This window comes from Zea mays, chromosome 5, assembly GCF_902167145.1.
Source record: "Zea mays cultivar B73 chromosome 5, Zm-B73-REFERENCE-NAM-5.0, whole genome shotgun sequence".
Classification (NCBI taxonomy): Eukaryota; Viridiplantae; Streptophyta; class Magnoliopsida; order Poales; family Poaceae; genus Zea; species Zea mays.
This window is the reverse complement of record NC_050100.1, coordinates 104433230-104505318: the sequence shown is the minus strand read 5'-3', so window position 1 is coordinate 104505318 and position 72089 is coordinate 104433230.

Sequence of the window (72089 nt, the reverse complement as noted above, 5' to 3'; positions counted from 1 at the left end):
CGGCACCAATCGTGGCGCGAGCTCAAATCACGGCGAAGGGACGCGGCGGCGGCCACACGGAACTCAATCTTGTTCAGTTCACTGTACCATGGCGATGTTCATTCCGCATGCCTGACAGAGCGATTGGAGGAGTTCCTTTCTCAAACTTTTATGTGACAACTTGTTTATCCGACTACATCAAAGTTGTTGTCCGTCATGCCAGCTTCAATTTTGTTATAAGGTTCTTGCTCATACCACCACTCGATCAAGCACAATTCGGTTCCAAAGTTGATCTAATGCCACTGTCAGTCTAACTTCAGACCAACACACGACTGACAGCCCAACTTCCAGGCCATTTTGCCCCAATTTCTGTACAGCTCTAGGGCTCAATCACTTAATTAAACTTGGACTACTTTAATAGCTCTACAAATTTGTTGTACTGGCCCATGACGAAATCTCCATAGATCAAGAGATATAGAGATCTAAAGTCAGCATTATTTCACTGTTTTTCAGAGTTAAGCATTTGGGCGCCTTTGAGACCTTTTTGCAATTTACTCCAATTTGTTCCATAACACATGGAAATCTCCAAATACAAAAGTTTCCTAGTTTTTGTTACTCTGCCACTTTGATATATGCACTTTGGTCCAAAAGTGCATAGAAATTGGAGTCACCTCATAAAGCACTAATTAGGCTTTCTAGGGTCCTTATTAGGGTGTGAGTGTTCTAGGGTTTATGTGGCACTCAAACACCCTAAGTTGAATCTCCTTTGAACATCTTCACTGTTCATACTCCAATTGCTATCTCACACACCCACATGCTTCTAGTCCTTGGGTAGGCACCCTATCCTAGGGTTAAGGATCAATTCAAGTCATCACATCACAACTTGTTTTGAAATTTTTACCTAGTGGATGCACTCTAGGTGTATCATACATAATGCAATGCTAGTGCAAATGATGTCATGCCAAAGTTTTAGTTCTGGTAACATCAAGGGTGTTGCACTATGTGGCCAGATTGGAGTTCAACTGCATAAATAACATTGCAGAGTATGAAGCTCTTCTTTTGGGGCTTCGAATGCTTAAGGCAATGGGAATAAGAAGGGCAGTTCTCAAATCTGACTCATAGGTCATCACAGGCCACGTTGATAAAAGCAGCAGAGCAAGATACCCGAAGCTTGAGAAGTATCTTGATATAGTCCGAAGAATGGAAGCCTCCTTCGAAGATTTCTTAGTGAAGAATATTCCAAGAGGAGAAAATGAGCAAGCAAATTTACTAGCCAAATGTAAAGCCCAAAATTGGTATAAGGAAAATAATGATAATAAAATAAATAGATAAATAGATAAGTGGGTGTTTTGGGGATCCCTTGATTTCGTTTTTATTTTTCTTTACATACTCAACTAATGACATTAAATTATGCAAATAACAAATAAATAAATAAAGAAATGTGCACCTCATGCTGATGTTATTTCTGTGATGCATCTTATTTGAATCAAGGAATCATAATTTAAATTGACCTCAAATAAAAATATAAAACAAAGGGGAGAAAGGAAATTTTAATAAGTCATTCCTTTCTTCGATATTTAAACAATAGGGAGAAGAATAAATAATAATGATAAATAAATAATTTCAGTGCAAGTAGTAGATGTGTTAGAATTTGGTTTGATGATTAGAACCTAGAGATTAAAACCAAATTCGAATTCGGTTTGAATTTTTATTTAAAACAGAAATTATAAAAGAAAAATAAAAACAAAAAAAGGAGAAAACGCACCTGGGTTGATTCTGGCACCCTCGGCCCATTTCACCCTTCATCCACGCCGCACAGCCCATCTCCTTCCCCTCCCCTTTTCTTTAGTTCTGGCGCTTACATGTGGGCCATGGTGTCATGCGCTCATTTCCCCAGTGTGCTTCGGGTGTGACACCGCCCGATGGGACCCAGTGGTCAGCTGTGTCTCCCTCATCCCCAACCAACGCGACGAGCTCCTCTACAGGAAACGGACTCCGTAACAAACTCTAGTGGATCCTGCGGTTTCCGCCTGATCTCTACGCGCGTGTTTCGGAGGGCCGGGACGATGCTGGGCTATATAAGTGCAGGTCGCCGCGAACCCCTGTGCTAATCCAGCAGCCATGGCGTGCAGAGTTGGAAGGGAAAGAGAGAAATCGTGTGCTAGTGCCCTGGTAACTTGCCGCACTATCGCTCTATGCAAGTGGTCAGGCCGGGGAGCATCGCTTGTGGGTGGTGGTGTCGACTGGGGGCCCAATGGAAAGGATCGACCATCGGGACGACAAAAAAATTGCTCACTGGAATCCCTCGATGTTGTCGTGTCCACCGCGGGCCGATGAAAGCTTCACTGCCGCAAGGATCTCGGGTAAGATAACTTCCATGGAGTTCGCCTTGGTCTCCTCTACACGTAGAGCCATCGGGATTTGAGGATTGGGGCATTGGCGCGCCAAAACACGTTACTCCGGCAGGGTCACCTAGAGCCTGGGGGCGGCGCTGCCGTACCCCTATAGCCGAGCAAGGAAGAAAGACCCCTGGTCGTCCGATTGGCTTTGGGTGGCTCGGATTAGAAGTGAGGGAGTACCCCTTCGTCATTTTAAATCCGAGCCATCTAACTTTAATCGTGTGGTTCGGGGAGGATTGAATCGTGGGCATTCGTGGACCGTGGATCCCTGATCATACGGTTGATGTTGCGTAAAGTGCTCATATCTAATCTGCACCATTGGGTCTCATCTGGGCGGTTCGCGTTCACCCGTACCCCTTCGGCCTGGCCGTTTTTCAAAAGAGCCCTTCCACTCTTATAAAACTAACCCGCCATCCTTTTTGTTGAAACTAATCGCAAGCAGGTCCCTGGTTTATACAAAATCGCCCCTGGCCTTTTGTTTATTCATGCGCCCAGTCCAGAAGCTTAGGAAATTCAGGAAAAGAATTTAGGAAATGGTTGTTGTGTATAAAAATATATCCAGAACTTATTTAATTCATAGAAATTCCATTTTTACTCATTTTAATCCATTCCAGTTCCTATAATTTTGTATTAATATTGTCTATCAACTAGTAACATTATTTAACCATGAAACTTAAATTAAAATTGTTCATTTGGATTAATCTATTCTAGATGCTTATTAACTTCAGAAATTCATAACTTAAAATCCATAACTCCAAAATTAATGATTATTGTTCCTAGAATCTTATTTTAATTTGTAGATTATTATTATGTATTTTGTTTACATGTTTGGTGTGATGTTAATTTTGCCTATACACTGCTTGTTTGTGTTGCTACGACTAGCGTGAGGTCACGAGTCATCTGAAGATCATCCTGGTACCTAGAATCTCAAGTCCCAGGCAAGTTGTGCCCTTGATCACTTCTTTTTACCCAGTCATGTTCTGATTAATCATAATGATCTGCATAGGTTAATTTTTATGGGACCCAACAGGTTACCCCAGTTTGACTATCTTTATACCTTGATTACCACTGGACTTTTTGGGTAGTACTTGCTATTGCTTTATGTGGTTTTGGGTATGGAGATACGCTATTCATGATTACACTTTTGTTATCAGTTATTATTTACTGTTCATGATAAGATCATTATGTTAATTGGAATATGGAGAACCACCCGGGAAAACATTGCTACCACAAGGGTTTATGGACGCCCTTGGCTGATTAATTAGGAAAGCTAGTGGATGACTACCTTACCCGAAAGGGGCAAGGGCAGTAGGGGAGTGGTCAGTGTAGGGAGGCCCTTGGGATGATTTTGCTGCGATGGCGGTCATGCGAGGGATTCCTGCATTGGAGCTTCCTATAAACTGTAGCGGGTTTTCTGAAGCTAGTGGAACTTTGTAAAGGCCTCGTAGTGTTACCCTGCCTCGCCTCCTCGGTAGAGGTGTATGGGATTGGACGTCTCTTGACAGATGGGTAACATGACTTATGGGTAAAGATGCGCAACCTCTGCAGAGTGTAAAACTGGTATACTAGCCGTGCTCACGGTCATGAGCAGCTCAGACACTCACATGATTAATTTATGGAACTAAATTCAATTTGTCATATGCATTGCATCGCAGGTGAGGTTGTTATTACTTTTGTTCTACTATTTAATTGGGTTTGGTATTTACTTATACTTAGTAATTGCTAATAAAATTTTGACCAACTTTAAAAGCAATGCTCAGCTCTAACCATTCTCTTTGGTAAGCCTTACACTTCACATGAGCTCCCACCTTTGGTGAGTTCATGCACATTATTCCCCACAACTTGTTGAGCGATGAACGTATGTGAGCTCACTCTTGTTGTCTCACACCCCCACAGGTCAAGAACAGGTACTGCAGGATGAGGCGCTTGGAGGATGCTGTGACGAGTTCGTGAGAGGTCTAGGTCGTCGTCTCCCAGTCAACTTTGGGTTGCTGGACCGTTGTCTCCTTATAATGTAATTATTTATTTTGTATAGAACTCCTATTATATAGTAAAGATGTGACATTCGATCCTGTGCCATGATTCATCATATGTGTGAGACTTGGTCCCAGCACACCTGGTGATTATGTTCGCGCCCGTGTCTTGGTGCCCCGAAACCCGGGTGTGACACCAAATCAGCGGCACAGGGGCTCCCACTCCCTTCAGAAGTATTCTTTGAAACTTTAAAAGCACCTTTAGTCGAGCTCATGGAGCGAGCGGTGCTTACAATTTCCCCTGTGCATAGCGAACATTGGAGAACTGAGATTGTATCTTTCCTCCAAGGCAATTATTCTTCAGATGACGAAGCCTACATAAAAAGAATGCAATCTAGGACAAGACCTTATATGATCATAGAAGGAGATTTGTTCAAACAAGGAGTTTGTTCTCCACTGCTAAAATGTTTTTCCAGAGCCGAAGGACAAGAGCTAATGAAAGAGATACACGCAAGAGCTCATATCGGATCCTGGCCTCTCCTTGGAAAGGTTTTCAGACAAGGATTTTATTGGCCGAAGGCAGCTTTGGATGCAGCGAACATAGTTCAAAAATGTGAAAGCTACCAGAAATGTGCCAGAGATCAAAAGCAACCTTCATCTTTAACCCAGCTAATTTAGCCCACTTGGCCACTGCAAAGGTGGGGCCTAGACTTACTAGGCCCACTTCCACCAGCGCAAGGAAACTTGAAATATGTTGTGGAGCAGTGGAGTACTTTTCAAAGTGGATCGAAGCTAAACCCCTAGCTACAATCACTTCGGCCATAGTCTAGAAGTTCTTCTGGCAGAATATCGTTTGCTGGTTTGGTGTGCTGAAGGCTATCACGGTTGATAACGAAACTCAATTTGATGCTGAAACATTTAAAACTTTTTGTGACCAAATTGGTACAAGGATACATTTTGCATCTGAGGCATCCAAAATCTAATGGATTGGTAGAGCGAGCTAACGAAATTATTATAATAGGAATAATAAAGTCAATCTTCAATCTGCCAAAAGGAAAGTGGTTAGATGAATTGATAAAAGTAGTATGGTATCATAACACTGTTATCCGTTCAAGCTTTTATTTGGGGATGAAGCAATAACACTGGAAGAAGCAAGAACAGGTTCAATAAGGACTCTAGCTTCGACAGAAGACGAAGATGCTTGCAAAATAACAAAAGACATTATAGAAGGGACCAGACTTCAGGCAATAGACCATATCAATAAATATCAAGCTGAAACAGTCAACTGGCAAGACTGTAACACCCAAAATCCTAAGCATGTGATTTAAGGAAATCATTTTAAATATATATATAATAAATAATCACAATAAGGTGCCCTTGGTAAATAAATGAAATTTAGAACTCACCCTTTCTAAAGTAAATACTCATAATAGAATACTATTAGCGAAATCATATCCTAATAAAGATTAAATATTGGAAAATGTTTTCTAACAAAACAAAAGAACATGAACCTTGGGTTATACCCTTTAAATTGACTACACACCCAAAATAATATTCTATGGAAATAAATGTAGTGCGTGTATTTCATTACCTAAATAAAACAACAATAATAAATAAATTAGTGCACATCATCATGAAGTTCTATTTGTGCATCTAAAAGTAAAGGATGGAAATTCAAACATGTGATTGATTTGAAATTTAAATAGGAAAAGTAGAAATCAGAAAATGAGAATAAAAAAGAAAAGAAAAATAGGCAAAGTTGTACTTGGGCTAATTTCGCTCCTTTCGGCCCACTCGCTTGCCCCGCTTGGCCCTGTCCGTCCTACCGCGCGCGCCGGTGCCGACATGTGGGCCCGTCTGTCAGCCAAACCCCACGCCCACCTCAGGCCTTGTTCGGTTAATCCCGTTACCCATGGATTGGATGGGATTGGAAAAAATCAAGAAAGAGTTTGACTTAGGGCTTGTTCGGTTATTCCCAATACACATGGATTGGATGGGATTGGAAAAAATTGAGAAGAAGTTTGACTTGCTTGGGATTCAAACTCATCAAATCTCACTCAATCCACATGGATTGAGAGCTAACCGAACAAGCCCTTAGTTGGGATTTAAACCCACCCAATCCCGCTCAATCCATGTGGATTGGGAGCTAACCGAACAAGCCCTCAATGAGGCGTCACAGTTGGGGCCGCGGATCGGTGCTCGAACCCCGTCGCGCGTGCCTACCCGGATCACTGATGGATGGGCCCCGTTGGTCTGTGTGACACTGCGTGCTTGCGTGGGAAAACTGTGACACTGCTGGTGGGCCATCCTTGTCATCTTCATCACCCAAACCAAATCTCAATGGAAGACAGCCGCATTTTCCCCACCCGCCGTCCGCGATCTCCGTGGTTTGGCGTGAAGAACGTGCCACCTCGACTGGGATTGGTAGCTTGCCTCGTCGCGGACTCCGCGCACCTATAAAGCCGAGTCGTGGTCGGCATCGTTGCCTCAAGCCTTGCAACGAAATAAACCGAGAGAGAGAAAGAGAGTTGAGCCGCTACTGTGGGGATAGGGGTTGGTTGGTGCCTCTGCCTCGATTTGGGTCTCTGGAACCTCGCCGGTGTGTGCCGTAAGTCTCTGAAACATCGCTAGGCAGGGAGAACTCCGGGGTGAACCGCAATCGCTCGTCGGAGTGGGCACAGGCCTCACACCCGTGCCTCGCCATGGATCGGTCGCCGCACGTCGTCTCCATTGGTATGAGCTTCCCCTACCCACTCACCATAGCCCTGTAGTGGTTTTGATCACGAATAACCGAAGGTTCATGGCCGGGATCGCAGGATTGTGTTTTCCAGGTGATGGCGCCGCCGTGGTCGGGGTAGGGAGGGCCAGGCTCCTGGGGTCGTTGATCCAGCCAGCGACGGTCAGGATTAGAGCCTAGGTATCGAATCGATAGGATTGGATCTTAACCATTGGATCCGTAACCAACGCATCCGATTAGATCGTGTTTATTGAAAACTGGGATCGTAGATGGGTGATCCGATGGCTGATGTGTCATACCGGTTCGGTTTAGTATGGGTGTAATCATGATCGTGTGGGGAAGATTGGACGGCTAGGATTGCACGATAACTCTTGGTCGTGGCAGATTTTCTAAAGAGACCGTGGGGTTTTATCAAATCAACCCGTAGTCCATCTATAGGCAAAAGTAATTGCGAACGGGTCCTATATTTTCCGAATTAAACCACGAGTTTCTGGAAGATAGCACCCGCAGCCCAGGAATTGAATAAATCAAGTAAATTAATATAGAAAAAGGATTTCTAGTATAAAAATAATTTCAGAAACTTGTTTAATTCATATTTAATTCATTTTTACTCCTTTTTAACCCATTCGAGTGGCATTAGTTTCATATTAATATTGTTCTTCATCTAGTACCCTTATTTTATCATGAAAGCTATGATTAAAATTATACACTTAGTTTCTTTATATCAAACACTTAAATCTTTAGAAAATCAAAGCTGTCTAACCGTAACTCTGAATTTTGTGATTCCTGAACCTACGATCTCGTTACAACGCGTAGATCATTATTATGCAGTTTGTTCTTATGTTTGGTGTGTTGTTAATTTTGTCTATACCATGTTTGTTTGTATTGCTACAAATAGCAGTGAGGTCACGAGAATCTAAAGATCATCCTAGTACCTAGAATCTTGAGTCTCACTCAAGTTGTGCCCTTGATCACTTTTCTTACCCAATAATGCTCCTGTTAATCATTGTGACATGCTCAGGTTAATCTGATGGGACCTAATATGTTTCCCTAGACTTGTTTATCCCACACCTTGTTTATCACTGAACTTTTGGGTAGTTTTGCTATTACTGTACCTGGTTTTGGGATTAATATTACATTATGATCATGTTCCAATTATACTGTTTTTAATTATTGTTCATGATAAGATCATTGTGTTAATTGGAACATGTAGCTTAACTTGAGAAACACGTGCTACCACAAGGGTGGAATGGGACGCCCTTGGTTGACTAATTAGGAAAGCTAGTGGAGGACTGCCTTACCCGAAAGTGGCAAGGGCAGTAGGGGAGTTGCGTATAGGGAGGTTCTTGGGTCGATCATGCAGCGATGGCTTTTCAGACGAGGGATTCCTATATTGCCCTTCCTAGAAACTGTAGCGGGTTTTCTGAAGCTAGTGGAACTTTGTAAAGGCCTCGTAGTGGATCCCTAGCCATTCACCTCAGAAGTGTCTAAGGGTCTAGCTAACCCTGGCTAGATGGGATACACGACTTGTGGGTAAAGGGCACAACCTCTGCAGAGTGTAAAACTGGTATATCAGTCGTGCTCGCGGTCATGAGCATGGCCTCTTCGAAAAGTCTGTCGTAATCTAGATATTCAAAGTTGAGAGCATCCATCACCCGATTCAACCTTTGTTTCTAACGGGTGCCAAAGGCAGCTATCATCAATTGATCTTCTTTCTTCGTGTAGTTCCCGAGAATTTCTTTTCACATCGTTTTCTATTAGCTCCAACCATTCAGTGCAGGGTTTGTTGAATCTTTTTTGGAATTTAAACCAATAAGGAAGTCGTACAAGTTCATACTTTTTTACTTCTTCCTTCTTCGACATTCCCCACCCACCAGAAGTTGGGAATGTTCTATTTGCGAAATATTCTTGCACCAAGTCCCTAGTGCTAATATGATCCGCCCCGACTCTAAATTCCACTTCGGGCAGTTGGTAGGGGGGCCCAGCTGCATGTTGCACAGGGGTCGAGTCATGCCGAAGCTCTGTCTCATGGGACTCATTACCATACTCATGAGCTTCTCCCTCTTCTTCTCATCAGCCTTCACATAAAACCACTCATGATGAGGACATCACTATGAGTACGACTACACCAGCAGCACCTCCACATCAAGCACCACTTCCTTCATTAGCTGGGCCAATCACTCGGACCCGTGCCAGAGATCTTAACTTCGTCATGCTACTGAAGAATGAGGGCCCAGAAGAATAGACGACCAGCCCAACTGCGGCCCATAGTGGACGACCTAGGGTTGGCCGCCCCTAGGGGCTACGCCCCCTCTCTCTATTTATATAGGAGCTGCGCCTCCATTGTTCTTTGAGTTTTGTTTTACATCTAGCTTTAGCTACCCCAGAACACGCACAAATACGTGCTGTCCTCTGTGATTCAGAATTCCACCTCGAGTGATATTAAGATTGATCGCATCTTTTTCTTGTTCGTTCTTCGATTGCGCACAGGAAACGATCTTCGTGATCAGGCCGATCTCGCATCAGCAAGGTCGGTAACCATTGGAAGTTGGTTCAGCGATTGCATTGGTGCTTCGGGTTCGCTCGTCGTAGTCGGATCGTGATGGTCTACTTCCACCAAATCGGAATTATCTCCACTCACCGAAAGATCGGGCACTCTAGCTCTATCAAGTGGTATCAGATTTCCAGGTTGATCGGTGAGTTTATCGAGTGTTTTTTTCTCCTACAGTCCACAAAACCACATAAAAATTCAGGTTAGACCTTATACCAGCACCCTTTTGAGCCTCGCACCTTCTTTCAATAATCTGCATTGTTGAATTTGTGTGCTTTCGCGTCATTTGTTGCTGGTCGCATTTTGTTTTTTCTCACCATCCTTCTTTCTTCCTTGTTTTTCTCCTTCAGTTACATCAAACCCTAGCGCGCCGCAACCATCTTCCTTGTTTTTCTCCTTCGGTTACATCAAACCCTAGCGCGCCGCAACCATCTTCCTTGTTTCTCTCCTTCTGTTACATCAAACCGAGTCAACGCCACAAACCGAGTCAACGCCGCTTCCTTATTTTTCTCCTTCGGTTACGTCAAAAAAAAGAAAAAAAACAAACCGAGTCAACGCCGCTTCCTTGTTTTTCTCCTTCAGTTACGTAAAAAAAACAGAAACAAAAAAAAGAAAACGAAGGAGAAAGGATACAAAGCGGTTGTCTCATCTCGGTCGTTTTAAACATACCTTCCTTAAACCGGGCATAACTTTTCGCTCGGTTGTTCAAAAAATCTGAAATTTTTACAGGATCTTGTTGACACCATTCTGAGGCAGGCCAAACTCACCTTTGGTCTGTTTGGGTTTCGACAAAATTGTCAAAAAATTTCAGAAAAATAAAGAAAAAAATTCGTCAAAGTTCTCGCACGCTTTTCAGAGAACTTCCTGATTTTCTGTAGACCACATATGAACTCTGTTTTAGGTGAAATTTCGTGTAGCTCCTATTTTGTTGCTCCTTGTGCTGAGAAAAATATCAAAAAAATCATACAAAAAAGAAAAAGAAAATCACCTGTGATTCCTACTAGTGCCTTTTTGGCCTCGCTAGTACAATATTTACGGTACTGCCATTCTGCTAGTTCCATCCGTCCTTTGCACTTGTGGCCAGCAATATAGTTTCGTGTTTTGCACTATAATTCAACTTTGCATTATTGTTTGATCGTGCTAATCCTTGACTTGAGTGCAGCCTACCCAAAACTCCACATATTTCTATGACGAGGAGGTTTCTGTTTCTCCAGGCAATCGCTCATCCAATCTTTCACCGGTTCCACCTGTTGGTTGCAGTTCACCACTGTGGCTTGGTAAGAACGGATAAGAATTTGATAACAGTATTTCATTGAGCGAGTTGTCACCACCATTTCCCTGTTGTCGTCGGTTTTTCTCCTTTTGGTGTTTGCGCTAACTATGGCAGGAGCACACGACACGGTGGATGCCCAGTTGCTGGAAGTAAGGGGACAAGTTGATGGACTTGCTGCTGACATTAGGACGATGCATGAACGGCTTGATTCAACGGTCACTTCGACGAACGAGCGTTTCAACCAGCTTGACCTTGCTCAAACGGCGACTCGCACCACACTCGACACCATCCTGGCACGCCTTGATGCGTTGACCACAAAGATGGAGCAGGACTACGGCAGTGACACTGAGCAGGACGATGGAGATCGCTGTGGTCGTGCACGTCGTGTGGTTCGTCATCCCCCTAATGACTTATTTTCTAAGATTAAATTTAAAATTCCACCTTTTAATGGCAAATATGATCCTGCTGCATATCTTGATTGGGAGTTAGAGGTTGAACAAAAATTTTCATGCCATGATATTGCTGCACATTCTCAGGTTAAAGCTGCTATTAGTGAATTTACTGATTTTGCTTTAATTTGGTGGCGTGAGTATAAAATGAAACATCCCACTGCCATTCCAGCCACTTGGGATCAGTTGAAAGCTACGATGCGACATCGATTTGTGCCTTTGTATTATGCTCGTGATTTGCTTAATAAAATGCAGCGTTTTCAGCAAGGTTCTCAATCTGTTGAGGACTATTTCCAGGAGTTACAAAAAGGTATGATTCGTTGTGGGATATTGGAGGACAACGACGCTGCTATGGCACGTTTTTGTGGTGGTTTAAACCGCGAAATCTAGGATATACTTGATTATAAGGAATATTATGATATGACTACTTTATTTGAATATGCTTGCAAAGCTGAACGTGAAGTGCAGGGACGCCACTCGAAGACATATTCTAACCCTTTTGCAGGACGAAGCTCGACATCCACCTCAGCACCAGTTCCCCCTGCGCCATCCACGTCCACCACTATTCCACGCGAGAAGACGACCAAACCAACCAGCACTGCCCCACCCACAGGTCGTACACGGGATATTCAGTGTCATCGCTGTAGAGGATTTGGCCATGTGATTCGAGACTGCCCAAACAAGCGCACTTTGCTAATTCGTGACGATGGTGAGTACTCTTCCGCTAGTGATTCTGAAGAAATTGAACATGCACTACTTGCCACTAACCATGCAGCTCAGGCGGAGGTACATGTCAACCCGGGCGACGCTGATAGGTATGAAAGTCTTGTTGTGCAGCGTGTTCTTAGTACACATATCGCTTTGCCCGAGAAGAATCAACGACACACTCTGTTCCATACAAAGGGTGTTGTGCAGGAGCGGTCAATTCGCATCATTATCGACAGTGGCAGTTGCAACAATTTGGCGAGTACCATGTTGGTCGAAAAGTTGTCGTTACCCACTCGTAAGCATCCAAACCCATATCACATTCAATGGCTTAATGATGGTGGTAAAATAAAAATCACGCGTTCCGTGCGTGTTCCTTTCTCCATGGGTGCTTATTCTGATTTTGTTGATTGTGATGTTATTCCCATGGAAGCATGCTCTTTGTTACTTGGTCGACCTTGGCAATATGATACTGATAGCTTGCATCATGGTCGTTCGAATCATTATTCTTTCATTTTTAAGGGTCAGAAAATAATTATACATCCAATGACACCTGAACAAATTGTTAAAGATGATCTTGCCCGAGCTGCTATAACTGCTAAACAACTTGATCCATCGCCCTATGTTCCTTCTGAAATCAAGTTGAAGGCTCCTGTTTTACTTGCTACACGTGCTGATTTTGATGATCTACACGGTGCTCATTTGCCATGCTATGCACTTGTATGCTCTAGTGTCCTCATTTCACTTGATGATGCACCATCTTTGGCTATTCCCCCTATGGTTGCTAACCTTTTGCAGGAGTACGCTGATGTCTTTCCCAAAGATTTACCACCGGGTCTCCCACCGCTTCGTGGCATTGAGCACCAGATCGACCTCATCCCCGGCGCACAGCTTTCGAACCGCGCACCGTACCGTACAAATCCGGATGAGACGAAGGAGATTCAGCGCCAGGTATAGGCGTTGCTTAACAAGGGATACATTCGTGAGTCTCTTAGCCCTTGCTCTGTTCCTGTGTTACTTGTTCCCAAGAAAGATGGGTCATGGCGTATGTGTGTAGACTGTCGTGCTATTAATAACATCACTATTCGTTATCGATATCCTATACCACGCCTTGATGATATGCTAGATGAGCTTAGTGGTGCCATTATTTTCACTAAGATTGATTTGCGTAGTGGTTACCACCAGATTAGAATGAAACTGGGTGATGAATGGAAAATGGCTTTTAAAACGAAATTTGGTTTATATGAATGGTTGGTTATGCCGTTTGGATTGACTAATGCTCCCAGCACTTTTATGCGAGTGATGAATGAAGTTCTGAGGCCCTTCATAGGATTGTTTGTGGTTGTTTATTTTGATGATATCCTTATTTACAGCAAATCTAAGAAAGAGCATTTGGAACATTTAAGTGTTGTTTTTGATGCATTGCATGCTGCCCAGTTATTTGCTAACATGGAAAAATGCATCTTTTGCACACGACGTGTCTCGTTTCTTGGTTATGTTGTTACTCCACAGGGCATTGAGGTGGATAGCAGCAAGATTGCTGCCATTCGGGAGTGGCCTACACCGACGACGGTCACACAAATTCGGAGCTTTCTTGGACTTGCCGGTTTCTACCGCAGATTTGTTCGTGATTTTAGCTCCATTGCAGCGCCTCTACATGAGCTTACAAAGAAATATGTGCCATTTGATTGGCGTGATTCGCAGGAGGTAGCGTTCAGCACTTTGAAAGATAAGTTAACCCAAGCTCCCTTATTGCAATTGCCTGATTTTAATAAAGTGTTGGAGCTTGAATGCGATGCTAGCGGTATTGGGCTAGGTGCTGTTTTGTTACAAGAAGGAAAACCAGTTGCTTATTTTAGTGAAAAATTAAGCGGTGGTAGTCTGAAATATTCTACTTATGATTAGGAGCTTTTCGCTTTAGTGCGCACTTTGCATACATGGCAGCACTATCTTTGGCATCGTGAGTTCATAATTCATTCTAATCATGAGGCTTTAAAACATATTCGTACCCAAACAAATCTGAACCGTCGTCATGCTAAATGGGTAGAATTCATTGAGTCTTTTCCTTACATTATTAAACACAAGAATGGGAAGGACAATGTTATTGCTGATGCTTTGTCTCGTCGCTATACCATGCTGTCACAGTTAGATTTTAAAATCTTTGGTTTGCACACTGTGAAAGATCAATATGTTGACGATGCTGATTTTAAAGATGCTTTCGGCCATTGTATTAATGGGAAACCATGGGGCAAATTTCACATACAGGATGGGTTCCTATTTCACGCTAACAAGCTGTGTGTTTCAGCTAGCTCGGTTTGTCTTTTGTTGTTACAGGAAGCGCATGGAGGCGGTCTCATGGGGCACTTTGGCGTCTACAAGACACATGAGGTGTTGGCTGCCCACTTCTTTTGGCCTCGGATGCGCGCTGATGTTGAGCGCCTTGTTGCACGCTGCACTACTTGTCAGAAAGCTAAGTCACGGTTGAACAACCATGGTTTGTATATGCCTTTGCCTGTTCCTACTTCCCCTTGGATTGATTTTTCGATGGATTTTGTTTTGGGATTTCCTAGAACTAAGAAGGGGAGGGATAGCATTTTTGTGGTTGTTGATCGATTCTCCAAAATGGCTCATTTCATACCTTGTCATAAGACTGATGATGCTAGCAATGTTGCTGAATTGTTTTTTAGAGAGATTATTCGTTTGCACGGTATTCCCAATACAATAGTCTCGGATCGTGATGCTAAGTTTCTTAGTCATTTTTGGAGATCTCTGTGGAATAAATTGGGAACTAAATTGCTGTTTAGCACCACTTGTCACCCTCAGACTGATGGTCAAACTGAGGTAGTTAATCGAACTTTGTCTACCATGCTTAGGGCTGTTTTAGACAAAAATTTGAAACGTTGGGAGGATTGCTTGCCTCATGTTGAGTTTGCTTATAATCATGCAACACATTCTTCTACAAAGATGTGCCCTTTTCAAATTGTTTATGGTTACATTCCTAGGGCGCCTATTGCTTTGTTTTCGCTTGATGCTGCGGACGCCCCACACATAGATGCTGTTGCACATGTTGAACAAATGATTAACCTCCATGAACAAACTCAACAAAACATTGCTGCTACTAATGCAAAAAATCAGGTTGCTGGTAGTAAAGGAAGAAAACTTGTTACTTTTGAGCCAGGTGATATGGTTTGGTTGCACTTGAGAAAAGATCGGTTTCCTACTTTGCGCCGTTCTAAATTAATGCCTCGTGTTGCTGGTCCTTTTAAGGTGCTAACAAAGATTAATGATAATGCTTATATCCTTGACCTGCCTGCGGAATTTGGTGTTTCCACTAGTTTTAATGTTGCAGATTTGAAACCATATATGGCCGAGGATGAGGAGTTGCCATCGAGGACGACTTCACTTCAAGAAGGGGAGGATGATGAGGACATCACTATGAGTACGACTACACCAGCAGCACATCCACATCAAGCGCCACTTCCTTCATTAGCTGGGCCAATCACTCGGGCCCGTGCCAGAGATCTTAACTTCGTCATGCTACTGAAGAATGAGGGCCCAGAAGAATAGACGACCAGCCCAACTGCGGCCCATAGTGGACGACCTAGGGTTGGCCGCCCCTAGGGGCTACGCCCCCTCTCTCTATTTATATAGGAGCTGCGCCTCCTTTGTTCTTTGAGTTTTGTTTTACATCTAGCTTTAGCTACCCCAGAACACGCACAAATACGTGCTGTCCTCTGTGATTCAGAACTCCACCTCGAGTGATATTAAGATTGCTCGCATCTTTTTCTTGTTCGTTCTTCGATTGCGCACAGGAAACGATCTTCGTGATCAGGCCGATCTCGCATCAGCAAGGTCGGTAACCATTGGAAGTTGGTTCAGCGATTGCATTAGCGCTTCGGGTTCGCTCGTCGTAGTCGGATCGTGAGGGTCTACTTCCACCAAATCGGAATTATCTCCACTCACCGAAAGATCGGGCACTCCAGCTCTATCAACTCATTTGTCCACCCAGTCGACCACTTGGTGCGGTAACCAATCACAAGAGCCTTGGTGTCCTTTCGGTATGCAAAGATGTAGCACCCAAAGTTCTGTGCAGACCATCGGCTCTAGCCTTTGTCTGATAATGGAGTTCATGCATCCGACAAAACCCTTCGGCATTGGCACTCTTTCCTTGGCTTCGAAGAGCCCAAATGTACACACTAAGTCTAACTATGGCTTTGGGGGTCAGCTGATGTAGGTAAATTTTGAACTTCTTCAGAACCTCACCGATCATCTCGTAAAGGGGGAACCAAAGTCCTGCCCTGAAGAAGATTTTAAAGACTACAACTTCATCATCTTTTAGCTCTAGAATAACCTCTTCTCTAGCAAAACGAACCAGTCTGTCGTCATTTTCTCCAGAGTATCCTAGTTTTTTCATTAAAATTAGATCCTCTGCCTTAACTATGATTTCCCAAATTCGATATGGCTGGGTTTGCTTGGGCTTAAGATGTTGTCATCATCCTCATCTTCATTTTCACTACTAGGTTCGGCGATGGTCGGTTCAGCTTCGGCATCAACAACATCTGTTGGAATTAGTTTTGTCTCTTCTTGCACAACCAACCCAAAACGCTTCATCATCTCAAAGATGGGGGCTGCCTCAGAAGTCCCAGCCTCATCTCCTTCGCATGCCACCCTAGCAGTAGATCTTAGACTTAATCGTTGGAGCGTTTGTCCGAAGCGTAAAGCAGCAAGCTTTGGCTTTAGTAAAAATTTTTAGCAGCACAACGATGCAATAGCAATGAATGTTGTGGTAACTTCTCACCAGCTTGTCTGTTTATATAGCCCCGCAGGAGAAGAAGGCAAACTGCCAAGACGCACGTACTGGCTGATCGGTGGACCGGTAAGCGCTGTGAATTTTATATTAATTTTTTAATAACAAGCTCAGGGAAGGTGTTTTTCGGACCTTCGGCATCTCGAAGCCTTCGTATTTTTCGTGGATCGAGCTTGTTATGAAAAAATGATCTAGCACCGCGAAGGGGCTATAATTGGGGGTCTTCTTCTCCGTCGAAGGTTCTCAAGACGAAGATATCATTGACAAAGGGATGTTGAGGATTCTCTTCCCTGCCGAAGGTCCTCAAGACGAATATGTTATCTGAGGGCGATAACAACGAATGCCGAAGCTATGGCCGAAGGACGACAACTTCAACTTAAGGTGGCGGCGAAGGTCAAGCATGGTGCCGAGTCAAAGAGGAAAAGATTAGTTAATCCTTGATGATTTATGCTACGATTATGTGTACATGTCAAGGTCATAACTGTATTTCTACTCGGGCTGCGTTCCGTGCCTATAAATAGGTGAACAGTACCCCCGTACTGTTCACACTGGACTGTAATCGCTCTTTCATGAACACCTTCGAACAAGCCGAAGTATTCGAGAACAAGAGATCAACAAGTAGCCCCTTGTGGTATTAGTTTGTTTTCTTGTAACAAATTCAGACTATGAAATGAACGAAGGCCTTTTGCCAAAGGTCCAAAAAACACCTTTCTTTCGCTAGAATAGCGAGACGTTTTATATTGTGGGGCCCATCGTTCAGTGGTGCTTTGAGTATATATATGAGGGTTTGTGTTGAAAATATTTTTTGTGCTATCAAGCTTTGTGTTGGGTTTGTCGTTTTAGCTTTCCAATTTTTGTAACCGCGGTTGTTTTGGAGCTTCGGCTTTTTGTTGCAATGAGCGCTGAGATGGCCGAAGAAAAGAAAAGTGTGGACCTTGCACTAGCTAGTTTCTATGAAGCCATGGAAAGGACCAATGTTGAGAAAATTACTGATGAGATGTTAGCTGGACTATCTGGGGGTTCTAGTGACAGCGAGGATTTTGATGTGGAGAGTGACAATGATGACGCCGAAGATCGGCCGTGGAGGCCAAGTCATGTTGTATTTGGAAAATCCACTGTTAAGAGAGGACAGATTGAAGCAATGAAAGGTAAATATTTTTGTGACACAACTATAGTGAGGGCCAGAGGAGAAAATACTGTTCCTCTTCCCAAAGCTGATGAAGTGGTTGTTTTTAAGAGTTTTATGAAGGTTGGCCTTCAGTTTCCATTGTATAAAATTTTCGTTGAGGTACTTAAAAGATTCAAGATATATCTTCATCAACTCACCCCTGAAGCTTTGATCAAAATCGGGGTTTTCATCTGGGCAATGAGGAACCAGGGGTTGGAACCAGATGCCGATTGTTTCTATAATATACATGAATTGTCTTATCGGATGAAGGCAGTAGGGAAAGAACAATATCACAATAATTTTGGTTGCTATTCTTTTGTGTACTGCTCTGATGCAAGATGTCATGTTCCCACATTTCGCAAGAAATGGCCAGGATCTTGGATGGGAGCAATGGTTCTATGTCAAGAATGATTTAGTTGAGAGGGAGGATGTAAAAGATATAATTCAGTGTCCAATACGATCTCGCTTCGACATCCGCAGGCCCTCGATCGTGAATAATGATAAATCTCAATCCTGCCTGGTAGCCTTCAACACTATGTGCAACTACATTAGCACCAAAGACTTGGTCCAAGAACATATAGCTTTCAAAGTATGGCCCCTTGTTAACGAATGGGAAATGCCGAAGGATACCACTGATAGCTCAAGTGAAGGTGGCCTGGTTTATGTGAAATATACATATCGCTAAAAAGTCAGTTTGGGGAGCCAGATGATGAATGGCTCGAGGCTATTGAGGCGACCGCTGATGATTTATTGGGGGCATATACGAAGGCTGAAGACAAAACCATGAATACTGCCTTCGGTTCCCATGGAAAGAAAAGGTTGAATAGATTTTTTGTCGTTATTGGTTTTGTGTACCCTGATTATAGCTTTCCGGGTCGGAAGCAAGGGGAGAAGAGAAGGATTGCATCAACTGCCCCTTCTACTATGCCAAAATCCAAAAGAATGAAGGTTGTAACTCATCGGCCAAAGTCTTTTGTTTTGGAGAGAGTTGCTGCACTGCCTACTGCAGACGGTTCAAAGGTAGAAGCTATTGAATCTGCCGAAGCTGCCCTCCCAACTTTGGATGTAATACCCTCTGCATAGGTGAAGCTACCACCAATTTGCTAGAGAAGTTAAAATCAGAAAGTTCAAAAGTGTCCAGCAACCGAAGCTGCAAATTTCTCCAGTACTGCTAGAGTTGCCAAGGACAACAAATATTCGAGAGGAGACTCCTAGGAGAGGGAGGAGAATGGCTACTCCTGCTCCTACTAGGGTTTCCAAAGACAAAATTGAAGAATTGGGAGAAGATGTCGCTGCAAGCGCTTCTCCTGCCTGCGTTGTGGCCGGACCTTCGCAAACTAGGCCAATAGAGCAAGTAAAGGAGAGTCTGCTAGAGAAATTAACATTACCGATACCTGAAGCGGCGTCGACCAAAGATCTTGATTTTATTATCCGTCACGCTTCGAGAAAGTAGCTGACACAAATGCAAATTGCCGAGGCCCAACATTATGCAAAGGAATTGAAATATCCTCGAGGGTCCTTGGTGTACGAAGGAGATGAAGAAAACAACTTTCTATACTATCTTCCTGACAGCAAGGAGATTGATGTCTGCCGAGAGATGATGGACAAGATGGGTTATCTGAAGCTTGAGCTTGCGTTATCCTGAATGCTGAAGGATCATCTGGCAGACAGCTTAGCATACAATAGTCTAAAGGTTTGTGTTTACTATTCCTGACAATGTATCATTTCACATATATTTTTTTGCTCGTTTTAATAGACATTTATCTTATTATTAGGGTCTAATTTTAAGCAAAGCTTTAAAAGCCCAAAAGGATTGCGAAGATGAGAGCACAAAGATAGCTTTCGGGAATTTACGCTCAGAAATTGTAACTCTTCGGAATGAGGCGCTTGAAAAAGATAAAATCCTGCTTTCTTTGGTCGAAAGATTAAAAACAAGCGAAGCTAAATTGGCCAAACTTTCCGAAGTGGACGAAAAGATTCTAAAATTTGAGAAAGCAAAAGATGCAGATGCAAAACGCATAGCTGATCTAGAATATGCTTTATCTATTCAAGTGGAATTACACAGATCTGAAGTAGCAGGACTAGAGAAGAAGCTTGATGAAGTTACTGAAAACTTCAACGTCGAGCAATCAAAACGTGAGATATCCGATACCGAATGGTTGAGGGTTCAGAAGGATATTGAGGAGCTTCGTCAGGCAATGGAGGAGTGTTATAATGTTGCTATGCAATGCTCTAACAAGTTGAAAAATGCTTTTGTTAGTGTTGGTGTATTCTCGGCTGAACAAAATTTCATTCATGGTGATCCCAAAGGTGTAATCAAGTGGATTGAGGGCGAAGCCAAAGCATTTGACGAAGTCCTAACTGGTAGAGGAGATTTTTGTGCATGTGTAGGGGTTTAGTGGGCTGTTTCACTACTAGAAAAAGCTGGCTGTGAACATGCCAATGTTGTAATTTAGCCAGACTTCTCAGTATCAACGATTGACATCGAAGAGCCTTCAGCCGAAGCTACTACCCTTAGTGGGAAATTCTATTCTGAGGTGTGGGTGAACGGCGGCCGAGAAATAGCAGACAAAGCCATTAGGCCAAACGAAGAAGAGGCTCATCTTGCCTCAGAAGAAGCAAGAAAAGCTGAAGAGGCCGCTGAGCGTGAAAGACGTATAGGTACGCTTGTCATATTCTTAGCTTCATAAGTTTGTTGACTTCGTGCCTCACAAAAGCTTATATTTTGGTGTAGCTGAAATGTCTCCTCCTCCAGAGCCCTACAGCCCTGAGGCCGATCCAGCCTTGAAGGGTACTCTCGATGTAATTAGAATAGCAAATGAAGCAATTGATGAAGCTGTAAATAGACTTCTAACAAAGCTACTGAGGAAGTCCTGAAGGAGGATGATTAGGCTATGTATAAAACATTTTGCAAATTTTTGTATGGTCTTTTTTATGTAACAAACAATTGCAGGCTTTGTGTCTCATGACGTAATATATTTCTTTGTGTAGCATGAAATTGCCATACGTACCGTTTTTGAGCCGAAGGGGAAAAAACCACATTCCCTTCTTTTCACGCTTCATAAAGAAAAATCCCTTTTTTCCCAAAGCAGTATTATCAAACTCGAGGGTCTTGTTGTAGATCTTGCATAAGGAATATTGTTGTCGAAGTAATGAAATTAGTCCGAAGGTCTTGCCGTAGGTCTTGCTTAAGGAATTCTTTACCGTTTAATAGCAACGGGTAATATTGCAGTATCCTTTCATAATTCTTTGTCCCAGATATGCTTAACCTTATGGGTTAGCCATTGTGGTCGAAGGAGTAATTTCCCTTCTTTTCCACTATTTTGGATGATGCAAGATGATGAATGATGCTATGTTATGCAGCATGATGTGTTGATATGATGCAACAAATGTTAATGGACAAACACTTCGTAATAGTAAGACTCTACATCCCCTTAGGAACGACTTTGGAGTCTCTTCACCTTTTACTTAGGTGGCATTTAAGCTCTGCATCCCCGTATGATGACTTTGGAGCTTCTTCACCTTTTACTTTGGTGGTATTTTAGCTCTGCATCCCCGTAGGAACGACTTTGGAGCTTCTTCACTGTTTCTGTTACACTCAATGGTGTAACTCTAGATTTATTACAATAGGTCAAAGGTTGTACCTTCTCAAATTGTCTTTGAGGCAAAAATGTGAAATCAAGAGAAATGAAAATTACATTAGATGTGTATGAAAGTTTTTGGTCCAGCCCCTCTGTTGCTTCAGTAAATGTGTCTTGATTCTGTTACAGTGTTGTTGACTATCTGGGCTTCAGACCCTTCTCTTGCATGACATTGTTGCTAAATTTGGCGATGCTCTTCAGGCTGTTGATTGTGGGACGAAGTTGGAGTCATGACCGGTGGTGGTGGTGGCAAGGCCCATATAGTTGTGGAGTGACTCACCGAAGCTACTGACATTGTGGGTTGTGAAAATGGCTATTGATTGCCCACATACTCTAGAATGTACGGGGAATAGCACGAAGCAGTATGTAGGACTTGCTTCGGTTGATTCTGTCGTGCTTCGGCCTCAGCAATCTTTTTTTCCTTCTGTATTGTAACTTGGCATGTCCTAGTTGTATGCCACTTATCTTCTCCACAAAACAAATAGAACATCCTTAGTTGTGAGCTGAATCTTCCTCTGAAGCTTCATCCCCCTCTGCATCTTGAGGCTGGTGGTCTAAAGGACATTTGCTGCATCCCAGATGAATGGGGGCTGTGTTTATGTCCTTGGTTGTGATTGCCACTGTCTTCACTTTGGCTTGGATTGTGTATCGTTCTGACATGCCTTGGGTGGAGCCTTCCTCTGAAGCCCCTAGTCATCTCAGAATATATGTAAGCTTCTTCCCTTCTTTACCGAAAATCATTGTTGGATCTGATGTATTCATCCATCTTCTATAGAAGCTTCTCTATGGTTTGTGGGGGCTTCCTAGCAAAATATTGCGTTGTTGGTCCTGGATGAAGTCACTTGATCATGGCTTCGATAACAATTTCATTTGGCGCCGTTGGCGCTTGAGCTGTGAGTCGTAGAAAGCTTCAGACATATGCGTGCAAATACTCCTCATGGTTCTATGTGCACTGGAATAGGGATTGAGTAGTTACTGGCTTTGTCTGAAAGCCCTGAAAGCTGCTGAGTAGCATATCCTTCAGCTTCTGCCACAATGTGATCGTTCCCGGCCAAAGAGAAGAATATCATGTTTGAGCAACATTCCTGACTGCCATGACGAAGGATTTCGCCATGACAGCAGTATTGCCACCATATGATGATATGGTAGCTTCGTAACTCATGAGGAACTGCTTCAGGTCTGAATGCCCATCATACATGGGAAGATGTGGTGGTTTGTACGAAGGTGGCCATGGAATAGCCTGCAATTCTGTAGCTAGGGGGGAAGCATCATCAAAAACAATGTTATCATGATGAAAATCGTCATACATGTGTCATGATAGCTTGGGCTTTCCTGACGAAGCTCTCTCTGTTGTGGCCTACGCCCTTGCTCATTGTCTTGTGTGATGTGATGCATCTCTTCGGCTGCTTCATCAATCTTCTTTTGGAGTTCAGTGAGCCAAAGCATTTTCTCCCTTCTTTTTTCCACTTGTTGATGGATAGCCTCTAGATCTCTGATTTCTTGATCCAACTCTTCTTCCTATGGAGTTGGGCTAATGGCCTTCCTTTTCTGGCTTCGGGCCTCCCTCAAAAGGAGCCCTTCTTGTTTGGTTTCCAGCGGCACAAGGGCAGCCCCTGGCGCTACTGCCTTCTCCGGCTGCATGGCGAAGGTAGTTGTTCGAGCTCTTCCTGCCGAAGATGGTCGTTCGACTTCACCGGAGGTGGGCGCTAATGTTGATTACTTGTTCTCCACAGCTTCGGATCAAGAACAAGGCAACACAATTGTTAAGTGTTAAAGGACCTTTGTCCTTCGATGCATTATTCCCTCTCGGGTATAATGAATCTTAGGCGAAGGTTATGAGGAACAAGTCTTCATCATTCATAAATATGATAATTTACTTACAAGATATGAAATCAAAACACACATTTATTTTATAATGGAGATATAGATGTTTATCAAAGTTTGTATTACATCGATACGTCCAGCTTGCTTGAAGGCAATGACACAAGAACGGTTACAATCCAGCGTGAACAATACGAGGGTACTGTTCATCTATTTATAGGCAATCATACAACTTCGTACATTATTACATTCATGCCCTCTTCAATTACATGCAGGGTTTACAAATGTCACAAGGACAACATCGTCATTTGTATTCCATAATTTGAACAACAACTTCTCCCTACGTCATCTTCCTGCTTCACCGTGATGACGCCTGCTTCATCGTACTTCTCGAGTTATGTCGAAGGTTTTCTGGTGACGAAGCTCCTGTAATATTTAATAGTATGCTGAAAGCAAATGGTTAGTCATGTTTTTGAGGACCTTCGAAAGACTAAGGCCCCAAACAGATCCTATCATAAACCAGTATACCTTTTGATCTACGGACTTACCTCCCGCGTTGAGGTCCAAGTGCCCATCAGTTCCCATTAGCGTCTTAGCAGGCTTTGCATCCTTCATCCCAAACTTATATAGTATATCTTGGACATACTTCGTTTAAGAGAGGAATGTCCATTCCTTGAGTTGCTTTACATGCAATCCGGAGAAGTAAGTCAACTCTCCCATCATGGACATCTCAAATTTTTATGTTACCACCCTACTAAACTATTCATGTGACTTTTGATTAGTAGAACCAAATATTATATCATCGACATATATTTGTCATACAAACAAATCACCATCACAAATCTTAGTGAAGAGAGTAGGATCAGCTTTCCCGACCTTGAAAGCATTAGAAAAAAGGAAATCTCTAAGGCATTCATACCATGCTCTTGGGGCTTGCATAAGTCCATAGAGCGCCTTAGAGATCTTGTACACATGGTCGGGGCACCTGTCATCCTCGAAGCTAGGGGTTGTTCCACGTACACCTCCTCCTTGATTGGTCCATTGTAAGGACCTATGAAATGAATAATAGAAATCCACCACAAACTCACCTGGGAAAACTTACCTGGTGTGCTTGCCCATTGAACTCATCTGAGTTCATCCCCTTTGCCGCGGCTCACATCAGGGAGCGGGCACTCCCTTGGCCACGAGACGTGATAGTTGGTATCAAATTTAGGCGATCGCTGTCGGAGGGAGCCTCGTCATCATCTTTGCGCGGTGGATCAAGCGTGGGCGATCGACATTCTTCATCACGACTCTAGTTGCGTTCAGACTCGCTTCATTCTAGAAGCGATGGCAAATTGTGATCGAACCTCACAATACAACTGGGCTCAGGTTATGGAGAGATTGGACGATGTGTGCCTTCGGTTGAAGGTGTAACACCCCGGGATCCACAAACACCCCAGAATGCTACTAAACTACACATCTAACATTCGTATATAAAATTTCGACAGCATCTCCTTTGAAAATGGCATAAACGGGGAAGCAACAAAGTATAAATAGATATCATGATAAGAAAACATAATAGACATTAATAGTCTGCTAGCAATGGGAAGACAACCATAACGGCATGAGCTAAATTATCCAGTGCGCACAACTAGTTAGAAACAAACGTCCTTTGACAAGAAGCTTCTAATTAAATCATGACTGCGCCTAAGCAGTGTTATTATAAGAGTGAAGGTGGATGTGCTGCTACTTCCCACTTCCCTTGATGAGCAACAAGCACCTGCATTGAGTAATGCAAGAGTGAGATGAAACATCTCAGCAAGCGAATAATTTTGACGAGATCTTTAAACCACAAATTGAATTCATCAACATTTTAAAAGAGTCACAATTAAAATCAGAAATACTTGTAGATATGGAACTCAGTAGTCCCACTATAACCAATACCATCTCATTTCCTCGAACAACCATAATAGGTTCTATAACACTTCCGTGCGTCAATAATACCTGCAAATATCACTTCAATGTATGCATAGGAATGCAATGTGTAGGTACTCTATCTTCATACCTCTGAGAGTATAAAACCACATCATCTGCAAATATCACTTCAATGAATGCATATGAATGCAATGCATATGTCCTCTGCCTTCATACCTCTAAGGGTATGAAGCCGCATCGTACCCCTCCTCGGGCAACTTACGATGCTAAATTGTACCGGTACGGTCGGACCATAGGTCATGACAAAACTTCAGATGCAAATGAGTCATGCAATGTATATGGCATGCTGCATTTATCAATAACCTTCACTTCCTTCAAATACAATACAAACCTCAAATAATACTTTATTTACCTTCAGATACAATACCAACCTCAAATAATACTTCATTTTCCTTCAGATACAATACCAACCTCAAATAATACTTCATTTACCTTCAGGGGTGTGAATTAATCTCATGAATCATACTCGAATCATAATCATCATCAATGTATGATTGAGCATCAGTATAATGCAAGCAAGTAAAGCATCACCATAGTGTCCAATTATGAAAGAATCCAATACTTCTGAATATTAGAGTGTAGGCAATAGAAATAACAGGTTAGAACGGAAGCAACCACCGCTACATTCACTTGCCTTCATCGAAGAAGAAGAAATGTACTAGACATGATCTGGAGTATAGCCACCTGCTAGCGGGCATAAAACTTAGTATAAATATTTCACAAATATTTGCCATCAATCAACAAAACACTCCTACACTTGAAACCAAGACCCAGTGGAAAGACTCCCACCCAGAACCACATGCCATACAGCAGCAGCGCTGTTTGTTAATTTTGTATCTTTAAAATTAAAACAGCGGTGATATCAAACAAATACTCTAGGAGTATCTACACAAAATACTCTACAACTTCAGTATTCAATGGATAATTAAATTCTGCCATCTACAAGTTCTAAAACATCTGACAAGATAACTGACTGAATCTGTTTTAGACAGCAGTATGATTAACTTTAAAATTCGATATCTCCCAAACTACTGAACCAAAAATTATGAAATTCTGTTGGAAGTAAGAACTTTTATCCCTCTACAAAAGTCTCCATAGTTGGAAGAGCCAATTTGGCCATTTACTAGATGAAACCCACCAGTGAACAGACCCACTCATTTTTGTCAGGCAAACAGGAACAGCCACAGTAAAACAAACATAACTGGAGTTTCACAAATCATATGAATGCACTCTTTAACAATCTGGAAAGCTTATGAAATTATCTACAACTTCTTTTACCAACCCACAGTTTAATTCTGTTGATAAAATTGCCTAACTCTTAAGAGAACAGATTCTGCACAGAATTATGAGACTGAAAAACTGCTATAATCAAACTGTCATAACTTTCTGTTCTGATGTCCGATTGAGGTGTTCTTCGCGGCCACGGAAAGATCTACAAATTATCTACGACTCATATATAGACTTTTTATTTTTTTGAGACCACTAAGACCACGGAAAACTGACATGAACAGAAACTGTCGAATCTGCCATTCTGCAGAAATTAAATTCGAGATCAAAACCTAACCCCACATCTAATCCAACCTCTAATCCTTCAATCCACATGATCCACAACCTCCAAAAGCATATAATTATAGGGAGGAACAAGGATCCTCCCTAGGGTTTCCCCAAGAAAATCTGCAAGAGATGGGGGTAGAACATCTCCTTGATCCTCTCTTCCTCTTCAATCCATCTTGCTCCTCCTCTTCTCGATCCTTGCTGCGTGGGGGGAGATCTAGAGGGAGGAGGAAGTAGTGGAGGGTGGCTGCAAGGGGAAGGGGGAGGGGCGGCCAAGGGTGGGGAAAAGGGGGGGTTGGCGGCCAAGAAAAGGGAAAAATAGGGGGGCGACCACTAGGGTTTTGTGGGAAAAAGAAACGACGCATCAGATGTCTCTTGACTTTGCATCCAACGGCCCACAACTCTTTCCCCACATCCACGCACCGAAGATAAACCTTTGGCAACATTTTTTTTGGGATATTACACTCTACCCCCTTAAAAAGAATTCGTCCTCGAATTCGACCACTCCAAGCAAAACACCCAAGGTACCCCATATAGCACCACCATTCGAAACATGGGTCCATTATTGGTCTTAATTAACACAAGAACTTCTACCTTGGACTAATTGTCTAAGGAAACTACACAACCTAACATCAAGCATGAACCAACATGTAATGAAGCTCAAACCAAGTCATAGATGCAATCAACACTACGATTTCACAACATCGAATTTGGATGCAGCCATACATCAGCATCAATGTCTTAAAACGACACTCTTTTATGAAGGGGTAATATGCACTAAGCACAACCTTTACCAACTTCAACAATTCATTTTAATTCAATGGTGAAACATCCACACCAGATGAATGTATAAGAAGATCAAACACCTCACCTCACAACACGACGAAACAAGTAGTTCTATTGAAACAAAACTCCTAATCTTCCTAAACCTTGTTCTTTACATAATGAAAAGATAATCATGTAATCTAACATACTTTGCACCCCACCAAAAGGGAGAAAATCTATAGAACTAATGGAGAAATAAAGCCGACAAGAAGCCAATAAAATCTTGCGCGGCACAGTTCATCGAAGAAATGTCAAAAACTCTACATAGAGCACTGACAGCCCAACAACAACACAATACTTGCTTAACCCATGTCACTATACTTCATTCAGCATCTCAACTAAGAAAAATATCCAACTACTAAAGTTAACATACACATAATATGAGTCTTCATCTATTGTAGTTCAGAAACTTACATTTCATTCTATCATATGATGCACTTAGAGTACCAGACATAAAGGGCCAATACTAACCCTGTAATCCTTCACACATTTGGCAAACATCCCAAGCTGATGTAAAAACCACATCATTTAGGAATAGGTGAATAACCTCACACAACCAACTCTAGGCTAGGCAATGACTTCATTCAAACCAATAGATAAGTGGTCCAACAATGGCTCCACAAACATGCATCGGGAAGAGAACCATCAAATCCTCAACGTATTCATACATAATCAATGGATCAAGAAAAATCAAAGATTTATTCTACAATTATCATGACTAACATGCAACCACTATAAACCACATCTAGGCTTTGTGGCTACTAAAACACACGATAGAAGAGAGACATGTAAGCCATTCTGGCTATGTAAAGACTTCCCCCAAAATCCATATACAAGTACCAATATTCATTTCTTTCAGAACTGGTTTCTCAACATAAACAATCATTCTTTGCAAAGATAGTTGGAGCTATCCACCAACCGCTCAACAACTTAAATTCAAATTGATGATTACCTTGTACCCCAAAACACGCAATTCACACTCCTCTTAGAAACATCCTCAGTCAAGCATATATAACAATATTATTGTAATAAAACTCAACCATGAAAAACATAGTGAAAACATCATAGACATACTTGTATATCACAAGCATAATAACAACTTCATTCTCACAAATGATCAGCGATATTTACCGCATTAATAAAACAATATCAAAATTTCAGAAATAAATTATATCAAGCATTAAGCCATAAACAACTTACCACATCACCGTAAAGGAATCGAGAGGGGTGAAATTATTGTCATCTGCACTTCAAAGTCACTAATATATATCAAAGATACTTGAACCCATACCCTTCCTATATGTGCAAGTGTGTCAAATTTATCTTCAAATTTCCAAGAATCTAAAGCCTAAGCTTTGATACCAACTGTAACACCCCGGGATCCACAAACACCCCAGAATGCTACTAAACTACACATCTAACATTCGTATATAAAATTTCGACAGCATCTCCTTTGAAAATGGCATAAACGGGGAAGCAACAAAGTATAAATAGATATCATGATAAGAAAACATAATAGACATTAATAGTCTGCTAGCAATGGGAAGACAACCATAACGGCATGAGCTAAATTATCCAGTGCGCACAACTAGTTAGAAACAAACGTCCTTTGACAAGAAGCTTCTAATTAAATCATGACTGCGCCTAAGCAGTGTTATTATAAGAGTGAAGGTGGATGTGCTGCTACTTCCCACTTCCCTTGATGAGCAACAAGCACCTGCATTGAGTAATGCAAGAGTGAGATGAAACATCTCAGCAAGCGAATAATTTTGACGAGATCTTTAAACCACAAATTGAATTCATCAACATTTTAAAAGAGTCACAATTAAAATCAGAAATACTTGTAGATATGGAACTCAGTAGTCCCACTATAACCAATACCATCTCATTTCCTCGAACAACCACAATAGGTTCTATAACACTTCCGTGCGTCAATAATACCTGCAAATATCACTTCAATGTATGCATAGGAATGCAATGTGTAGGTACTCTATCTTCATACCTCTGAGAGTATAAAACCACATCATCTGCAAATATCACTTCAATGAATGCATATGAATGCAATGCATATGTCCTCTGCCTTCATACCTCTAAGGGTATGAAGCCGCATCGTACCCCTCCTCGGGCAACGTACGATGCTAAATTGTACCGGTACGGTCGGACCATAGGTCACGACAAAACTTCAGATGCAAATGAGTCATGCAATGTATATGGCATGCTGCATTTATCAATAACCTTCACTTCCTTCAAATACAATACAAACCTCAAATAATACTTTATTTACCTTCAGATACAATACCAACCTCAAATAATACTTCATTTTCCTTCAGATACAATACCAACCTCAAATAATACTTCATTTACCTTCAGGGGTGTGAATTAATCTCATGAATCATACTCGAATCATAATCATCATCAATGTATGATTGAGCATCAGTATAATGCAAGCAAGTAAAGCATCACCATAGTGTCCAATTATGAAAGAATCCAATACTTCTGAATATTAGAGTGTAGGCAATAGAAATAACAGGTTAGAACGGAAGCAACCACCGCTACATTCACTTGCCTTCATCGAAGAAGAAGAAATGTACTAGACATGATCTGGAGTATAGCCACCTGCTAGCGGGCATAAAACTTAGTACAAATATTTCACAAACATTTGCCATCAATCAACAAAACACTCCTACACTTGAAACCAAGACCCAGTGGAAAGACTCCCACCCTGAACCACATGCCATACAGCAGCAGCGCTGTTTGTTAATTTTGTATCTTTAAAATTAAAACAGCGGTGATATCAAACAAATAGTCTAGGAGTATCTACACAAAATACTCTACAACTTCAGTATTCAATGGATAATTAAATTCTGCCATCTACAAGTTTTAAAATATCTGACAAGATAACTGACTGAATCTGTTTTAGACAGCAGTATGGTTAACTTTAAAATTCGATATCTCCCAAACTACTGAACCAAAAATTATGAAATTCTGTTGGAAGTAAGAACTTTTATCCCTCTACAAAAGTCTCCATAGTTGGAAGAGCCAATTTGGCCATTTACTAGATGAAACCCACCAGTGAACAGACCCACTCATTTTTGTCAGGCAAACAGGAACAGCCACAGTAAAACAAACATAACTGGAGTTTCACAAATCATATGAATGCACTCTTTAACAATCTGGAAAGCTTATGAAATTATCTACAACTTCTTTTACCAACCCACAGTTTAATTCTGTTGATAAAATTGCCTAACTCTTAAGAGAACAGATTCTGCACAGAATTATGAGACTGAAAAACTGCTATAATCAAACTGTCATAACTTTCTGTTCTGATGTCCGATTGAGGTGTTCTTCGCGGCCACGGAAAGATCTACAAATTATCTACGACTCATATATAGACTTTTTATTTTTTTGAGGCCACTAAGACCACGGAAAACTGACATGAACAGAAACTGTCGAATCTGCCATTCTGCAGAAATTAAATTCGAGATCAAAACCTAACCCCACATCTAATCCAACCTCTAATCCTTCAATCCACATGATCCACAACCTCCAAAAGCATATAATTATAGGGAGGAACAAGGATCCTATCCTTACCTAGGGTTTCCCCAAGAAAATCTGCAAGAGATGGGGGTAGAATATCTCCTTGATCCTCTCTTCCTCTTCAATCCATCTTGCTCCTCCTCTTCTCGATCCTTGCTGCGTGGGGGGAGATCTAGAGGGAGGAGGAAGTAGTGGAGGGTGGCTGCAAGGGGAAGGGGGAGGGGCGGCCAAGGGTGGGGAAAAGGGGGGGTTGGCGGCCAAGAAAAGGGAAAAATAGGGGGGGCGACCACTAGGGTTTTGTGGGAAAAAGAAACGACGCATCAGATGTCTCTTGACTTTGCATCCAACGGCCCACAACTCTTTCCCCACATCCACGCACCGAAGATAAACCTTTGGCAACATTTTTTTGGGATATTACAGAAGGACATGGAGAAGGTGCACCAACAGTTGGTCGTGCGCTCAGATTTGGTGCAAAATGTGGCCGAACAAGCATCTACTGATCGAGTAGTGTTGAGTCAAAAATTGGAGGAGACTGGTTGTGTGGTGGCTCAAATGCACCTAGAACAAATGGGGAAGGAGTTGGGAGGATCATCTCATGCATCTCAAGAGTTGGGTGGATAACAACAGCAGATTGCTCAAACTTTCAAGGCTAATCAGGAGAAGGGTGATCCAGTGCATGGTGGTAATGGAGGCATGCATGGGTTCCAGGGCAAATCTCGACCACATGGAGATTACCATCATCAGGTATTGCCCAAGCTTCCTTTTCCCATGTTTTCGGAGGGGGATCCTTTGGCATGGTTGGACAAATGTTTGGAGTATTTTTTAGTGTATGGTGTTCCTGCTCCAATGTGGGTTTCAGTGGCTTCATTGAACTTGGAGTAGACTGCACATCAATGGTGGCATTTTCACAAACTGTGACATGGTTTTGGTGGTTGGCAAGAATTCTCTGTTGCAGTGATTTCGATATTTGGGGATGATGCTTATCCTAGGGCCTTACGAAGACTGATGGAGTTAAGACAGACTAAAAGTCTGGACCAATATGTTAAGAAGTTTGATCAGGTTCACTACATAGTAGCTGTTCACAATTAACAGTACGATGATGTTATGACCGGCATCCCCTACACCAGGCGCAGGGACATTAGTGGCTAGGAGGTCTAAGGCCCACGGCTAGGCCACATGCCACATGCGGCCAGGAGATTAGCTAGGATAGATTAGATAAGGATTAGCTAATAAAAAGGCGAGATTATATCTAGTTAGTTGGATAAGGATTAGAAGAGATCGCATAGCTCTTTTCCTTAGATCAGATAAGCATCAGCTGGGATATAAATACTTGTCTTCTCTGGAATTAAGCAGAATCAGATTATTCTGGCTTCCCTGAGGGAGCCAAGAGTTGGAATCAATCACTCTTTCACTCACAGCCTAAGTCAGCCACGGCGCCCCAACAACGCCGCCCCCATCTCCCTCACGCAGTTGTTCATCCTTATAGGCTAAGGGAGATCCCTGGTAGGATTGCCAGAGGCCTTTGATCCTCCGGCCAGCATGAGTTCTTCGTTGCAATCACACCGGCCTCCATAGCCATCGCGCCTCCAGCCAGCACGTCACACACCGTGCCACCCCCCATCGCCGCCACGCTCGCCCTAACCTCCTTGTTGGGCCTTCCCAACGCTGGGTCGTCATACAATCTGCCCATGATGACAAACGAATAGCTCACAACGGCCAGCCTCCACTTCTCCACGAACTTGGCAGCGCTGTAAGATGATCTGTCCGAGATCAAGCTCCACCTGGCGGGCACCCAGACGCAGCCCACACTTTCGTCGCCGTTTGTGGCCAACGCGACAATGGCAGCTTCACCGCAGCCGTCCCTAATGACACCATCCATACCGCTCCATCAGCTGCAGTTCCCGCGCTCTCCATCGAACATCCAACCATGGGAGCGAGGACCTAAACCATCACCAGTCTTTTCGACGATGTTGCCGATCACCATCGTCGTGCCGCAACCGCCACTAGGCGTCCTGTACGGGGGGTGGATGGGACCCTCTTTTCTCCCCCCACCACGGCGCCTCATCCAGGCAACCCCGGGCACACGACAGGGCTGTCAGGAATCCAATCCCGCCATAATTCTTCAAGCTGGAGTTCACCACATACGGCATCGAGGACCCCTTGAACTGGCTCAATCACTGTGAGCAGTTCTTCCATGGCCAGAGGACGCCGGCCACAGATCGCACGTGGCATGTGTCCTATCATCATCGGGGTGTAGCTCAGACATGGTACTACACCCTGGAGCAGGACACCGGGATGCCGTGTAACACCCAGTTTGTAACCTATAATAAAAGAGGAGAAATTAATTCCTTTATCTATATGAGTGTTATTCCTACTTATCATCACATGTGAACACCATAATAAAAAAAATTAATAAAAGACTTACCACAAAAAAATGTGTGCATCATGTTGGTTCTTTATTTTGTGTGCATTATGTGGCAATATAAAAGTAATGTGACAAGAAATATATTAAATTCCCAAGTGGAAATTTAGAATTTAAAAGAAATCCTAGAATTGAGAAAAGAAGAGAAATTAATAGGGGAATAAAAATAAGTATAAAAATATATACATTATTCTTATACATATTGGATTTTGAATATTTGACTCAAAGGTTAAGTCCACAAAAAGGGATTCAAATGCAAACTAGAGATTCAAATGAATATATAAAAAAAATAAAAGAAAAAGGGAAAAGAAGCCAACTGGGCCTCAGGCTTCATTTCGGCCCAGTAACCAAAACACACCATGCGGCCCGTCCAGCCGCCTGGTGGTGGTGCCGACAGGTGGGCCACCCTTGTCATCCCGCTCTCACGCGAACTTGGCAAGAAACTTTGTCTCGCTGCCAAGCGGGCCCCGTTGATCAGTCGCTGGGTGCCAGGAAAGGACACGCACGACTCACTGAGTAGTGGACCCGCTTTGTCAGCCTGTGTGCCCAACGCGCGGAGATCTCGCCCAGCCGTTCTCTGTGACTCGCGCGACTTGTTACGCTGTTAGGTGGGCCCCGCATGCCAGGATCGCCTCCTTCCTCGGCTGGTCGTTGTACCCACCTTCCGAGAAACCGGGAGCGGACCTAGCGACCGTGGCGTCCTGGGGATAAAAGCCTTCTGGGTGCCCGGTCGTGTTACCCTAGCGTCCGCAGGCAATACCGAAAGCCAACGCAACCTCGAATTGCGCGGAGAATCTGCGCCGCCATTGTAGGAGAGAGTGCCGCCGTCTGTGAGAAACCCATAGTTTGCCGCCGCACTGAAATCTCGAGCTCAACGCGACCGTACTCACGTCGAGTGTCCAATTGGGTTCGCCCGGTCTTGGGATGGGTGGTCAACTACTTTCCGTGGACGAATCGTGCTCCAGCACCTCGGAATTTCCCACCGGACTTCGTTCGGCGGCGACCATCCACCCCACGCCGTGGCCGGCCCCCTTCGCGACCCAATCAACAGGTAATACCCTTCCCAATTGATTCACCGCATCATCCGGTATGTATTTCCATCGTCTGTGCGCGCTTTAGGGCATCGGGTAGGGGACGGGACCCTGTAATTCCGCCGCCGCTGCGGTAGACCGGCCGCGCCGCCGTGCCCATATGAGCGGGGGAAGGTGATGATGGTTGTGCCATTGGATTCTTGCCCAACGGTGGAGATTAGATAGGGAGATAACTTTTCGGTGGATTGGATCCGGACCATCCATCCAGATCGGACGGGTGAAAAGCAATCGCATGACTTTAAAATCGGGGGCTTCGATTTGTGATCGGAGGATCTAGAGCGCTTGCTGGTTTGTAATGGTTAAGATCTAATCGGGGCCATCCGCGCCTGATCGGGCGGCCGGGATCAAACCGTACCCCTTCGCGGGTCACTTTTGTTAAAGAGCCCTCGGACTTTAGTGAAATCAACCCGCCGTCCTATATCACTGTGCGCTGTGTCTTAGGAGTTTTACTCCGTAGCCCCTGCGTTTTCCATGTATTGAGGCCCAGTCCAGTACTGTTTTAAATTGATTAAATGAATAGGAAATTGGATTTTTAATACAAAAAAATAAACCCTAGAACTTGTATAAATCATAGAAAATCCATTTTTAGTCCAAATTAGCCCATTCCAGTTCCTATAATTTTGTAATATTATTGTTTATCATTTAGTGCCACTGTTTTGACATAATAGCCATATTAAAAATGATATGCTAATTAATCTTGTACAAAACACCTAGAATCTTTGGAAATCCATAACTTAAAATCTATAACTTCAAAATTAATAATCCCTGTTCCTGTGATCTTATTTCAAAATGTAGATTATTAATATGTATTTTGCATATATGTTTGGTGTAATGTTAATTTTGCCTATACCATGTTTGTTTGTATTGCTACGACTAGAGAGAGGTCACGAGTCACCTGAAGATCATCCTGGTACCCGGAATCTCAAGTCCCAGGCAAGTTGTGCCCTTGATCACTTCTTTTACCCACTCATGTTCTAATTAATCATAATGATCTGCATAGGTTAATTTTGATGGGACCTAATAGGTTACCCTAGTTTGTCTATCTTTATGCCTTGTTTACCACTGAACTTTTTGGATAGTACTTGCTAGTGCTATATGTGGTTTTGGGCATTGAGATACACATTATTCATGATTATACTTTTGTTATCCGTTGTTATTTACTGTTCATGTCAAGATCATTAATGTTAATTGGAACATAGAGCTTAACTTGAGAAACACGTGCCACCACAAGGGTTTATGGACGCCCTTGGCTGATTAATTAGGAAAGCTAGTGGAGGACTACCTTACCCGAAAGGGGCAAGGGCAGTAGGGGAGTGGTCAGTGTAGGGAGGTCCTTGGTTGATTTTGCTGCGATGGCGGTCAGTCAAGAACCCTGCATTGGAGCTTCCTATAAACTGTAGCGGGTTTTCTGAAACTAGTGGAACTTTGTAAAGGCCTCGTAGTGTTACCCTGCCTCGCCTCCTCGGTAGAGGTGTATAGGAAGTCGCGATCCCTTGGCAGATGGGTAACATGACTTGTGGGTAAAGGGTACCACCTCTGTAGAGTGTAAAACTGGTATACTAGCCGAGCTCACGGTCATGAGCAGCTCAGGACTCTCTGATGATTAAATTATGGAACTTAAACTCAATTTGTCATATGCATTGCATCGCAGGTGATGTTGTTACTTTTGTTCTACTACATAATTGGGTTGGTATTTACTTATACTTAGTAATTGCTAATAAAATTGTGACCAACTTTAAAAGCAATGCTCAGCTTCAACCATCCTCTTTGGTAAGCCTTACACTTCACGTGGGCTCCCACCTTTGGCGAGTTCATGCACATTATTCCCCACAAATTGTTGAGCGATGAACGTATGTGAGCTCACTCTTGCTGTCTCACACCCCCCCCACAGGTCAAGAACAGGTACCGCAGGATGAGGCGCATGGAGGATGCTGCGATGAGTTCGTGAGAGAGATCTAGGCCGTCGTCTCCCAGTCAACTTTGGGTTGCTGGACCGTTGTCTCCTTATAATGTAATTACTTATTTATTTTGTATAGAACTCCTATTATATAGTAAAGATGTGACATTCGATCCTGTGCCATGATTCATCATATGTGTGAGACTTGGTCCCAGCACACCTGGTGATTATGTTCGCGCCCGGGTCTTGGTGCCCCTAAAACCCGGGTGTGACAGAAGTGGTATCAGAGGAATGTTGACTGTAGGACGAAACCTAGATAGAACTGGACAACCATTGTCTACTTACCTTTGCTACTCTGATTCTTTTCTAAACTTTTCTTAAACTTTTCTCATCTATTTCCGCTTTACTCTGATTATTCTTACATTTTCACTTCTAAAGACAAACTTGGATTTCACACTTTGAAATCCTGTGGTTAAAGTGACTTTTTGGAATAGGAGACCTACTCTTAGGAACAAAAATAAAACTATTTTTATAGATATCTATGAATTTGAATGTTTTGTTCTTATGATACATGTCTGATTTGGATCTTTGATTGAGTGTGATGAGTTGTGGAGTAATGTCCACAATTACATCTGCATATACTTATAGAAAAAAATTGCTTATAAAAATAACTAGACAAACTAGATTATCCCTCATTAAAGTATCTAGCCTAACAATATTCATCTCATCTTGAAAGATTCTATCCTACACGCAAAGATCCATCTTATATTAAAAGATACCCTCTTATCTTAATAGATTCATCTTATCTTGAAAAGATTTTTATCCTATTTCAATTGGATCTAAATCCCACCTAATCTAACATGATCTGATCCAAATTGAGTTACTTAAATAAGTTAGATAATGTTGGTACAAAAGGATAAGGCCATACCCCTCATGCACAAAAAAAAACTAGTGCCTTAAACCAACTCAGCCACATGCATGAGATCTGATCCAACCAATAGAGTCAAGAAGAATTGCATAATCTGTCTATCCCCACCTAACATCAAACAAACTTTGACCTACATCATGTAGTCCATCTCACCCATAACTATTTCAACCATATGCCCCAACTCTGATGATATACCCTGACCCCGACTCAATGAGACCAAGACTGGAAAAGGAAAAGATCAACCTCGTCAAAAAAATGAAGTCAAACTCGATCTTCCGATGCATTACCACCCAACAAGGAGTTCTTTCTCACCGGAAACTTTCTTATCCCAGGCTATTCTTGCCCTAACTTATCCATCTCTTAGATCCTACATAATAAGTGGCTGAATATCTATGCTCTCCTAATCAACCCCTATTGACTAAAAAATGAGACTCTGGACTTTTGGTACAATTATAGACTAAAAGTTGAATTACAAGCCAATCGTTTTGTATTCCTTTCCTTACAAATCTCGAGGACGAGATTATTTTTAAGGGGGTAGGATTTGTAACACCCAGTTTGTAACCTATAATAAAAGAGGAGAAAGTAATTCCTTTATCTATATGAGTGTTATTCCTACTTATCATCACATGTGAACACCATAATAAAAAAAATAATTAATAAAAGACTTACCACAAAAAAAATGTGTGCATCATGTTGGTTCTTTATTTTGTGTGCATTATGTGGCAATATAAAAGTAATGTGACAAGAAATATATTAAATTCCCAAGTGGAAATTTAGAATTTAAAAGAAATCCTAGAATTGAGAAAAGAAGAGAAATTAATAGGGGAATAAAAATAAGTATAAAAATATATACATTATTCTTATACATATTGGATTTTGAATATTTGACTCAAAGGTTAAGTCCACAAAAAGGGATTCAAATGCAAACTAGAGATTCAAATGAATATATAAAAAAAATAACAGAAAAAGGGAAAAGAAGCCAACTGGGCCTCAGGCTTCATTTCGGCCCAGTAACCAAAACACACCATGCGGCCCGTCCAGCCGCCTGGTGGTGGTGCCGACAGGTGGGCCACCCTTGTCATCCCGCTCTCACGCGAACTTGGCAAGAAACTTTGTCTCGCTGCCAAGCGGGCCCCGTTGATCAGTCGCTGGGTGCAAGGAAAGGACACGCACGACTCACTGAGTAGTGGACCCGCTTTGTCAGCCTGTGTGCCCAACGCGCGGAGATCTCGCCAAGCCGTTCTCTGTGACTTGCGCGACTTGTTACGCTGTTAGGTGGGCCCCGCATGCCAGGATCGCCTCCTTCCTCGGTTGGTCGTTGTACCCACCTCGCGAGAAACCGGGAGCGGACCTAGCGACCGTGGCGTCCTGGGGATAAAAGCCTTCTGGGTGCCCGGTCGTGTTACCCTAGCGTCCGCAGGCAATACCGAAAGCCAACGCAACCTCGAATTGCGCGGAGAATCTGTGCTGCCATTGTAGGAGAGAGTGCCACCGTCTGTGAGGAACCCATAGTTTGCCGCCGCACTGAAATCTCGAGCTCAACGCGACCGTACTCACGTCGAGTGTCCAATTGGGTTCGCCCGGTCTTGGGATGGGTGGTCAACTACTTTCCGTGGACGAATCGTGCTCCAGCACCTCGGAATTTCCAACCGGACTTCGTTCGGCGGCGACCGTCCGCCCCACGCCGTGGCCGGCCCCCTTCGCGACCCAATCAACAGGTAATACCCTTCCCAATTGATTCACCGCATCGTCCGGTATGTATTTCCATCGTCTGTGCGCGCTTTAGGGCATCGGGTAGGGGACGGGACCCTGTAATTCCGCCGCTGCTGCGGTAGATCGGCCGCGCCGTCGTGCCCATATGAGCGGGGGAAGGTGATGATGGTTGTGCCATTGGATTCTTGCCCAACGGTGGAGATTAGATAGGGAGATAACTTTTCGGTGGATTGGATCCGGACCATCCATCCAGATCGGACGGGTGAAAATCAATCGCATGACTTTAAAATCGGGGGCGTCGATTTGTGATCGGAGGATCTAGAGCGCTTGCTGGTTTGTAATGGTTAAGATCTAATCGGGGCCATCCGCGCCTGATCGGGCGGCCGGGATCAAACCGTACCCCTTCGCGGGTCACTTTTGTTAAAGAGCCCTCGGACTTTAGTGAAATCAACCCGCCGTCCTATATCACTGTGCGCTGTGTCTTAGGAGTTTTACTCCGTAGCCCCTGCGTTTTCCATGTATTGAGGCCCAGTCCAGTACTGTTTTAAATTGATTAAATGAATAGGAAATTGGATTTTTAATACAAAAAAATAAACCCTAGAACTTGTATAAATCATAGAAAATCCATTTTTAGTCCAACTTAGCCCATTCCAGTTCCTATAATTTTGTAATATTATTGTTTATCATTTAGTGCCACTGTTTTGACATAATAGCCATATTAGAATTGATATGCTAATTAATCTTGTACAAAACACCTAGAATCTTTGGAAATCCATAACTTAAAATCTATAACTTCAAAATTAATAATCCCTGTTCCTGTGATCTTATTTCAATATGTAGATTATTAATATGTATTTTGCATATATGTTTGGTGTAATGTTAATTTTGCCTATACCATGTTTGTTTGTATTGCTACGACTAGAGCGAGGTCACGAGTCACCTGAAGATCATCCTGGTACCCGGAATCTCAAGTCCTAGGCAAGTTGTGCCCTTGATCACTTCTTTTACCCACTCATGTTCTAATTAATCATAATGATCTGCATAGGTTAATTTTGATGGGACCTAATAGGTTACCCTAGTTTGTCTATCTTTATGCCTTGTTTACCACTGAACTTTTTGGGTAGTACTTGCTAGTGCTATATGTGGTTTTGGGCATTGAGATACACATTATTCATGATTATACTTTTGTTATCCGTTGTTATTTACTGTTCATGTCAAGATCATTAATGTTAATTGGAACATAGAGCTTAACTTGAGAAACACGTGCCACCACAAGGGTTTATGGACGCCCTTGGCTGATTAATTAGGAAAGCTAGTGGAGGACTACCTTACCCGAAAGGGGCAAGGGCAGTAGGGGAGTGGTCAGTGTAGGGAGGTCCTTGGTTGATTTTGCTGCGATGGCGGTCAGTCAAGAACCCTGCATTGGAGCTTCCTATAAACTGTAGCGGGTTTTCTGAAACTAGTGGAACTTTGTAAAGGCCTCGTAGTGTTACCCTGCCTCGCCTCCTCGGTAGAGGTGTATGGGAAGTCACGATCCCTTGGCAGATGGGTAACATGACTTGTGGGTAAAGGGTACCACCTCTGCAGAGTGTAAAACTGGTATACTAGCCGAGCTCACGGTCATGAGCAGCTCAGGACTCTCTGATGATTAAATTATGGAACTTAAACTCAATTTGTCATATGCATTGCATCGCAGGTGATGTTGTTACTTTTGTTCTACTACATAATTGGTTGGTATTTACTTATACTTAGTAATTGCTAATAAAATTTTGACCAACTTTAAAAGCAATGCTCAGCTTCAACCATCCTCTTTGGTAAGCCTTACACTTCACGTGGGCTCCCACCTTTGGCGAGTTCATGCACATTATTCCCCACAACTTGTTGAGCGATGAACGTATGTGAGCTCACTCTTGCTGTCTCACACCCCCCCACAGGTCAAGAACAGGTACCGCAGGATGAGGCGCATGGAGGATGCTGCGATGAGTTCGTGAGAGAGATCTAGGCCGTCGTCTCCCAGTCAACTTTGGGTTGCTGGACCGTTGTCTCCTTATAATGTAATTACTTATTTATTTTGTATAGAAATCCTATTATATAGTAAAGATGTGACATTCGATCCTGTGCCGTGATATATCATATGTGTGAGACTTGGTCCCAGCACATCTGGTGATTATGTTCGCGCCCGGGTCTTGGTGCCCCTAAAACCCGGGTGTGACATGCCGACATGGGAGCGCTTCAAAGAGCCAAGCCACCTATAGTTTGGGCCTCCCGTCTGGGGTTCGCGCCTCATAGAGCTCGGTCGGCTGCAGTTCTGCACGACTATACATGAGTTCACAGAGCAGTTCAACGCCGTCCTCTACCACGCGCGCAACCTCGACGCAGTTCAGAAGGCGAAGTTGTTCGTGGGGGGCTTACCAGACCACATCCGCATCGATGTGGCGTTGTGCCCACGCCAGGATCTTCATACGTTGGTCTACTTGGCCCGCGCCTTCGAGCTACGCGCCAACAACCTCATGGCACAGTTTCCAACGGGCCCCCAATGCATGGCCCGGCAGCAGCAGCGGGTCAACTGGGCCTCGACCACGTCGAGCGGCGCTCCACAGTCGGCCGCGGCTGCACTGCCGCCATCCGACAATTTCGTCGCCTCATACCGGCAGAGCAGCAGGAACACCATCGCCAACGCCTGTGCTTCAACTACGACGAGCCCTACATCAGAGGTGACCAGTGCAAACGACTCTTCTACTTGGAGTCAAGCGACTTCGACATGGAGGAGGATGGCGTGGTGGACGCTGCACCGAATGCCACACCAGACGACGACCTGCCACCACAGGATGTCATTATGGCCACTGCATGCGTGGTCTCTCTCCATGCACTCGCGGGCATCTGTACAGAAAACACGATGGTCATGCCTGGGGTGCTCAAGGGCGTGTGCTTCCTGGCTCTCCTCGGCACCGGCTCCACCCATAATTTTCTGTAGGGTGCCACGATGACCCGACTCGGCCTCACCCCGCTCGGCGGCGACTAGCTGTGGGTCACCGTGGCCAATGGGGATCAACTTCGGTGCGCTGGGATTACACGCCACGTGCCCATCTCCATCGCAGGCAACGAGTACACCATCACTTGCGTCGCATCGACTTGGGCTGCTTCGACTTCATCCTTAGTGTCGACTTCATCCGCACACTCGGCGACATCACATGGAACATGGAGACTATGATGCTAGCCTTCCAGTGCGACACTCGCCGCATCGTGTGGAATGGGGTCCAGGGCAAGGAGGCGACGTATACGACGACACCGACGGCGGCCGTGGCAGTGGCCAAGGCGCAGCAGCCACTGCTGAACCGACTACTTTAGCAACACAGCGCCATCTTCGAGGAACCGCGTGGTCTTCCACCCGCACGACCGTACGACCACCACATCCACCTGCTGCCCGGCACAGCACCTGTAGTCATGCGCTCGTACCGCTACCCCCAGTTCTAGAAAGACGAACTAGAGCGCCAGTGCGCGACGATGCTGGCATAGGGCATCATCCACCCCAGCACGTCCCTGTTCTCCGCACCGGTGCTCCTGGTTTGCAAGGCGGACAAGACATGGTGCTTCTGCATCGACTACAGGTCCTTGAATGCTAAGACATCAAAGGACAAAGTCCCGATCCCGGTGGTCGACGAGCTCCTCGATGAGCTACATGGCACCCACTTCTTCACCAAGCTCGACCTCCGCTCATGGTACCACCAGGTGTGGATGTGGCCCGACGACATCGCCAAGATGGCGTTCCGCACCCACCATGGCCACTGTGAGTTCTTGGTCATGCCCTTCGGCCTCTCCAATGCGTCGGCAACGTTTCAGGCGCTTATGAACGATGTGTTGCGCCCCTACCTGAGATGGTTTATCCTGGAATTTTTTATGATATACTGATCTACAGCTCGTCATGGGTGGCACACCTCCAGGACATTGCCATAGTCCTCACTGCACTGCAGGCACACCGCTTCCACCTGAAGCGCTCCAAGTGCTCCTTTAGGGCACCCTCGGTGGCCTACTTGGGCCACATCATCTCCGTGGAGGGCGTGGCCATGGACAGCGCCAAGATTGCAGCGGTACGCGCGTGGTCGACACCGCACTCGGCCTACGACCTTCGGGGCTTCCTCAGCCTTTCCAGCTACTACATGAAGGACTTAAGCGTCATAGTAGCTGTCACACCCGGTTTTAGAAGGCAAACCGAATGCGAACCATGTACGTGCCAGGATCAGTTATTCACGTACACAGCAGTTACATAACATGGACATCATCACACAGTGCTCAAATAGTATTAAAAAGGGAAATAATAGTCGATTACATCATACGTCTGAGACGTCCATATAGTCCTTACAATAAATCAAAGTGCGGAAAAGAAACGTAGATAAACACGGCCTTCACAGGCAGCCGACTGGGGGTTGCCGCTAACCCACGCCTAGAACTCGTCGTAGTCCTGGAACTCCTGAAGGTCTCCTTCCACAGCTTCATCTTCTCCTGAGCAGTGGTTGCAATGCTGACAACCTGGGGATGGGGGGGGGGGTTTGGTGTGTAGAGCAAGGGTGAGTACACATCAACATACACATCAAGTATCCTGTTTGGCTGTAGTGGACTAGCTTTATGTGGGGATAAGTCAAGCAGTTGCTTTTAGTTGGTCAGATTATTATTTACTAATAGAAAGCCAGGTTTTAGCATTAACCCAAGTTATTAGCCCGATGTACCCTTTCCAAACGGAAAGAATACCACTTACCAGCACCATAGTCATAACCAGGACCATCGATCTCATAGCCACCTGTACCATAATGTCTCTGATCAAGTACCACTAATCACTGGAGCTCCCTTGGCCGCTCATAAATGCGAGCACGACTGATATATCAGTTTTCAAACACTCTGCAGAGGTTGTGCACTTTACGCACAAGCTGTGATTCCCATTCTGCCCGGAGAGAGCTACTCCCCATTAACCACTACCTAGGTGGCCTAGCAGGGCATCACTACGTAGCCTTTACAAAGATTCCACGAGGCTGTAGCCACCCGTCAGGTTTCCTAAATGCACCGCACTCCTCCCCAAGGGGCGAACCCAAACTTGGCAGAGCGAGCCGCATACACCGAGCCCCATTGACGGCACGACGGCTAAGTGAACTACACCCCGGATCCTCTAATTATTCAGCTAAGGGCATCCCATTCCACCCTCATGGTTGCACTGTTTTTCCCGGGCGGTCATCCATAGAACAGGTCCTTACGGAGAGGCACTCGAGAAACCGCTCGAGCCCCCTTGAAGACCACAAGTATAACATCATCATAAGAGAGGGGAAAACAGCGTATCATAGATAATCTCATCATGTTCATTGATTAGAGTTAAGCAATAGCATAAAGCTAAGCAACAATAATCCAACCCAAATAGGTACACAAGGACATGGATAACAAAGCTAGTCAATCCTTAGGCATAAATGTGTAAAGCGAGAGGTGAATTAAAGAATGAATAGGACAGAGATAGGTCAAGGGACACTTGCCTCCACCAACCGACTGCTGCTCAGGGGCTTCTCCTGCGAGTTCCTCGGGCTCTTCAACCGGATCGTTCTCTATGCGATTGCAAGCATACATACATCCATCCATTCAAATTAGGGAACAAACAATACACCATACAAGAGAACAAATGAAGTAAATATGCATAGAATATCACATACGATAATGAACTTACCATGGTTAGAAAGAAATGAGAAAAGGTCTCGCGAGAGTTAAAGCTTATGCCCGAGACGCACTACGGGTAAACAAATGACTAAACGTCACGTGCTCTAGTTCCAATTGGTTCTAACAAAAGAATTAGCTACATGCACTAATGAAACGTGACCACTTTTAGTAGATTATCATTGAATGAGATAGATGATTAGCTATACAAATTAACTAACGTAACCAATTTCCAAATTGAGACTCCTATCTTATTAATATAAACACGTGATTAGCGCACATAGGACACGGGGGGGGGGGTAGACGGGGCGTCTGGGGGTAGACGGGGCACGACGGGTCGTGCCAAGGCACGCGCACTACGCGAGCACGCGCGCGAGGCCGCACGCACACGCCACAAACTAGCCGTGCGCACGTCAGGGCCGAGCGCTAGCCGAGCTCAAAGCCGCGCGCTAAAGGCACGCTGGGCCGAGCTCGAGGCCACGCCGGGGCCGTCACGACGCGAGCAAGGCACGGCGGGGCCAGCGAGCAAGCGCGCCGGGGCAAGCGAGCACGGGCGAGCGAGGACGCGGCCGGGCGCGGGGGCGGGCGGAGCTCGCCTGAGCGGGGACGGGCGCGAGCCCGGGGTGGCGCGCCGGCCGGGGGCGGGGCCGAGCGTGGCTCGCCGGGGGCGGCCGGGCACGGGGCGGCGTGGTTCGCCGGGGCGGCCATGGAGCCGGGCCGAGCGGGCGCGGGACGAGGCCGGGCGCGGCAGGGCGAGGCCGCGGCGGGGCGGGCTCGCCGGAGCAACCGAGGGCGGGCGCGGCCGGGCGCGGGGCCGGCCGAGGTCGGGGGCGGGGGACGCCGGCGCGGGACGGGGGCGCCGGGGCGGCCGAGCGGAGCGGCCGGGCGGGCGAGGTCGGGGCCAGGGCCGAGCTCGCCGGGGCCGGGGCCGGGCATGACGGGGCGCGGGGAGGGCACCAGAGGGAGAGGAGGGAGGAGGGAGGGGGAGGGAGGACGGAGGCGGCGGCGCGGGGGAGGGGCGGCGGCGGCTAGGGTTAGGGTTAGGGTGAGGGAGAGAGAGAGGGGGATGACGGGCGAGGCCCGCGGGGAGGTTTTTTGGAAAAAAGAAAAGGGGAGGGGGGCGGTTGGGCCGACTGGGCCCAAAGGGGGGGAGGGGGCGCGCGGCTGGGCCGCCAGGCCGGCCCACGGCGGGGGAGGGTGGCTAGGCCGTCGCGGGGCCCACGCGGGAAGGGGGGGCGGCTGGGCCGCATGGGCCAAGGGGAAGGGGGCGGCTGGGCCAAAAGGGGAGAAGGGGGGAGTACGCCTAATTCTCCACTGCACTCAACCACAAACGAAAGAGTGCATAATCCGGCATGATGCAACAAACAAAAATAGTTCTAGGTTTTGCTTACACAAGATGTCGAGCTAATTCTCGCTATAACTTTTGAAAAATAACAAGGCTTAGCGAGAAGAAAAGGGAAAAAGGAAAGAGTAACGCCTGAATTTGGTGAGAGAAGAGAAGAAAAAAATTCTACCCCCAAATTCAGGGCGTTACAGCAGCCCCACTCACATGCCTTCTACGATGTGACGCGTTTGTGTGGGACGACGAAGGGACCACAGCGTTCCAGGCATTGAAGGAGGCCCTCAGCACGGGACCGGTCCTTTAGAAGCAACCACGGAACTAGCCTACGAGCTTGAGCTAATCGGGCAGGTTCAGGCCGTTCAACACCGGCGCCCGTATCTATGGGGCGCACCTTCTTGGTGCGTACCGATCACTATAGTATGAAGTTTTTGCTTGACCAGCGTTTGTCGACTGTTCCTCAACACCAGTGGATCAGCAAACTATTCAGCTACGACTTCGAGGTGGAGTACAGACCAGGGCATCTCAATGTCGCGGCGGACGTTCTATCTACTAAATAAACATGCATCTAGATCGACATTTTCTTTAGTAAAATCTACTAAATAAAGCTTGCCGTCATATACACCTTTAAATGCAAATGAACCATCACTTCTTCTAAAGACAATTAAATCAACATTTGTAAATAAACAATTGTAACCCTTATGATAGAACTGACTAACGAAAGACAACTTTGTAATACCCAACATGTAAATAATAAGAGAAGGTTGATCTTGTTACATGTATTGTCTTCCCATTATTGGAACATGTGAATAACCATATTTAAAGTGAATAATTAACTAATGACACCTACAATAATCTATGCATCATGTTGGAGTTTATTTGTTTGTGCATGCATAAATAATAATAATAATATTAATAAAAATATATTAGTGTCCAAATTGAGATTTAACACCTAATTTGCAAATTAGAAATTGAAAATAACATAGAAAAGGAAACCTTATGAAATATAAAGAAAATATATACATAAATAAACAAACCTTTTCAAACTGGTACTTTTAATTTGTACATTTGATCTAGGTACAAAAATCCACCACAAAACTTGAATTCAAATTGAGATTCAAAAAATAAATAAAGAGAAAAGAAAAGAAATTCAAAACAAAAAGAGAAAGCTTCCAAAACCAGCTGGGCCCAAAGCTACTTGCGCTCGACCCATTTTCACTCTCAGCGCGGCCCGGGAGCTCAGGCCAGGCGCCGACACCCCGGACCCACACGTCACCCACTCGGCTCACTAGCCCGCCATGCTACGCGCGCTGTTCCCTGTCTCATGGACCCTCACCATCAGCCAGCCTGGCCTCGGCTGCTCGCGCGCGTGCGGGATGTATGCTTGGCAAACTGGTCCCGCATGTCAGCGCTCCGCCCTCCCATCGCCTATACTCGCTGCGTCGTGGTGGCAGTCGGACTCTGGTGATCGTCTCGGACATGCCCGCGACCGGTGCGGCAAACGCGGAGCTCTCGCCAATCTCGCGGAGGTTGAAACCACCCGCGAGCAGACCTCACCTTGCGCCCGACGGCTGCGAACGGAAACCACCCCCTCTGCAAGTCGTCGGATCCAGGCTATTTAGACCCGACGAGGGTGCTCGTAGCTCTATTTCCCCTCTGTGCCGCCGGTGTGTCCAGGGATTGGGGAAGAGAACCTCGCCTCATAGCTAGCCACCATAGTCGCCGCCCTGTGTCCACTATTCGACCGTGGTGTTGTTGTGTAGTGGCGCATCACCACAGGGCCCTGTGTCGTTCACCGTCGCATGGAGAACCTCCGTGGATCCTCCGTGCACCGGTGCCAGTGTATCTGCGCGTCAGCCGCTAGTGAGATTTAAGTCGTTTGTGCCCCTTTCCTTCCCTTGATCGTATTCCATCAAGTCGGGCTCATAGACACCCAAACCATGGCTCGGAATTTGTCATCGGACACGCGATTCCGCCGCGAGCCATGGGTAGGATGCATCACACCTTGATCCTAGGTGGGGATCCTCGTTGGCGAATCTCTAGGGTCTTCGCTACGTATTACTGCATTCGGATTTGATAATTGGCGCGAAAATCAGATTTCGGCCTGAATGCCGGCGATGGCGCCGCCGTTGTTGTGCGGCCGCCGCCGTCGTCCGACAGTGAATATGGGGAAAGTGAGCGTGGCCGTTGAATGTGCATCTCGTGGGTAGGATTAGTTCCTCATGAACCCCTTCGCCCGGATGGATCCGCACCGTCGGATCCCGTTCAGGCGCATCTGAAGCTGTGTAAGTAACTTTAAATCCGAGCCGTTGATCCGTAATCAAAGGGCTCTCGGTTGTGTACCGATTCGCGAGGGCACTGATATAATCTAGCACTTAGTTTATTGATCCAACGACCAGAAGGCGGCGATACCCCTTTGTTGTGGCATATTTGCGTAAGAGCACCCGAAGTTTTCACTAATTCAACCCGCCGTCCATACCATGTGTTAAGAACTTACAGGGAGGCCATGAAATTTTACACAATAAGCCCTAACCTTTTCAGAAATATCATGCGCAGTCTAGACACCTAATAAATCATATAAATTAATCTAGGAAATGATTTTTTAGTATTAAAATAATTCCAGAAACTTGTTTAATTCAAAGAAAATTTATTTTAACTCCTTTTTAACCCATTCTAGTTGCATTAATTTTGCATTAATATTGTTTATCAATTGGTAACTCTGTTTTGTCATGAAACCTAGATTAAAATTAATCACTTAGTTATTTCAGTACCAACCACATAAACCTTCGAAAAATCATAACTTGTTAACCGTAACTCCGAATTTAGTGGTTATTGAACCTACGATCTCTTTACAATGCGTAGATTATTATTCATTATGTTCATCTCTTTGGTGTGAAGTTCATTTCTCTTATACTATGTTTGTCTGTATTCCTTTGAGTAGACGAGCAAGTGATCGAGGACCCTGTTACCCAGCAAGTGGAACCTACTAAGCAGGAGCTCATTGAAGGCAAGTTGTTCCCTTGACCACTTTTAAATACCCAATAATGTTCTCTATAATCATTTTGGCACGCATAGGCTTAATTTTGATGGGACCCAATAGGTCACCATAGTTTGGTCATATTTACACCTTGTTTACCCCTAAACTTTTGGGTAGTCTTTGTTATTGCTATATATGGTTTTGGGTGTTAAGATAATCATTACACATGGTCATTCTTTATTATTGTTGTTCTATTCTGTTCATGATAAGACTATTATGTTAATTGGAACATGGAGCTTAACTTGAGAAACATGTGCCACCACAAGGGTGGAATGGGACGCCCTTGGCTGACTAATTAGGAAAGCTAGAGAAGGTCTACCTTACCCGAAAGGGGCAATGGCAATAGGGAAGTGGTCGGTGTAGGGAGGTTCTCGGGTTGATTTTGCTGCAATGGCTATCATACAGGGGATTCCTGTGACGGAACCTCCCAAGTCATTAGACCCACCTACAGTTGTCCTTGTCCAATGGACCTTGGACAACCCTGTAGATGCACATAATCACTCGACAAGTTCGGTATCTGTATCCTTTTCCTCGCCCAAGAGTGTTTCACCCGTCACACAGATATTACAACACATCGGAGGAATGAATAAGCGGAAGCGAATTACAATAACTTAATTTACATTCATTAAAATATAGAAAGAGTGTTATTATTACATCACCACGTCATAAGGGTGCATAAGTAGGGATGAAAACGGTCGGAAACAGTATTTATTCGGTAATCAGATTTTTGGTCGTTTTTCTTTGATTGCGAATAAATAGGATATATAATGCACTATACAAATTTATATTCTTGTTTATAACATTGAGCTTGTAAAGATCCATAAAAGGTAAACCTCAAATTCATCCTATATTTTCTCAAATGATAGATATAAAATTCGGTATGGATTCGAAAACAAATTTGGTAAAATTTTCATGTTTTTGCTGTATGGAGCAAATAATACATAAAACAATTTATGTAATATTTTATTCTTATTTGTAATAATGTGCTTAAGAACATAGGACAAGATCACCATAAAATTTTATACATATCTATTTTAAAATATTAAATTTGTCCTAACATTTCAGATTACCATTTTCATCCCTATGCATAAGTATTATCATTACAACCTTGGGAGGCAAAAACCCCTCCCGCATAAAAGTATATTGTTTTTCAAAAGGGAGGCCAACATCCTCCCGCAACCACTTCACTGTTGAGGTTCGTCCTTGGGCACCACATCCTTGGGCACCACCTTGGTGCAAAAAACAGCAAAAGTCTGTTGTTTCCTCACCTACAACAACATAGGTTCGAAAACCCTGAGTACGAAGTGTACTTTCACAAGTTTTAACCGTCAAAATAAAAGACTCAAGGATATGCTAGCTTAAGGGAGTCAAGATAAGGCTTAAAACCCTGAGAATCAAGTCTCCGTTTGCAAAAATACTTACTAATAGTGGATCCTTAAAAATCCAGTTTTATTAGCAAGTTAAGTCATTACCTGTCACTAGAGTTCTGTCTACCCTAATTCAAGCACTTGGCCTATACTAGCCATCCTTTTATGAACCCTTTTCGTTCACTGGAATGCTACGTGTAGGGCAGTGACCAAGTCTTCATGTCCGAGAAGTAACGGCGATCCGAATTGATTAATACTCAGTTGAGTATCTCCAATCACACGACATATGTAGAACTTAACCCTTGCATATGTCAACTCGCCACTGGGGTTCTTAAGACCAGACCGGGTTCACGCCAACCGAGAGCACAGATACACCACCGTCTAGCCTCTTGCCACGAAGGGTACACGCTACTCTCGCCATCTCTCCACTCCCATTGTGTGTTGGCCTTTCTGGTATTAGTCTGCCCGAGGCAAAGCTTACCCATGACGAGGCATGTGACCAGTTAAAGGGTCCTTGGTCAGCAGGCCTACATCGACAAGGTCCTTAATCGACTCAAACGGAGATACTACACCGAGACTCTCTTCTCGTGCAAGTCACCCGTCCGGTCTCAGCTTTATCATTTCAAATCCAAAGTTTGGTACCTGGCACATGTACATCTTTTCCGATGTTGAACCCATCATGGCCATGATGAATCCACCATCAAGTTTTATTTTTGAAAACATCCCATCCACTATGAAGCATCACCTTTTGTTTTAAAACAAACATTGTTTTTCTAAAGTAGAACTAAGCATCAGAAAACCTTTTAATAAAATAGGTAATCAAGGAATGGTAAATAGTTCCAAGGAAGGAAATGCTGCAATTGGTTTAACACCCAACTCCTATCACCTAATGCATCATTCAAGTGATAAAGAGTTTAAAACATCAAGGAGGCCTCTAACCTAGCCGCCGAAAATTAGACTTTTAAAACGGCTCCCGACTCCTTTCTTCTCTCTGTCTCTTTCTCAGCCCACGCGTCTTCTTCCCTGCGCCGCCGCCTTCTGCCCCGCGCCGCCGCCACCGCGACGCCCCTACCCACCCGCCCGCGCGCCGCGCGCGCCCCTGCTCGGCCGCCGCGCGCGCTGCCCTGCTGCTCTGCTCGCCCCCGCGCGCTGCGCTGCCGCCGTGCGCCGACCACCGCCGCGCCGCTGCTGCCTTTGCCCAACAGCGCGCGCGCTGCCCGCCTGCCGTGTGCTGCCGCCGCCAGCGCCGTTCGCCGCCACCGTCGACGTCCGCTGCCGTCCTCCGCTACGTTCGACCGCCCGCGTCTACTTCTTCTACCACTCCGCCGTCGTCGCCAAACTCTTCGCCATCCAAAGGTAATTTTTTTGCGTATTTTATTTCATATTTTCGGCGGTCGTTATTTAATTGCCGCCGAAATTAATATATATTTGTAAATGTTTGTTTGATTTGTGTTTGGTTAGTGTTATTGTTTAATTTGATTTCATTAATATATTAGTGGTATATGTGGTTTAGGTATTAGTGGCATATATTTGTAAATGTTTGTTTGATTTGTGTTTGATTAGTGTTATTGTTTAATTTGATTTCATTAATATTGTATTTGTGTCATTAATTTTATATTACTATTATATTATTAGTTTTACAAGTACATTATATTTGTCCGTAGAATTGTTGCATTATTATGATATGTAGTAGTTAGTTTGATTTAATTAATAGTATATCATTTTTTGTTTTATATATACGTAAAATATTGTTTAGTGGCAGTGAGGTTATGCTGCCGAATTTTTTTTGATCCTTCTAGTTTGCTGTGGGTTTAGAACCTATCCTTGCCTATACATATAGGAACTAAACCCTTAACAAAGTTGAATAATGTTTTCACGATATGGTTCGGTTTAACAGTCTCAGGCATGGCTGACGATCGTGCATGGATGTACAATGGCTGGAGTAGAAATGGACGTCATTCTGATGAGTGGGTAGCCAAAACCAAAGATTTTGTGGACCACGTATTCTCCTTGTCCTTAACCGGCACTGTCAGATGCCCTTGTAGGCGGCACGAAAACAGTATATTTCTTAATAAGGAAAGAGTTAGTCTAGATCTTTGTCAGTTTGGATTTATGCCCGGATATGAGGTGTGGGAACATCATGGTGAGGTAGTACCCAACCGGAATGTAGAAGAGGAGGAGAACAATGATTGGTGTGGCGACGATGATGCGATGCATGAGATGCTAGATTCGCTACGTCCATAATTCAACCTAAGCTCCGAGGATCCTGCCACACCAGAGGTTTCTAGATTTTTTAAACTACTAAAAGACTCTGAAGAGCCGTTGCATGAACACACAGATGTGAGTATACTCGCTTTTGTGACTCGGCTCATGGCCATTAAGTCCAAGTACTTTTTCTCGAACAATTGTTACAATGAGATTTTAAAGTTATTAGGAGATGTGCTCCCAAAGCCCAATAAGTTGCCTAAAGACATGTACCAATCAAAGACAATTATCAAAGGTCTCGGTATGGATTATGAGAAGATTGATGTGTGCAAAAATAATTGTATGCTTTTCATGAAGGAGCATGCGGAAGAGAAAAAAATGTCTGAAATGTGGACAATCTAGATTTGTGGAAGTTGTTAATGATGAGGGTGAGAAGGTGATGACAGATGTTGCACATAAGCAGCTCCGCTACTTGCCACTAACTCCTCGAGTGAAATGGATGTTTCTATCTAAAAAAACCGCTATGCACATGCGATGGCACAAAGAAGGTGTCCGTGATAACGATGACCTAATCGTGCACCCTTCAGATGGGGATGCATGGAAGGCTCTCGACACGTTTGATCCCGAGTTTGCAGCTGATCCGAGGAATGTTCGAATCGGCCTCGCGACCGATGGCTTCACACCTTTTGGTCAAATGGCATCATCATACTCATGTTGGCCCGTCTTTGTTATTCCATACAACCTTCCACCTTCTCTTTGTATGAAATATGAATTTATATTTCTTTGCTTAATCATTCCTGGCCCAGACTATCCTGGAAAGAACCTCAATGTCATGTTAAAACACTTGATTGAAGAGTTGAAGGAGCTTTGGAAAGGTGTTGAAGCATACGATGTTTTTACAAAACAGATATTCAAACTTCGAGTTGCGTATTTGTGGTCGATGCATGACTTCATGGCGTATGCTATTTTTACCGGTTGGAGTACACATGGTAGATTGACATGTCCATATTGCGGTTCAGATACAAATTGCTTCCGTCTTGCTCATGGTGGAAAGATCACTTACTTCGATTGTCATCGACGCTGGTTGCCCAGGAAACACCCCTTTAGGAGCGATAAGAAAAACTTTATAAAGAACACTGTGGTCACCAAAGGTCCGCCTAAACGTCTTAACGCGGCAGAAATATATGCTCAGCTGAACAACCTTGTCCTAAATGAAAAGGGGGACAAGTACGAAGGATTCGGAGTGGACCACAACTGGACACATATATGTGGTCTCTGGGAGCTCCCTTATATGTCGTCATTGATTCTTGTGCACAACATTGATGTCATGCACCAAGAAAGTAATGTTGTTGAAGCCCTCATACAAACCTGCATGCATTTTGAAAAAAACAAAGGACAATATGAAAGCTCGAAGAGATCTAGCAATGCTTTGTGACCGACCAACCCAAGTGCTCAATGACAACGGTAAGCCGCCACGTGCCTTGTTCTGTCTTACGTCTAAAGACAAGATCGAGGTAATGAGATGGATGAAAAAAAATTAAATTTCCCGATGGTTATGCTGCGGGCTTGAAAAGAGCTGTGAATTTGAAAATGGGAAAACTAACTTGGTTAAAGAGCCATGACTTCCATATATTAATGGAGAGGATAATCCCTGTCATGTTTCGTGGTTATATGCCCGACGCCATGTGGCAAGCAATAGCTGAGCTAAGTTATTTCTACAGGTAGATCTGTGCCAAAGAAATAAGTAAAAATATGATGGAGAAGTTGGAGAAACAAATACCAGTGTTGTTATGCAAGCTAGAAAAAATATTCCCACCTGGATTCTTCAATCCGATGGAGCATCTACTTATTCACATTCCATATGAGGCAAAGGTTGGTGGACCTGTACAATATAGGTGGATGTATCACATTGAACGTGCACTCAAAAACCTGTGAGGCATGGTTCGAAATAAGGCTAGAGTAGAAGGATGCATCGCTGAAGCTTTTTTGCTAAAGGAGGTTTCATACTTCACGAGTGTGTATTTCACAGAGGAACATAATGTCTATGCTGCTACCATGCGATACAATGTCGATGAGGAACCTCCTGTCAGTGATCTCAACATTTTTCGATGGAGAGGCACAAGTACTAGTAAGGGCACGTTCTACCACCTTAGCATGGATGAAAGAATGTCTGCATTGCTATACATGTACTCTAATATGGAAGAGATGGAGCCATATTTCATGTAAGTCTTTATTTTACCCCTTAATTTCTTTACCAAAGGAGCCATATTTAATTTCTTATTTGTCGTACAGTAAGTTCGACGAGGAAAATTGGACTTATTCCCATCAGCCTACAAGCAAGCAACTAGATACTATGCGACGACATGGGAGGCAAGGAAGACCTAATTTTGTTGACTGGTTTCGCGAGCATGTAAACTCTTTATATTCCTTACTTTCATGTCATTTAGCCTTTTATGTGAGGTAGTCATTTTAACTGTATATTATTTGCAGTGCACAAAGACTCCTAACATACACGATGACTTGAGACAGCTATCTTATGGGACGATCACTTGCAGAACATTTGGTCGATACGATGTGAATGGCTTTTGTTTTCGTTCAGACCAATTTGAAAAGTCTCGTCCTCGTGTAGCCACACGTAACACTGGAGTTCTGACTAGGGCACTCGATGCACTCGACAGAGAAACTAATTATTATGGCATCATTCAAAACATCCTAGAGTTTAATTTTGCAGGGAACAAACCTTTGAAATTAGTATTCTTTCTATGTGATTGGTTTGACACCACTAATGGGATTAGACAAAGTCGTTATGGTTTAACTGAAGTAAAGCACAAGGAACGACTTCAAGGCCATGATAATTTTATCCTTGCACACCAGTGCGAGCAGGTCTACTATATGTCGTACCCAAATCCGAAGTTTGAAGCATGGTGGGTAGTTCATAAGGTGAACCCTAGGGAACGTTTACATACTCCTTGCACTGCTGGTTATCAACTCGAAGACGAACAGGCCGATGATGTTTATCAAGAAGAAGAATTGCCAACTACTTTTACTATCGATGAGGGTGTTGCACTGAACTCACTAGTCGGAGACCGTAACGATGTCACTACTGATGAGTGTTGCACCGAAACGAAAACGAAATCAAAGGAACAAAAAAGCCACATTGTGAGCTTTGGATCGAAGAAGACTCCTTGATCGTGATTCTGATGAATTTTGATGTGTAATGCAAAATTTCATATTATGTGATATATTATTTGATTTTTTATTAGTTCACTTAATTTTATGGATCTAATACATTTAATGTTTTTCTATTGAACAGGATGAGTGGTAGGAAACCAAAGCGCACTGCTAGGGGGTTTCTTAATGCAGCTAGCAGGATACTCCCTGGTGCACGTTCCCTTTTCCAAGGGAGTTCTTCTAGCCAGAGCAGACAGGAGGCGTTGCTGAGACACGCTCGGCCGGAACTACGTGATACACCTATCGCTCTACAACGGAGTACCGATGTAAGTGTTTATGTAATTGATCTTATTTGTCAATCACTTATGTAATTGATCTTATGTAAATGTTTATGTAAATTTTTACGTGTCTCTATTTCATGTCCATAGGAAGAGGAGGACGATGAGGAGGAGGTGCAACACCATGAGGAGGAGGACGAGCAGGCCCATGAGGAGGAGGAGGTGCAGGCCCATGAGGAGGAGGACGAGGTGGGCATAGATGCTGAGGCGGATGACGATACCACCGAGGCTCCTGTCGTTCGACGAAGGGGCACTCAGAAGGGCCACTTTGTCCTACCTCCGTCAGCGCCTGCACAATCTGAAGCTCGAGTACTGATCATCCCGGTTGGTGATAGGTACTCACGTTTGGCCACTTTGTTCTTACTTATTTGTTTATTTTACACTATATATATGACATGACTTTCTTGTTTTTTTGTCATGCAGCCAATGGGAAGACACGTCATTTGACGGTCGAGGTCACCATAGACAGGTTAATCAAGTCTTAGGTAACCTCTTTCATCTCCATAACCCAGGAATTGTCACCGACCCGAAAGGTGTGGTGGTTCCTTGCACTAGCTGGTCGCACTTCGCACTAGCTCCACATGCTACATATGGAACAGCTCAAGGCACCGTCAAGCATGACTTTTGGGTAATTTTTTCAAACTAACATTTATTAGTTGTTTCAACCTAACAATTATTAGTTGTTTTGGAACTAATTTTATTTTCGATGTTGGACACAGACGCTTTCGTGTGGAACCTGAGGCTCAAGAGCATGCAAACCGAGTATTAGAGAAAAATGCGAAGAAGGTGTGCAGGGATGCATTTTCCAATGCTCGTCTACAGGTTGTGAACGCGTACATGAAGCGCCGAGGTCATTCTATCAACAACTTTCGACAATATTCAGATGTCTACTTGACTGTAGACCAGTACATGGAGGTAAAAATCTAATTTAACAGCTCATTCAGATGTGAATGTAATTTTGAGCTAACGCTTTATATGCAGGTAACTCTTCCATGGATGGAACACCGGCCGCAGGCTTACAAGGCTTTGTGTGAGATATGGGCTTCGCCCGAGTGGATTGAGAAGTCAAACAGAAATCGACATAGGCAGCGCCATCAGCAGGACGAGGACGATGATGAGGTCGTAGTCAACCATACCTATGGGGCTGATGGACACATTCGGTTGGCTAAGCGAATGGTGAGTATGTAGTATTCTGTTTTACTCAGAAATGAAACAGGAATGAACTCATATATTTGCAGGAGGCTCAAACTGGAGTTGTCCTGAGCCCAATCGATGTTTATAGGAGAGGGCATAGAGCGAAAAACAGTGAAATCTCCGATGAGCTGTGTAGTCAAGCGGTCATTGAGCGTATGGTTAGTTGTTGTTATGATTAATGTTTTCTTGCCATATAGCTATAAATTACATGTGTGCTGAACCTTCATATTGTATTGCAAGAGACATACGGGCAGGAGATGGTTAAGAAGTATGGAGAAGACTACGATTGGCGAGGAGCGCCTACCATCGACGCTGAAGTTGTGCATTCACTTGGAGGCAAGGCACATGGACGGTATGAACTTGTGAATTGTTTTCAATAATATTGGAACTATGACCGAATAGCTAATTTTCTTGTTTTTCAAGATATTCTATGTTTACCGGTGTTATCGATTCGACGGAGTTGCGTTCTCGTGGCGGCTCTTCATCGCAGGCGGGCTATGGTAGTAGCAGCCGTAGTCGCCGCTCTGTATCTAGCATGGAGGAAGCTATGAGGGAGCAGCAAGAAAAGTTTCATGAAGAGATGCGGCAACAACAAATGGCATTTCTCCAACAACAATCAGAGTACATGGCTGCTTACAATGCACAGGCGCAACAAGCAATGAACGTGAGTGTCTTATTTATTCTAAACACGCTCGATATTGGTTCTATAACTAATATATTATATTTGCAACAGTCTTGGTTTCCACAGCAGGAACAGCAGCAACCATTTGTTTTCCCTCAATTTCAGCCGCCGATGCCTCAGTGGGGATTACATGCTATGCCACCTCCACCTCCACCTCAGGTTATTCAATTTAGTTAAGACTTGTCGTTTGTATCAACCTAATTTCAAATCTTTACTAAACTTGATTTTGTAGGGATCCAGGGTCATGGGCCACAACACGCCACCACCGGTCATACCAGCACCAGGAGGAGCTTATGCAGGGGAGGGAGCTTATCCAGGAGAGGTTAGTTTGAGAAACAATTTGTTTGAATAGTCGTTATACATGTAGCCAATGCCGTTAGTAATGTCTTCTTTTTCTTTGGGATCCAAACCCGTCACACGACTTCGTCAACCAGTTCTTGGCTTCTGGAGGTAGTGGACACAACTCCAACGACCCTGATATGTGATTAAGTTAGCTTTGTGTCGCACTGTGCATTGTAATGAACTATTTGTGGATTTTATGTTTGTATGGACTATTTGTGGACTTTATATTTGTATGGACTCAAGTTTTATGTTGTGAACTCAAGTATGAAATTTCTGTTATTGTATGAAATTTCTGTTATTGTATGAATTTTGTATAAATTTTCTGTTATTTTTCGCATTTTTTCATTTTTTTGCTCTAAAATTATTAATTTTCGGCAGGTTTAATTTTCGGCGGCTATTTACGTGGCCGCCGGAAATTACCAGGTATTTTCGGCGGCCAGTGTGCCAGCCGCCGAAAATAAGCTATTTTCGGCGGCCAGGCCCTGGCCGCCGAAATATAGACTTATTTTCGGTCGGTTTTTTTGGCGGCCAGACGCCGCCGAAAATAAACCGTTTGCCGCCGAAAATAGCTTATTTTCGGCGGCAAATGGCTTATTTTCGGCGGCTTCTGGCCGCCGAAAATGCCTGTAGCTCTTGTAGTGAGGTGGCAAAGGCACCGGGGCTTGCCTTGTGTTGTAGGAGAGTCGGGCTCTGTTCCACAAATATCAAAATAGAAATAGTTCCCGACAGGTGGATTTTCTGTCGATGGAGTAGTCTCTTCCTCTTCAACAGTTATTTCTTCCTCGTTCTCTATACATAACCATATATAACCATGAATGCTCATGAAATGCTTATGAAAATGCAATAATAGAAAAGATATATCAAGTTGTATCTTGAATACGACTTTCCTTCACGGTGCACTAGGGTAACTATGGTTTTTCTAGGTTTTCTAGGTTAGTACCATAATAGGGTTAGATATTTTTACCATAAGAAGCTAAGGTTTTGGGTTTAGGAATCAAACAATGTCCAAATCAAGTCAAACTTCACTCATGGGATCTAAATATCATATTAAGCTTATCCAAAAAGGTTGGTGATTTTTGGAGTCATTAAATAATTTCTAAAATTCCAGGAGACTAGGTTTTAACCATATTAAATACTACATAATTCCTAGTTTGGATTAAAAATCTTGGAACTATTTTTATTAAATACTAGAGAAATCTAGGAGTCCAACAAAATTAGTCTCATATTTTTTTTATTTTTATATAATTTTCTATGGATTTCCTAAGTCTGGCAGAAAAAGAAAAAAGGAAAAAGGTGAATAGTAACGGGCTGAAACCAGCCCGATACGGCCCATACCCAGGCGAAACGTGCCCGCGCGCGCCCGCGCTGGCGTCTTTGCACAGAGGACCCTGACTGTTCGAATAACCCGAAAAGAGTCCTATGCACTATTCCTATGTGTCACTAACACTTTGCGAAGAGGCCCTTCACTTTCTAATTCTTCGCGAATTGAAGTCCCTGACCGAGGACGGCGGAGCAGCGGCTCCGGTGAGCCATGACCGGCCGGAAATTGCAATGACCGGTGCTCTGGAGTGGTTGACACCTAATTTGACCCTTAATAACCATTACCCCTCAACCAATTTCAAGGTTCTAGCCCCTAATCTCACTGCCCACGGTGACGGCGCGATCAACTGTCAACCCGAAGCGTTACCGATGATCCTACGTGTTCTAGCTCAATTGGCCGGGTCGAGAAGCATCACATGCACACAGGGATGCTAAAACAAGAGCGAGGAGGGCATGATCGGACCTGTGGAGAGCTGGCCACGGAGAGCTCTCACACTACGGTGTTCTTGACCGATTTGGGGGAAATCTCAAATTAGAGCTCTCTAGTGGACAATCCGAGACATGAGTGGGTGCACTGGATGCTTGACTACCTAGCGGAGCAGATGGAACGCTCAATTTATAGGACCCGAGGACGGTGGCGTCCAATTTCACAAAGGTGCGCTGGCGACCGGAGACAGGGAGGAGTCACCGCGGCGATCTATCGTGGCGATCACTGGTTGAGGAGCTACGACAGTCATTGGTGAGTTGTTACGGCTAGCAGTGAGGTGGTGAGATGGTCACGGTGTGGCATGATCACGGCGAACGACGTACAACACAACGATGGCCGCTCGGCCACGTCGCCGGCGTGAGTGGATAGATGACAGAGCGGCTACAGGGTTCTGAGCTCATCCACAGTGAAGATGTTTCCATGGTCGACCATAGTCTACGCCACAGAGGGCACGAATCACGGCGCACGGGTCATCGGCGGCGAGGAGAATGCAAGTGAAGATCTTTTCAGTGCACTGTACCATGGGAAACCCCATTCAGAGCCTCTGTCCGAGTACTCTGCAGAGCTTTGATTTCTAATTTCTATATAGCAACTAGCTAATCCTTTTGTAACAAAATTGTTAATCTACAATCTAGCTACAAATTGACTATAGTCACCATCCCCAATCGATCACTAGATCCTACTCCAATTCGACCTCAAAGTCCTGCCAATGTCACTAATGACCACAATTCAGTTATCAGGGTGACTGACAGCTCAACTTTTTGAGCTCATTTTACTCCAAATTTTATATGTGATCAAGGCTTAGTTACTCAAGCGAAGTTTCTCTCCTATTATAGCTCTACAAGTTTGATGTGTTGACCTAAGGCAAACTCCTTGTAGATTTAGATATATAGAGCTCCAAAGTTGACCCCATGCACTAAATTTCAGACTTAGTCACATATGGTTTCATGGGGTACTTTTTGCAAATAAGTCAAAATCCCATAATTTGATTTGCAAATCCTCAAATGTGTGAAACATATGATTTGTGGTGCTCTAATACTTTGGTTTTTGCACTTGGGTCCAAAAGTGCACAAAATATACACTTAGCCCCCTAGGGTTCCAACTTAGGGTTTTCTAGGGTCTTTTAAGAGTTTTTAGCACTTTAGGGTTTTGGTGTCACTAAAGTCCTTCAAATGTGATATCTTATGACCATGTCTCATGTCTTTTGAGGTTTTCACATATTTGGGCTTCACTTATATCCATAAGCCTTGATCTAAAGTTAAACACTTTACCCTAGGGTTAACCACACATCAAGTCATATCAGTACAACTTATTTGAAATTTTTACCTAGTGAATGCACTCTAGGTGTAACAAATACATGATATGCCAATGCTCATGATGTGATGCTCAAGTTTTAGTGACAGTAACACCAGGGGTGTTGAAAGGGAAATGTGCCTTTGGGCCATTTCTAAGTATTTTGGTGATTGAGTGCAAACACAAGTGCTTAAATGTGAAAATATGCCCAAGGATGAACAAAGTGCAAATCACAAGTTAAGGTATGTTTCTAAGCCTTAGTACATTGGTTTTGTGTACTAATATATTTGTCTAAGTGTTAGAAACAGATAGAAGAAGAGAAGAGAAGACTTGGCTGTGTACAGCCAAGGGGCTGCTTCGGTCTGGGGCACCGGACTGTCCGGTGGTGCACCGGACAGTGTCCGGTGGTGCACCGGACAGTGTCCGGTGCGCCAGGCTGCCTCGGCCGAAGAGGCCGCTCTCGGGTTTTTTCTCCGGCGACTTCGGCTAAAATTCACCGGACTGTCCGGTGTGCACCGGACTGTCCGGTGAGCCAACGGTCGGCCGGGCCAACGGTCGGCCGCGCGATCGGCGCGCGACACGTGGCCGAGCCAACGGTCGGAAGGAAGCACCGGACTGTCCGGTGTGCACCGGACTGTCCGGTGCGCCAGATCTGCAACGGTCGGCAACGATCGGCTTCGCCATTTAAGGAAACAAATCGGGCACCGGACAGTGTCCGGTGTGCACCGGACTGTCCGGTGCGCCACGAGACAGAAGGCAAAGATGGCCTTCCAGATTTGTTCCCAACGGCTCCTAGCTGCCTTGGGGCTATAAAAGGGACCCCTTGGCGCATGGAGGAGTACACCAAGCATTCCTACAACTCTTCTAAGCACCAAGACATCAATCTCACGCATTCGTTTCATTGTGGTAGCATATAGAGCTCTTGTGGAGTTGTGAACTCTTTGTGTTGCGTTGCGAGCTCTTGTTGTGACTTGTGTGCGTGTTGTTGCTCTGATTTTCGAGTCTTGTGTGCGTTGCTCATTCCCACCTTACTCCGTATTTCTTTGTGAACTCAATTGTAAGGGCGAGAGACTCCAAGTTGTGGAGATTCCTCGCAAACGGGAAAAGATCAAAGGAAAGAAAAACACCGTGGTATTCAAGTTGATCATTGGATCACTTGAGAGGAGTTGAGTGCAACTCTCGTCCGTTGGGACGCCACAACGTGGAGTAGGCAAGTTTTGTACTTGGCCGAACCACGGGATAACCACCGTGTCAACTCTGTGATTGCTTTCTTGTGGTTATCGTGTTTTGAGTTCTCTCTAGCCACTTGGCCATACTTGTGCTAACCCTTAACAAGTTTTTGTGGCTTAAGTTTTGAACTTTTACAGGATCACCTATTCACCCCCCCCCTCTAGGTGCTCTCAATTGGTATCAGAGCCGTTCTCTTCAAGAAAGGGACTAACCGCCCGAAGAGATGGATCCTAAGGGGAAGGGAATTGTGATAAACGACAAGGAGAAGGAGTCCTTCGTCAACGAGCCAAGGGATGACAAGTCCAATGACTCGGGCTCGGGCCACAAGCGAAGAGATGGGAAGAAGAAGAAGACAAGACGCATCAAGGAGATCGTCTACTACGACAGCGATGAGTCCTCTTCTTCCCAAAAGAACGACGACCACGACAAACAAAGGAAACCGGTTAATTCGAACTTTTCATTTGATTATTCTCGTATTCCACATAGTTCGAATTCGCATTTGCTTTCCATTCCTCTTGGTAAACCTCCACATTTTGATGGGGAGGACTACGGATTTTGGAGTCACAAAATGCGTAGTCATTTATTCTCTCTCCATCCAAGCATATGGGAGATTGTAGAGAATGGAATGAAATTTGATAGCTCGGATAGCCCTATGTTTATCAATGAACAAATTCATAAAAATGCACAAGCTACTACTGTTCTCTTAGCATCTTTGTGCAGGGAAGAGTACAATAAGGTGAGCGGCTTGGACAATGCCAAGCAGATATGGGACACTCTCAAGATCTCTCACGAGGGGAACGACATCACCATGCTCACCAAGATGGAGTTGGTGGAGGGCGAGCTTGGACGATTCGCCATGATAAGGGGAGAAGAGCCAACTCAAACTTACAACCGGCTCAAGACCCTTATCAACAAGATAAGGAGCTACGGAAGCACGCGTTGGACGGATCACGACGTCGTCCGCCTAATGCTCAGGTCATTTACCGTTCTTGATCCTCATCTCGTGAACAATATTCGTGAGAACCCCAGGTACACGATGATGACGCCCGAAGAAGTACTTGGAAAATTCGTGAGCGGGCGGATGATGATCAAGGAGGCAAGGTACGTCGATGACGCGTTGAACGGTCCAATCCACGAGCCTCAACCCATTGCTCTCAAGGCATCGAGGAGCAAGGAGGCACTACCAAGCAAGGTGGCGCAAATTGAGGCGGCCGGGCTTAATAATGAAGAAATGGCTCTCATCATTAAGCGCTTCAAGACGGTGCTAAAGGGTCGCAATGGACAGCCGAGCAAGACTAAGACCAAGGGGAAGCGATCATGCTTCAAATGCGGTAAGCTTGGTCATTTTATTGCTAACTGTCCTGATAATGAAAGTGACCAGGAAAAGGGAAACAAGAGGGAAAAGAAGAAGCATTATAAGAAGGCAAAGGGTGAGGCGCATCTAGGCAAGGAGTGGGACTCGGATTGCTCCTCATCCGACTCCGACAATGAAGGACTCGCCGCCACCGCCTTCAACAAATCAACCCTCTTCCCCAACGAGCGTCACACATGCCTTATGGCAAGGGAGAAGAAGGTATGTACTCGCAACTCTACCTATGCTTCTTCAAGTGAGGACGAATCTAGTGATGAGGATGAAGTAGATTATTCATGTTTGTTCAAGGGCTTAGATAGATCTAAGATAGACAAAATTAATGAATTAATTGATGCCTTGAATGAAAAGAATATACTTTTAGAAAAGCAAGAGGATTTGTTGTATGAAGAGCATGATAAATTTGTTGAGGCACAAAAATCCTACGCTTTAGAGGTTAAAAGAAATGAAATGCTTTCTTTTGAACTATCTACTTGTCATGAAACCATTTCTACTTTGAAAGGTGTCAACAATGATTTAAATGCTAAATTAGAAGTAGCAAATAAATCCAACTCTTGTGTTGAACATGTTGAAATTTGCACTAGGTGTAAGGATGTTGATATTAATGCCTGTAGTGAACACTTAGTTTCCATTTCAAAATTGAGTGATGAAGTAGCTAGTCTTAATGCTCGACTTAAGACTAGCAAAAGTGATTTTGAAAAACTAAAATTTGCTAGGGATGCCTACACGGTTGGTAGACACCCCTCAATTAAGGATGGACTTGGCTTCAAGAGGGAAGCCAAGAACTTAACAAGTCATAAGGCTCCCATTCCCGCCAAGGAGAAAGGGAAGGCCCCTATGGCTACTAGTGCTAAAAGGAACCATGCCTTTTTGTATCATGATAAAAGACAAACTAGAAATAGAAGTTATGATGCTTTTGATTCATATGTTTATGATTCTCATGCCATGTGTGCTCCTAGTTCTTCTTATGTGTATAATAGAAATGTTACTAGGAGAAATGTTGTTTCTAAAAGAAATATTGCAAATGTTCATAAAAAAGTAGTGAATGAACCCTCTACAATTTATTGTGCTTTGAATGCTTCATTTGCAATTTGTAGAAAGGATAGAAAAGTAATTGCTAGGAAGTTAGGGGCAAAATGCAAAGGTGATAAAACTTGCATTTGGGTCCCTAAGGAAATTGTGACTAACCTTGTAGGACCCAACAAGAGTTGGGTACCTAAGTCCCAAGCCTAAATTTGCCTTGCAGGTTTATGCATCCGGGGGTTCAAGCTGGATTATCGACAGCGGATGCACAAACCATATGACGGGGGAGAAGAAGATGTTCACCTCCTACGTCAAGAATAAAGATTCCCAAGATTCAATTGTATTCGGTGATGGGAATCAAGGCAAGGTAAAAGGTTTAGGTAAAATTGCGATTTCTAATGAGCATTCTATCTCTAATGTATTTTTAGTAGAGAGTCTTGGATACAATCTGCTATCTGTGAGTCAATTATGTCATATGGGATATAATTGTCTATTTACAAATATAGATGTGTCTGTCTTTAGAAGAAGCGATGGTTCATTAGCTTTTAAGGGTGTATTAGACGGCAAACTTTATTTAGTTGATTTTGCAAAAGAAGAGGCCGGTCTAGATGCATGCTTAATAGCTAAGACTAGCATGGGCTGGCTGTGGCATCGCCGCTTAGCACATGTGGGGATGAAGAACCTTCACAAGCTTCTAAAGGGAGAACACGTGATAGGTTTGACTAAAGTGCATTTCGAAAAAGATAGACCTTGTGCAGCTTGTCAAGCAGGTAAACAAGTGGGAGGAGCACATCACAGCAAGAACGTGATGACCACTTCAAGACCCCTGGAGCTGCTGCATATGGACCTCTTCGGACCTGTCGCCTATCTGAGCATAGGAGGGAGTAAGTATGGTCTAGTTATTGTAGATGATTTTTCCCGCTTCACTTGGGTGTTCTTTTTGCAGGATAAGTCTGAAACCCAAGGGACCCTCAAGCGCTTTCTCAGGAGAGCTCAAAATGAGTTTGAGCTCAAGGTGAAGAAGATAAGGAGCGACAACGGGTCCGAGTTCAAGAACCTTCAAGTGGAGGAGTTCCTTGAAGATGAAGGGATCAAGCACGAGTTCTCCGCTCCCTACACACCACAGCAAAATGGTGTGGTAGAGAGGAAGAACAGGACGCTCATCGACATGGCGAGGACGATGCTAGGAGAGTTCAAGACCCCCGAGTGCTTTTGGACAGAAGCCGTGAACACGGCGTGCCACGCCATCAACAGGGTCTACCTTCATCGCCTCCTCAAGAAGACGTCGTATGAGCTACTAACCGGTAACAAACCCAATGTATCGTACTTTCGTGTATTTGGGAGTAAATGCTACATTCTAGTAAAGAAGGGTAGAAATTCTAAGTTTGCTCCCAAAGCTGTAGAAGGGTTTTTGTTAGGTTATGACTCAAATACAAAGGCGTATAGAGTCTTCAACAAATCATCGGGTTTGGTTGAAGTCTCTAGCGACGTTGTATTTGATGAGACTAATGGCTCTTCAAGAGAGCAAGTTGTTGATTGTGATGATGTAGATGAAGAAGATGTTCCGACAGCCGCTATACGAACCATGGCGATTGGAGAAGTGCGGCCACAGGAACAAGATGAGCAAGATCAACCCTCTTCCTCAATTATGGTGCATCCCCCGACTCAAGACGATGAACAGGTTCATCATAAGGAGGCGTGTGATCAAGGGGGAGCACAAGATAATCATGTGATGGAGGAAGAAGTGCAACCGGCACCTCCAACCCAAGTTCGAGCGATGATTCAAAGGGATCATCCCGTCGACCAAATTCTGGGTGACATTAGCAAGGGAGTAACTACTCGATCTCGATTAGTTAATTTTTGTGAGCATTACTCTTTTGTCTCTTCTATAGAGCCTTTCAGGGTAGAGGAGGCCTTGCTAGATCCGGACTGGGTGTTGGCCATGCAAGAGGAGCTAAACAACTTCAAGCGCAATGAAGTTTGGACACTGGTGCCTCGTCCGAAGCAAAATGTTGTGGGAACCAAGTGGGTGTTCCGCAACAAACAGGACGAGCACGGGGTGGTGACGAGGAACAAGGCTCGACTTGTGGCAAAAGGTTATGCCCAAGTCGCAGGTTTGGATTTCGAGGAGACCTTTGCTCCTGTGGCTAGGCTAGAGTCAATTCGAATCTTGCTAGCATATGCCGCTCACCATTCTTTCAGGTTGTACCAAATGGATGTGAAGAGCGCTTTCCTCAACGGGCCAATCAAGGAGGAGGTGTACGTGGAGCAACCCCCTGGCTTCGAGGATGAACGGTACCCCGACCATGTGTGTAAGCTCTTTAAGGCGCTCTATGGACTTAAGCAAGCCCCAAGAGCATGGTATGAATGCCTTAGAGACTTTTTACTTGCTAATGCTTTCAAGGTTGGGAAGGCTGATCCAACTCTTTTTACAAAGACATGTGATGGTGATTTGTTTGTGTGCCAAATTTATGTCGATGACATAATATTTGGTTCCACTAACCAAAAGTCTTGTGAAGAGTTTAGCAGGGTGATGACGCAGAAATTCGAAATGTCGATGATGGGCGAGTTGAACTACTTCCTTGGGTTCCAAGTGAAGCAACTCAAGGACGGCACCTTCATCTCCCAAACGAAGTACACGCAAGATCTGCTAAAGAGGTTTGGGATGAAGGACGCCAAGCCCGCAAAGACTCCGATGGGGACCGACGGACACACCGACCTCAACAAAGGAGGTAAGTCCGTTGATCAAAAAGCATACCGGTCAATGATAGGTTCTTTGCTTTACTTATGTGCTAGTAGACCGGATATTATGCTTAGCGTATGCATGTGTGCTAGATTTCAATCCGATCCTAAGGAGTGTCACTTAGTGGCGGTGAAGCGAATTCTTAGATATTTGGTTGCTACGCCTTGCTTCGGGCTCTGGTATCCAAAAGGGTCTACCTTTGACTTAGTTGGATACTCCGACTCCGACTATGCTGGATGTAAGGTCGATAGGAAGAGTACATCGGGGACGTGCCAATTCTTAGGAAGGTCCCTGGTGTCATGGAACTCTAAGAAACAAACCTCCGTTGCCCTATCCACCGCTGAGGCCGAGTACGTTGCCGCAGGACAGTGTTGCGCGCAACTACTTTGGATGAGGCAAACCCTCAGGGACTTTGGCTACAATCTGAGCAAAGTCCCACTCCTATGTGACAATGAGAGTGCTATCCGCATGGCGGAAAATCCTGTTGAACACAGCCGCACAAAGCACATAGACATCCGGCATCACTTTTTGAGAGACCACCAGCAAAAGGGAGATATCGAAGTGTTTCATGTTAGCACCGAGAACCAGCTAGCCGATATCTTTACCAAGCCTCTAGATGAGAAGACCTTTTGCAGGCTGCGTAGTGAGCTAAATGTCTTAGATTCGCGGAACTTGGATTGAATTGTAGCATACATGTGTTTATGCATTTGATCAGGTTCATTCTGCATTTTGTTGCTTATTGTGGTGCTCAAGTTGTACCAACACTCCCTGGACCTCACAAGTCCGTTGCAAAGTGATGCACATGTTTAGGGGGAGATGTGTTACAACTTGACCCTTTGAGACTAACCATTTGCTTGAGTTTGCTTGATTTAGTCTCGAAGGAGGATTGAAAGGGAAAAGGTGGACTTGGACCATGAAAGACTTCCACTGCACTCCGATGAGAGGGTAACTAATTCCAAGTTCATCTCATGAAATCTTATTGCCATTTGCTCTTAATTGAAGACTTTGGTGAGGCAATGGGGTTAAAAGGCCAAGATTGATCCCATTTTGGTGCTTGATGCCAAAGGGGGAGAAATTAAAGGCCAAAGCGATAAATGGATCAGCTACCACTTGAGAGATTTTGAAAATAGTAGGATAGAGTTTTTGTTTTGTCAAAAGCTTTTATTGTCTCTTATTGTCTCTATTGTCAAAAGTTGGCTTCTTGTGGGGAGAAGTATTGAGTATGGGAAATAGGGGGAGTTTTTGAAATCTTTGATCAATCTCTTTTGGAATGACTCTCTTTATACTTCAACATATGTGTTTGACTTAGAGATAGAGATTTGAGTTTGATTTGCAAAAACAAACCAAGTGGTGGCAAAGGATGATCCATATATGTCAAAATTGAATAAAACCAATTTGAGTTTTTATTTGAAGTGATTTTGCACTTGTGCTATCTACTTTATGTTGTGTTGGCATAAATCACCAAAAAGGGGGAGATTGAAAGGGAAATGTGCCTTTGGGCCATTTCTAAGTATTTTGGTGATTGAGTGCAAACACAAGTGCTTAAATGTGAAAATATGCCCAAGGATGAACAAAGTGCAAATCACAAGTTAAGGTATGTTTCTAAGCCTTAGTACATTGGTTTTGTGTACTAATATATTTGTCTAAGTGTTAGAAACAGATAGAAGAAGAGAAGAGAAGACTTGGCTGTGTACAGCCAAGGGGCTGCTTCGGTCTGGGGCACCGGACTGTCCGGTGGTGCACCGGACAGTGTCCGGTGGTGCACCGGACAGTGTCCGGTGCGCCAGGCTGCCTCGGCCGAAGAGGCCGCTCTCGGGTTTTTTCTCCGGCGACTTCGGCTAAAATTCACCGGACTGTCCGGTGTGCACCGGACTGTCCGGTGAGCCAACGGTCGGCCGGGCCAACGGTCGGCCGCGCGATCGGCGCGCGACACGTGGCCGAGCCAACGGTCGGAAGGAAGCACCGGACTGTCCGGTGTGCACCGGACTGTCCGGTGCGCCAGATCTGCAACGGTCGGCAACGATCGGCTTCGCCATTTAAGGAAACAAATCGGGCACCGGACAGTGTCCGGTGTGCACCGGACTGTCCGGTGCGCCACGAGACAGAAGGCAAAGATGGCCTTCCAGATTTGTTCCCAACGGCTCCTAGCTGCCTTGGGGCTATAAAAGGGACCCCTTGGCGCATGGAGGAGTACACCAAGCATTCCTACAACTCTTCTAAGCACCAAGACATCAATCTCACGCATTCGTTTCATTGTGGTAGCATATAGAGCTCTTGTGGAGTTGTGAACTCTTTGTGTTGCGTTGCGAGCTCTTGTTGCGACTTGTGTGCGTGTTGTTGCTCTGATTTTCGAGTCTTGTGTGCGTTGCTCATTCCCACCTTACTCCGTATTTCTTTGTGAACTCAATTGTAAGGGCGAGAGACTCCAAGTTGTGGAGATTCCTCGCAAACGGGAAAAGATCAAAGGAAAGAAAAACACTGTGGTATTCAAGTTGATCATTGGATCACTTGAGAGGAGTTGAGTGCAACTCTCGTCCGTTGGGACGCCACAACGTGGAGTAGGCAAGTTTTGTACTTGGCCGAACCACGGGATAACCACCGTGTCAACTCTGTGATTGCTTTCTTGTGGTTATCGTGTTTTGAGTTCTCTCTAGCCACTTGGCCATACTTGTGCTAACCCTTAACAAGTTTTTGTGGCTTAAGTTTTGAACTTTTACAGGATCACCTATTCACCCCCCCCCCCTCTAGGTGCTCTCAGGTGTTACACCAGGATGAATGGAATATCGACTAAGATGAGCTTCATCCAAAATTTGCTAGCGGACTTCCTCATTTTTAGGCACAACTATGCGATCTTTAAACCGTACAATGCCTTGATCATCCTTTCTGAAACAATTTGCTTTGTTGGCTTCTATTTTCTTATAAATATATTTCATACCCTTATCATTTTTTGGGCATCAATAATTCTTTGCAGAAGAATCGACTCAAGCTTCAATTGGTTCAAGGTTCCATGTTGAATCATTCCCAGGTTCAACTTCTCCAGTTCTAGACATAATGTGATGTCAGAGGTCTTTACTGTAAGACAATGGCAGGAAGCCTTGCGACTTAGTGCATCTGCCACCACGTTGGCCTTTCCTGGGTGATAGTGGATTTCTAATTCATAATCCTTAATCAGCTCAAGCCATCTTCTCTGCCTCATGTTTAGTTCTGACTGGGTAAAAATATACTTCAAACTTTTATGATCTGTATATATATGGCAGATATTCCCCAACAGATAATGACGCCATATTTTAAGGGCATGAACCACAACAGCTAATTCTAAGTCATGAGTTGGATAATGTTCCCCATGCCGGCGCAATTGTCTTGAAGCATATGCTATAACTCGGCCCTCCTGCATTAAGACACATCTGAGACCACTGCTCGATGCACACAGTACACATCAAAAGGCTTTTCAATGTCCGGTTGAGCCAATACCGGAGCAGTGGTCAACAATACCTTCAGCTGCTCGAAGGCTTCGTTGCATCTTGAGGACTAGTTAAATTTTGTATCATTCTTCAATAGACTTGTGATTGGCTTCACAATCTTGGAGAAATCTGGATAAATCTGCGGTAATAGCCAGCCAGTCCAAGGAAACTTTGAACTTGATGTACAGTGGTTGGTGGTTTCCTCTCTAGAATATCCTTGACTTTGTTGGGATCAACCGCAATCCCATTTGCAGACAATACATGTCGCAAAAATTGGATTTCCTCTAGCCAAAACGCGCGTTTGCTGAATTTAGCATATAATTGGTGTTCCCTTAAGCGCGTTAATACGATTT